This window comes from Delphinapterus leucas, chromosome 16 (assembly GCF_059928025.1).
Source record: "Delphinapterus leucas isolate spDelLeu-1000000601 "Yukka" chromosome 16, BTC_Dleu_Yukka2, whole genome shotgun sequence".
In the NCBI taxonomy this organism is placed as follows: domain Eukaryota; kingdom Metazoa; phylum Chordata; class Mammalia; order Artiodactyla; family Monodontidae; genus Delphinapterus; species Delphinapterus leucas.
The window spans coordinates 71797334-71869422 of NC_143144.1; the positions used below are offsets into that span (position 1 = coordinate 71797334).

Below are 72089 nucleotides of genomic sequence, written 5' to 3' on the forward strand. Positions count from 1 at the left end.
GGCACCATTGGATCTGCTGGGTCATATGGCCAAGTGACAGAGCAGCTCATGCTGCAGCCCAGTCCTGTTCTGGGTCCCACTCAAAACTGGCAGCTTTGGGGGTCACTTCTTATATGGGTCAGAGCAGCATGCAAAAATGAGGTATATATTGCCTCCAAATTCCAAATGAGGCTTACTAGGTATTGTACCTCTCTCTTAGTGGTAGTGGGGGCCAGATGGAGCAAATTATCCTTCACACGGGAGACATATCTTGACATGCCCCAGACCGCTGAACTCCCTAGAAGTGTCACCAAAATGGCAGAAAGCCTCTAAATTTTTGTGGGATTTATTTTGTACCTTCTGGCACATGTGTAGCAGGAAGAGTTATTACTTCCTGCTCAGCAATCAGCATAATGTCATCAATGTATCAGACTAGCATGATGTCATGTGGAATGGAAGGGTGATCAGTCTCTGAACACTGGATTATGGAATAGGGGTGGAGAGTTGATATGTCTCTCAGCTAGGACATTGAAGGTGTATTGTTGGCCCTGCCTGCTGAAAGAAGACTCCATGTGATGATATTTAATGATGCAAAAGGTCAGCAAACCATGGCCTGAAGGCCAATCTGGCCTCCCAGCTGTTTTTGTACATAAAGCTTTACTGGATCACAACCACGCCCGTTAATTTATATATTGTCTACCGATGCTTTTGCACTACAATGTCAGAGTTGAGTAGTTGTGACAGGGACCTACGGCCCATAAATCCTAAAATATTTTCCATCCGGTCACTGACAAAAAAGTTTGCTGATCCCTGGTCTTTACTAACAGGTATAGAGGGGAAAAAAAATCTCAAAATAGCTGCGAGCCAGTTGCAAGAGGATGTGTTGATTTGCTCCAGCAATGAAAGCACATCTGGAACAACAGCTGCAGTAGGAGTCACCACCTGATTAAGTTTACAATAAACCAGTGTGGTTATGCAAGACACATCTGTCTTCTGCAAGGCTACATAGGCAAGTTGAATAGAGATGTGGTAGGAATCACCATCCCTGCATCTTTTCAATCCTTGATGGTGGTACTTATCTCTGCAATCCATCCATAAATATGATATTGTCTTACTATTTTCATAAACAGAGGCAATTCTAGTGGCTCCCACTTAGCCTTTCCTGACATAACAGTACTCACTCCATGAGTCAGGGAATCAATGTGGAGATTCTGCCAGTTGCTGAATATGTCTATTCCACTTATGTATTACAGAACTGGGCAAATAACCACAAGGTAGATTCAGATACCCACTGGGACCACTATATAAGAACCTGTGACAAAACTCCATTGACCACCCGACTTTAATTTCCTAAGGCCCTACCCTCACTGTTGGACTACAGCAACATTTGAGGTCTCTAAAAATTAGTGTCAGAGCTAGTATTTAGTAATTCCTAAAATAATCTGACTCTTTCTCTTTCCTCAATACACAGTCACATTGGTAAATGATTACATGTCCTTGGGAGATGGCTAGAAAGAAGATTAACACTGTAAATATTTGGCAGTATGGCATGGTCCTTTCTCAAGGGGACCTGGCTTTCTCTCCATTCAAGGAACTCCAGGTTTGTGACATGACTCAATCCTGGGAAATGATAGAGTAGCTGAGACTCTCTGTTTTGGTGATACAAGCCAGACTTCTGTTCATTAGAACTAGAGTAAGAGATGAAGTAAGACTTTAATAAGGATGCCCATCTATTTCAATTCTAGGGATACCATGATCAATTAGCCAATGCCAAAGACCTCTGCAGGTTAGGCTATTCTAATTATCGCTTTGACTCTGTTGTCCATTACAGTCATTATGTCCACCTTGACTTTGGTAATTAAGTGCTACCACTTGGCCCCTGCTATCCCACGATCCTATCATCCCCATTTAATTTAGGGGTCCCAGTTCAATGGTAGTAGTTCCCAACTTCAATTACTTACCTAAAGAAGAGCCAGCACAGAACTCTTCAAGGATTCTGGGGATCCCCTCATGAATCTATGTCTCACTACTTTGATGAAAAGCATATCTTGAGAACCCTCTTGGGGGACGTGGTGGGAGGGTGGATGAGCAGGTCTTACATGATAAATCCACTAATATTCCAGTTTCCTTAAACTTTACAATTTCCTAAATACCTTTCTCTACAACATACGAAAGAAGTTCTGGCATTTCTACTTCATTTAATGGAAGCCACTTTTGGGTCCAGAATTTGGGTCAATCAAACAAGAAAACTATCAGATCTATTTCCATGCTCGTTGGCTAACATGCTGAATCTAGACTCTCTGATTAGTGAGCCATCATTGGCCTGATCGAACTTTATATTCCTTCCATCCTTAAGATTTATTCCCACACCTATTCTCTAGGTTTCTATCTATATAAATTGGGAAAATCATGATACATTACCCTCAAAAACATGATAAGACTGATAGATGACTTCTTAAAAAAAGTAATGGAAGCCAGAAAAATGGAATGATACCTTTAGGGTGCTGAAAGAAAAATAAGTTCCAACCAACAGTAAGAATATCCTGGGCTTCCCTGGTGGCGCAGTGGTTAAGAATCCGCCTGCCAATGCAGGGGACACGGGTTCGAGCCCTGGTCCAGGAAGATCCCACGTGCCGCGGAGCACCTAAGCCTGTGCGTCACAACTACTGAGCCTGTGCTCTAGAGCCCACGAGCCACAACTACTGAGCCCATGTGCCACAACTACTGAAGCCCACGTGCCTAGAGCCCGTGCTCCGCAACAACAGAAGCCACCGCAATGAGAAGCCCATGCACCACAACAAAGAGTAGCCCCCGCTTGCTGCAACTAGAGAAAGCCTGTACGCAGCAACGAAGACCCAATGCAGCCAAAAATAAGTAATTAAAAAAAAGAATATCCTTCAACATTGAGAGTGAAATAAGTGAATAAACAGATAAAGATGAAATAAAGATATTCTTAGGCAACGCCCCACTGCAAAACTAAAAGAAAAAAAACAAAAACGAAAACCAATCATGAGACTTCTTCAGGGCAGAAAGAAAGTAACCCTAGAGGGAAACCAGAGGGAATTGAAAGGAGAAATAAAGAGCAGAACAAGAAAATATATAGTAAATACAAGTGGATATATACTGTTCAAATAATAATAGTAATGTTTTATGGAATAAAACAACCCTAAAGGGTAAAAGTTAATAAATAGAAATAAAGTATTTTAAGGTCCCAGCATCATTATGGAAGTTATGAAGGTAATAATTTGTATTAAAATAGAATATGTCAAGGATATATGTTATAATTTCTAATCTATCAATATTAAAAGAAATATAATGTCTAACTAACAAATTTTGTTAAATTGTTATATAAATGTAACAATATTAAAATATTAATATTAATGGAAATAAAAAATCTTGATTAATTCAAGGAAGGTAAGATATGAATGAAAAGGAAACAAAAAACTGGTAAAATAGAAAATAAATAGTGAGATGGTAGACATAAACCCAAATTATCAGCAACTATATTAAACAGAATAAAATTCCAAGTAAAGGACTGTCTCAGTAGATGAAAGAAAAACCTATGTTGTCAACAGACAGATCTTATTTTTTAAGCACACAGACAGTCTGCAAGTAAAAAATGGAACTATATACTCAGTATGCAAACATTAACCAGTTATACTTATAATCAATCATAGTAGACTTTAAGGCAAGAAGCATTATTATCATAAAAGGTACTTACATCAGGACAAAGAGGTCAATCCATCAGGAAGTGACTGAAAGTCAAAATCTGAATATACATATAACACAGCTTCAAAATATATAAAGCAAAATTGGCATAACTAAAAGTAGAAGAAGCCACAATCATAGTGGGAGACTTACATCTCTCAAAAGCTGACAGAACAAAGCAAACAACTAATCACTATGGATATAGAAGATCAGAACCACACTATTAACAAGTTCGGCTTTTACAACACTGCACCCGACAGTGACAGAATACATGTTACATGATTCCACTTTATATACAGTTCAGAATGAGGCAAAACTAGTCCATGGTGTTAGAAGTCATAACAGTGGTGGCTCATGGCAAGGGTTAATGACTGGATGGGCATTCAGAGGCTTCGGAAGTAGTGGTAATGCTCATTTTCTTGATCTGCGTACGGATTGCCCAGGTGGTTCACTATGTGAAAATTCATTAAGGTGTACACATAGGACTTTTCCGTATTTGTAATACTTTCATTAACATTTTTCCGTTAAGAAAAGGGGCCCTTTGAATTTGACAGCACTGAAAATTACTGCTTTCTGTGATCTGATTCCTGGCCACCTCCCTAATTGCATATTCAACTTTTTCTTTTTTTCTCCTCAAACACCTACCTATTCCAGCCACACCGGCCTTCCTCAGAGATGCCAAACTCTTTCTCGTATCATAAGACGTTTGCACACGATGTTTTCTCTGCCAGAACCACTCTTCTATTTGCATAGTTAGTTCCCATGCTTTGTTCATATGACACCTCCACAGAAAAGACTTCCTGGGCCACTTTATTTAAAATAAGACTTCACCAAATCATATTCTCTCCCCTTATTCTAGTTTATTCTCTTCAAAGCTTTTACCACTACTTGAAATTTTATTATATATTTGTTTGTTATTAGTTTTTCCCATTAGGATATAACCTCTGTGTATGTGTGCATGCGTGTGTGTGTGTTGCTCAATAAATATTTGGTTAAAGAATGAATATTGAGTCTTTGGAATTTCCTTATGCTTCTTTTGTGGCTGGGTATGCAATCAAATTTTGTGGATGTTCCAGGTATGCTTGAAAGTATGATTTCTTTCATGGGTATATATTTCTATATAACTTTTAGCTTGAGCTTATTAATCATGTTATTCAAATACCCTATATCTTTGCTTATTTTCAGAGCTTGATCTATCTGCGTATGTGAGAGGTGAATTAAAACCTCTAAGTACAATAGTTTATCTCTTTCTGTAGTGCTGTGAGTTACTGCTTATATATTTTGTGTCTATACCATATTTTTTGTCAATATCAGGTATATTTATATTATTGGTCTATTATTTTACCAATATTGTTATATGTTTTAGCTCTTGTGACAATTTTCAATTCTTTTGTCTGATACAATTGCTACTCTTTTTTTTTCTTTGATTCATATTTCCCTGGTATATCTTTTCTATTCCTTATTTCAGCCTTTCTCTTCCCTTTTGTTTTAAATGTGCCTCTCCTAGAAAGTATGGTACTACAGTTGACCCTTTGACAATGTGGCAGTTTAGGGGCGCTAACCCTCTGCGCAGTGGAACATCTGTGTATGACTTTACAGTCATCCCTCTGTATCTGCGTTTCTGTATCCGTGAAGTCAACCAACTGTGGATCACGTAGTACCGTAGTGCATGTTTATTGAAAAATATCTGCGTATAAGTGGATCCTTGAAGTTCAAACCCATGCTGTTCAAAAGTCAATTATAGATATTTTTAAAAATCCAGTGTATGACTCTCTGGCTTTCAATTGGTGGGTTTAGCCCATTTACATTTATTATAATTAATAGACCTATTTTAAGTTTTCTATTTTTCATGCTTCTTTTTTATGTATTTTTTCTTTCCCACGTTTCATTGGATTGAGCAAACTTTTTGTACTGAATTTGAAAGTTATACCTTTTATTTTTCTGCTGGTTACTCTGAATTAAACACTACATTTCCCAACTTTCTTTCCCCAAAACTAGGTGTGGTTATGTAAGTTCTGGCCAATGAAATGTAAGAAGTGTGGAACTTTCAGAAAGAATTTGTTAAAAGGGAGGAGGTAATCACTTTTCTCCTTGCTTCTTCCTGCTACTGCCCTCAAAAGGGTAACTGGAGCTCCAGTATCACTATGAGACCATGAATTGATCTTGAGTATGGCAGCACTGGATGGAGTGTGGAAAGTTAAGAGTCCTGACAACCTTCCAGGCAAACTTTTACTTGAGAGAACTATTTTTACTTGAGAGAACTGTTTTTAAGGAACTATTATTTGAAAAAAAAATTTTTTTTTTTGGTCATATGCAGCTGGACCTAATAGGCACTGATCACCTCTAGGAATTGCTTCCTTTGTTGTAATTCCCTAGCCTATGGGGTAAAGGTATATTTCCCTTAGTCTGGACCCAATTTGTGGCACTTGGTCTTCCCCTCAGGCTTCTTCCACTCTAACTCCCACACACAGTGGGTTTCCTCAAAAGCAGACCCTGAGACAAAGACTTGACTGTAATTTACTTCAGATCACAGGAAGTGAGGAAGTGGGGAGGATAAGAATGAAGAAGGAAAAGCATAAGAGGGCTACTGAGGTCACCACTCTGGTCAGTGGGTATTTGATCCCACCAGGACATCCTGAGAAGTGCGCAGAATACTTCCTAGAATTGCTTCCCAGAATCAGACAGGACACTGGAGTCTTTATCCACCAGTTTCCATCCCCCATTGGCTAAGAGTTGTCCCCACGGGTTCTAACTCCATCACACGTTTGCAAGGAGCAGCCTCTCCTACACAGAGATTTCAGTGGCAGAAGTTCTGAAGAGGGTTGAATGAGACTGAGGTGAGATGCTGTCACCATGAGGTGAGTCTGAGCTTGCACAGAACTGCAATCAGCTGTAGCTGCAATCAGAAGTGGACCAAAGGAACGTGACACTGGACACTAGAGGTATCTGCTATACTTGCTAAGGAGTTTTCACAGTTTTTTTTATAAGGTTCTGGGATCTATCAGCTTCTCTCTTGTTTCTGTGGCAGCTGTAGGGTTGAGTTCAGGAGATGAAGCCTATGTTACTTTTAACTTGAACCAGCCTCCTAATTTCAAAACTCACTTCTTCCTGAACTTCATAATGTATTTTCCTATCCCTTTAACTGCTTTTTTCAGTGAATTCCTCTTCCATCTCCCAATTGTTAAATTCAGTGACTCCTGAAGTTTACATACATTCTGTCTTTTTTTTGCTCACTATACCATCTCACTGAACTACCTCATTTATTCTAGCATCTCATCTCTAAGAGATGACTCTCAGATCTTTATTTCCAGCCCAGATCTCTCTCTTGACTTTCTAATCCAAATTTATCATCCCGTAATCAACATCCTCACACAGTTGTCATCATACAAGCAATCAAACCTAACATGTTAAAAGAAACCTATCTTTCCACATTGCCGTAGTCCCTATTTCAATTAATGGCATCTTCACCTAACTTCATCCAAGCTAGAAACTCTAGCAATATCTTTGACTACTTTTTCTTCCTCACTTTTTGTATTTAATCACTTGCACAATTTGGTTGATCTTACCTCATCTTTCAAGTCTACCATCTCCTTCCTATTTTCCAGTTATGAACCCTTACAATCTCTTGTCTGCACCAAATATGGTTTCTTGCCTTTAGTTTCTCCCTTTGCCAAACAAACTTTGGTCATATCAGTTATACTAGCATACAGTTTGTCAAGAGGTTTTTACAAGGTTTGTTATGAAATCCCCTGTCCTTCCTCCAAAACTCCCAACTTCCTGCTTCACAGAGGCAACCTCTTTCAATGCTTTGGGTGGGCTCTTTTGTTAAATACTTCCTTTCCTTAAATAATATGCTTATAGTGTTACTTCTTGATATTTTGGCTTTAAACAATACCTAATGTTTCCTGACTACAGATGATAAAGATTTAGCTTTCTTTCACACTCACACACACACACATCCCACCCCCACCCATCACACATCCATCCTTTCATCTTCCCTAAGTACAGCAGCAATACCATAATTTTAAATTAGATCAGTATTTACATTATTATGGTTATGTAAGCACTATTTACAGTTGAGCCATGTGTATACTATGATTACACATTTCTACACAATATTTTTCCTGGTGTTAACAATGATCTAGCTTTTTTTTCTTTCCTTTTCTTAGTTTTCTTTGTATTTATCACTAATTCAATATCACTCTCCTCCTATCTGATAAATCTGCTCAAACACATAGATAGGCCATCTTCTTGAGGAAATCTCTTCTTTTGTTTTTAAATTGAAGTATAGTTGATTTACAATATTTTATTAGTTTTTCATGTACAGCATAGTGATTCAGTATTTTCAGATTATACTCCAATAAAAGTTATTACAAGATAATGGCTGTAATTTCCTATGCCATACAATATACCTTTGTTGCTTATTTATCTTAGACATAGTAGTTTGTACTTCTTAATCCCACACTCCTACTTTGCCCCTTCCCCCTTCCCTCTCCCCTTTGGTAACCACTAAAGGGGTTTTTATATCAGCAAGTCTGTTTCTGTAGGGACTCTCTTCTGACTTGCTCCAATTTGGACTGGTTGTTTGCTATCCCATCTTGATGCATAGCTGTCTTCCTGGGATTCTGCTTTACTATCATCCTAGGAATTTCCTTTACCTCCTTCTTATGGTGGATTCTGTTAGCTGATTCCTTTATCTTTTTTCCTTTGGTTTACTCCCTGAGTTTTGATGGAGCACATCTTCTGACAGCTTCCTGAGAAAGACTGCAAGTTAGGAAAAAGTTTCAGCACCTTGCACATCTGAAATGACTCATTTTATCCTTACACTTGATTGATAGTTTATTAGTATAGAATTCTAGATTCAAATTATTTTTACCTCAGAATTTTGAAGGCATTGCCCCAAAGCCTTCTGACATCCCATTTTGTTGTTGAAAAGTGTGATGCCATTGTAATTTTTGTTTATTTGCATAAACATGTTTTCCTTTTTTCCCTCATTGGAAGTGAGCTCATTTCCCTCATTGTAAGAGCTTTCTTTGAACCCACTGTTCTGAAATTTCACAATAATGTCCTCTAGAGTGAGTCTATTTTCATTCATTGTTCTGGTGTTTAATGAACCCTCTCAATTTGGAAACTCATGTCTTTCAGATCTATAAAATTATATCGAATTATTAATTAATATATTCAATTATTTCCTCCCTCTATTCTCTCCAATTATTCAGATGTCGGATCCATTGGACTGGCCTTCTAATTTAAAAAAAATTTCCCTGCCATTTTCCATTCTTTTTTGCTCTAGTCTAAGCTTGCTAAATTTTTTTCAAGCTTATTTTCCACGCTTCTTATTTTTTCAAAAAATGCCTGTTATCATATTCTTGATTTCTAAGAGTTTCTTTTTTGTTTCCAAAATGCTGCTTTTTAAAAATACCATACCAGGGCTTCCCTGGTGGCGTAGTGGTTGAGAGTCTGCCTGCCGATGCAGGGGACACGGGTTCGTGCCCCGGTCCGGGAAGATCCCACATGCTGCGGAGCGGCTGGGCCCGTGAGCCATGGCCGCTGAGCCTGTGCGTCCGGAGCCTGTGCTCCGCAACGGGAGAGGCCACAACAGTGAAAGGCCCGCGTACCGCAAAAACAATAAAAATACCATACCATTCTTATTTTACAGATGCAACATCTTTTTCTATCTCTCTGAGGATATTAAAATAGTTGTTTTTTTAAGTTTTCTTCCCATCTTTCCCTATCTGTTCAATGTAAGCAACTCTGTTTCTTCCCAGTCTCTTTTTTGTCCTGTTTTTCCTTTGGGTTCTATCTTTAATGTTGTAAGCTTTCCTCAAGTTGTTGATGACCCCGGGGCTGTGTGATCCTATTTAAAAGAGGTGCATGAAGAAACTGAAGCTCTGAGCATGTGGACAGAGCTTGTCAACAGGGGGCTGCACTGAAGACTTGTCTGGGTTCCCTCTGCAGGACCTTTGGGTCCTTTCTCTTGGACTAAACGGATTCTCCAGAGAGGATCCTTCCTGTCTTCTACCTGGAAGGATCAGCCTGATGATTACATTTTGAGCCAAGTGCAGGATGAGAGTTGGGGACATGTGTCTTCAACATTCACAAGGTTTATTTTCACTTTATCCTCTTCTTCTCCTTCTCCTTCTTTTTTTCTTCTCTCAGTATGGAACCTCTCTCTTTCTGGGAAAAAGTCTCTAATGTTATTCCAGGGTGGGAAAGGGGAAGTCAGCCAATCTTGTGGAGTGGGGGGGATGCATCTATCCAGTTCTAAACAAACTTTCAATCCATCCTGCTATTTTCAGTCCCACTTTTACCTCTACTTCCAGAGGTACTTAATGCTACCAATTCCTGAGCCATTGAGAGGTTCTGTGAATGTATTGACGTATCACTTTTGTTCTTGGTTTCCTTAATTGTTACCTTGGGACTCAGCTTTCTTATGTCAGTCATATCAGTTACCTCCTTTACAGTTACTTTCCAATTCTCAAAATTTTATTGCTATCTCTTAATTTATTTGTACTTTTTCGGTGTGTACTTTGAAAAATCTCTTTACTGTAATTTTTAGTGACATTTGGAAAGGGAATGTTGCTGAATTCTATATAGACAGGGAATATATATAGAAAATCTCCAGAAGTCTGCCAAATCTTGAAAGTGGGTATCCTCTAACTCTATTTCTTCTTCAACTCCATCCCAACCGAGTTTCAGCTTTATAGATTTTTCTGTGTCCTTGCTGATTAAACTTTATTCAGAAAAGAACTTAACGAATTCATTCACCCTCAGGTGTAATGAATGATGAGTTTAATGTGTTATCTCTCCCCAAAGTATTTTAATTTAAGCAGGGACTAAATTTCTTATTCGCCTTAAGCCAAAGGAATGAAGAAATAAAGTTCTAATTGAGGAATTTCAGGCACCTGTATCTAAGTGTTTTGGAGACCCAGGAAAGCCTTTGTTATGCTTTCTTAAGTCATAAGCTACTTTGTTGAGGTAGGTTCAACTCTGCCCATGCATAAGGCTGGTGATAATGTTAGTGTCATTCTAGGATGAGAATAAGTAAGAGTATCCGCTCTATTATAATTCTAGTCCAACTAGCATGTCTTGGAACCTATATATCGAATAGATGAATCGTCATCCTAAATATTGATATTAATCTAGAGCAAAACATATATCTTATTGTGCTTATATTAAGTATACAAAAGACGGGCATTGTCAAATACAAACAACTCTAAGTAAGCCTGCTTTAAACAAACCTCCTCATACAATTAGTGGTTGTAAGGTATTATGAAAATACAAAACACCATATAAATGTATGTCAATTAGGTCAGGAAAATAATTAGTTAATAATATGACAAACCATCTTAAACTGCTGAATAATAATAATGATAATAAACAGTATGTACTCTTGGTTGAAGCAGACACAATTACCTACACTTTGATAAGGAGCACATTTCGATCTTTAGCAAATGACAGAATTTGCCTCCAGCATTCTGGGGGCTACTATACAGGGAACTAAGGTCAAATTTACCTGCTATCCACGGACAGAGGTAGCAAAAACAGGAGAGAAAAGAACACAAGACTAGTTAAAGTCTCCTCCTTAAATCTTGATTTCTGGCCCTATTATTTTGTTAAATACTACTATTACTAATAACAACAATAATAATAACAATTGTCCATGCATCGCTTACTATGGACTGGGCATGTTAAAGTATTTTACGTATATTAAGGAATTTACATACAACTTCATGAGGTAGGTGCTACTCCCATTTTACAGATGAGGAAACTAAAAGCACAAAGAGGTTAAACAACTTGCCACAGTGAGTGGCAGAACTGGGATTTAAATCTAGGCTACCCAGCTCCAGAGACTGGCCCTAAATACCACTCTGCACTGGTGCTACTTTTTCTGCCTTTTTCCTCTGTTCAACTAATTCAGTTACAAATACATATTTTCATCACCAGTTATGCAACACTTACTTCACCCTCATCTTATCAAGAATTTAGTGGTTCTTTTGATAAAATGCCAATACAAGCAAAAACAAAGTTCTCCAGGATATGAACATTTTCATAATTTGTATCAACCCAGCCTAAACTTTACCAGCCCGAATCTTGTTTCTTCAAGGCTTGACCAATATACTGTTGCACCGTATTTTAAGAAGCCTCCATCCGAGCGCTTACATTGTAGCTCCACTTATCTGTCCTGTGCATTTCCTAGAAACCCTTCTGATTCTTTTCCCTCACTGATGTTTCCCAGTATCAACTGATAAGCTGAATAGAAAATGCTATACTGAATGCATCTTCTAACTATCAAACATGTTACAAATTAATAACTGAAACATCTTACCATTTGTCCATCTGGGGCTTCCTGTTTTAATGTTGAATAAATAAATAACTAAATAAAATAATAACAATGACAACAACAATAAAAATAATAATAAAGATTTACAGTTAGCAAAGTCATTTCATCTGCATTAGTGGATTTGTTCTAATTCTTAGCATTTAAACCCACGGTTCCTGTTTGCCTTGGGAATACTGTGCTTTTTCTTACCGGTCTTGCAAATCTGCCCTTAAAAGAAGAACCTCTGAATTTTATATACATACATGTCTACGGTTTCATACAAAATCGGCATGTTAACTTCCATCGGTGAAACAAAGTGAATGAGAACGGCTGAATTTTTAAGACGTAAGAATGACCGTATCGCCGTAAGAGGGAGGCGGCTGCGCCCAGGCCCGACTCCCGTCCCAGGCAGGCCGCGGCCTCTCTGTGCCTCTCCCGCCCCCGCGGCGTGTGCCCCCGCGGCGTGTGCCCCCGCGGCGCGTGCCCCCGCGGCGCAGGGCCGGCCTGGCCAGGCTGGGCGCCCCACCCCCGGGCCGCGGCGGCGCCCCCTGCAGGCCGCGGCGGGCAGAGTGGGCGGAAGGAACCCGAGCCGAGCTGCCACCGTGTCCGAGCGGGAGCCGCCGCCGCCGCTGGAGTGTCGCGGGCCCGGAGTCCGCCTGGAACGCCCTTCTCACCGCCCGCCACGTCGCAGCGCCCGTCGGAGCCGCCTCGCCGCCCGCGCACACCCGAAGCGGCCGGGCCGGGCCCGCCTCGGCCCTCTGCTCGTCCTCCCCGCCCCGCACCGGCCTTCACTCTGGAGCGGCCCCGGCAGCCGCAGCAGGGGCGGCGGCGGCGGATCGAGGAGCTCTCCAGGTCGTCCCGGGAGAGGCTGCTGCAGTCCCGGGACAGGATGTTCTCCAAGTTCACCTCCATCCTGCAGCACGCCGTGGAGGCGGTAAGGCCTCGGGCTGCGGGCGCACGACAGGCCGGGGATGGCGGCCGGCCTACGCTCCCCCGCCGGCCCCGGGAGAGCCCGGCGGCCTCGGCCCGGCCCTCGGCGTCCCCGGCCCCGCGGAGGGGCGAGGCCCGGGGCGGGCGCCGCGGGGTCGTGCGGGCGCCGGGGCCTCGGGCCTGGCTCCGAGCGGACCCCCTGCTCTCCTTCCTGCTCCGGGCCGGCGTGGAGCCCTTTCCTTCGCCCAGGAGGGTGGGCGGGGGTCCCCGGCAGGACCGGCCCCCCGGCCAGGGTCGGGGGTCGCCCGATTCCTCCGGTGGGGACAGGGGAGTCGGGGAGAACCTGACAGGGCCACAGGGCTCTTCCCCGGACTCCCTGGCCGTTAACCTCAAGTGGTCAGCGTTGACCAAGACAAAAGAAACGGCCTAACACTGCTTGGGTTTGTTTTGTTTTGGGGGGTGGGGAGGCAGGAAGGGGTGCTCTTGCCGGGGGCGCGGCTCTGGCGAGGAAGCAGCCCACCCGACCCGGTTTCGTAGTCTGGCCAGCTCTTGCTTCACAGGCCTTGCGGCCGAACTCAGCTGGACCTTACTGATTGATGTGAAATAGGCGTTTGGAGGGTCTCATCGAGGGCGCTTTAGACAGCTTCCAAGCCCTCGCACAGCACCGGGACCATCTGTTTCCTTTCTCCTCTTCCTTTCCTGGACGCTCGTCGTTTTTCCTGCAATTGTACCCTCCTTTGAGGATTTTAGACACAAGCATAGGGAGACATTACTCATATATCCTAACACTAATAAAAGAGAAGTAACTAACAGGAAAATGTCTTCCTGCTGTTTCAGTGAAAGGGGTCGAGTTGCTTTACTCTGGTTGTTTTGCTTTACGCTGGCAGAATTGCCCAAATTGAAAAATGCACCCTGTGAAGTTCATAACAAGTGCAGTTTTGCTAGACGTGTTACTTTGCTAGTTTTAAAAATGTCATTCTCTTTCTATGTTCAGTTTGAGTGATACAGCACATTCAAATCTACACAACTTTAAGGAAAAAACAAAACAAAACCCAATTACAATAGCACAGTTTTTATGGCCAGATAAAAATAAAATGGATTTTTAAAACTCAGTAATGGAAACAAAACTTCGGTACAATTTTTAAGTGCTGTGTGGGAAATGTTTAAGAGTCATTTTAGCTCTCCTACAAGTTCTTGAGAAAATGAGTGTATCAAATCAAGCAAGACAGGGTTTTTCATAAATGAAGAGCAGTATTACTCATGAGGGAGATGACCGTTTTAGACTTTAAGGCAACTTTTAATTTTCCTTTCTTGGCTTCTACACAATCAATCTACAGCACCTTATTGTAAGAATTTAACTGAAATTTATAAAAAACAGCGATATTTACATTTTATATTATTCCTTAACTTAAAGTACCAAGAATCATTTAATTTTTAACACTCACTACAGCTAAATACTGAGATAATTGGAAATAAAAGTTTATTACATTATTTATATTCTTTACTAATTCAGGCTGATATTTACAGAAATAAGTAGTTAGAGAAAGAAAGATGGCTTTCATGCTCTCCCAGTAAAGACTCATTTTTGTCCAGAGGCCTGTGTTCTCTGTCTGCGTTATCTTTTTATAAAAGATATGTGTTAGCATCTACCAGATTATCCATGTAAATTGTCTGACTCTGGCTCTGTAATATCCAGGTTCTCTACTTTGCTGAGGTTAGTGAGCAAAAGTTAAGAATGGATTATATTCACCTGGTCTTAGGAGTTAATGCACTGCATTTAGAAAAGTAATGTTTTTATTTGCTTAGCATTAATGTTTTCAGCTGTGATACTTCCCAGTTTACCTTGATAAGAGGTTAAATCTTACGAAAAAATTTTGGCATACTTTTTTTTTTCCCCTTTTAACATTCTCTTGGGAATGAACTCATATGTAATGCTGAATAAGCCACCTTTGTGGTATTTGAAGAATATTTTTTTTTCCTAGCCCAAGATTGGTTTACATTTATTCAGTTCTCTTTCTTTATTTGCTTGACATTTTTTCCTGTGTACTAATCTTACCATTCCTCAGTTTATTTCATTGGCTTTTCTCTGTACTCCTTTTAGTTGGTATGCCCAGTTAGCATTTTCTGATACAGTATTGCAATTATCATAATTATCAGGATTCTGCAGAGATGGGAGATAATCCTATATGCAGATGCTGACGTGACCTTTTTTCAGTTGTGTCATTATGTGAATCTCTAAAATTTTCTCAACCGTCTTCGTATTATTACTTCCTAGGTTTCTTTCTTTCTTTTTTTAAAATTAATTAATTTATTTTCGGTTGCCTCGGGTCTTCGATGCTGCGTGCGGGCTTTCTCTAGTTGCAGCGAGCAGGAGCTACTCTTTGTTGTGGTGCGCGGGCTTCTCATTGCCGTGGCTTCTCTTGTTGTGGAGCACGGGCTCTAGGCACGGGGGCTTCAGTAGTTGTGGCGCGTGGGCTCTAGAGCGCGCAGGCTCAGTAATTGTGGCGCACGGGCTTAGTTGCTCCGCAGCGTGTGGGATCATCCTGGACCAGGGATCAAACCCATGTCCCCTGCATTGGCAGGCGGATTCTTACCCACTGTGTCACCAGGGAAGTCCCTCCCTAGGTTTCTTGATTCAATTGGATCAGCCTTCAAATGGTTTTTTAGCGTCAACCAGGTACATATTCATTTAAATGGGGTTTAAGTGTAGAGTTTTCCTTATTGTTTAATTAATGGTTTCTTCACATTTCCTGTTAACTACTTAACAAGGATGAAATACAACTAAGATGTTTTCAAAGATCAGTATTTGAAGATGTGTTATTAAGCTGATAGACTGCATTTTGAATTTAGGAGAGAAATTCACACCTTGATCAAAAACAAAAACTGTAATGTAACTCTTGCCTCCTGTTTCAGAAATGACAGTTTTCCCTCAGCATACAAATGATTGGCCAGTAAGAGTTATGAAATGAATCTGTTCTTTTAGCCAGTTGCCACATGTCACACATCTGAAATCAGGCCTCCCATGTAGTTCTGAGGTGGATTCTTTTAGTACAGCTTCTCCAAAGGATAAATAAAACACCTTCCGTACAATTCAACATTTATTGAGGGCCTTTGTCCATGTGAGGTTATCTGCCAGGGACTAATATCTTTTAAATTCCAGTCAGTTCCATCCTTGAGGGCAGATTTATTCCAAGAGGATAAAGGGCAGTGTCAGGAAAGAAAGTTTCATCTACCTTAACTAATTAATTCAATGGAAGTCATCTTTCAGAATTTGAATGCAACATTTTCTTTTTAAATTATAGTTTGAGTTAATGATGATTGTTGGGACCAGCAATTCCTTAAAAATCTATTCTGCACTAGGAATTAAAACATCAGATGAGGGCTTCCCTGGTGGCGCAGTGGTTGAGAGTCCGCCTGCCGATGCAGGGGACACGGGTTCATGCCCCGGTCCTGGAAGATCCCACATGCCGCAGAGCGGCTGGGCCCGTGAGCCATGGCCGCTGAGCCTGCGCGTCCGGAGCCTGTGCTCCGCAACGGGAGAGGCCGCAACAGTGAGAGGCCCGCTACCGCAAAAAAACAAAACAAAACAAAAAAAACATCAGATGGAACACATGTAGTGTTTTCTTAAGTGTATTCTTTTCCAACAAGTGACCTTTAACTTTAGTCCTTTAGTCATTCAGTAAATATTTTATGAGCCCACCAAGAAAGCATGGCGCAGTGTGAGTTCACAGTGAGAATACATTGGGAGACAAAACAAAACACTGGTTAAAGTACAAGCAGTGCACAAGAGTGTGGCCTGGCCCCTAGAGCCAGTCAGAGCAGGGCTCCAGGCTTGCCTGTGTCCCTTGCTTTTTCACTAGACAAGTTACTTAGTCTTTGTACATTTCAATTCCTCACTGTAAAATGGAAATAATTGTATCTATCTGATAGAATTGTTGTGAAAATTAGAAAGAGATTGTATATATGAAGTGCTTAATGCAGTGCCTGGCACATAGTAAGTGCTTAATAAGTGTGAATCATTATTATTATTATTATCTGGATGATTGTTCAGCCAGTGAGTTCTATAGGAGGAGGGGAGTAAACACTTAGGGTTGGAGTAGTTGCAAAAGGCTCCCTGGAGGAAGTGAGACTTGAGCTGGTCTTTGGAGAGGCAGAGAAGATAGGATGGGCGTCCGGAAAGTTGCAGCAGAGAAGAAGCATTTTAAAAGATCTGGGCATGGAATGTTCATGATACACGTGAGACTGCAGATGTGGCTTTGAGAACACTCGTTCTCATCTGAGTTATCAATGTAGGTAGGTCCTTCTGTGTGGTAGGCATTTTGGAGAAAGAGAGTCCAGGTTTCTAATTACAAGTAGTGTTTCCTTGGGCAGGTCAGTTAATGACTCAGGGTCTTAGAGTTTATTGTGAGAATTTAAGAGCACATGGTAAGTGTAAACTTTGTAGCACTGTGCCTGGCACATAACTACTCATTAAATGGTAGCAACTGCTGCTAATTCACTCAGTAAACGGTACTGAATGCTTACTATTTGCCGTCATTGACTTGGAAACTGGGGATTCAGTGATGAGCAAGATGATATAATCTTTGTAAACTCACTGAGTTTACAATCTAGTGGAGAAGATGGGTAACTCGACAATTACAAACATGGGATAAGGGCTGGGAGAGAGTGAGCAGTCAGTCAGGGAGCGGGTGCCACAAAGTGTTTGGAAAGGACCGTAACCTCGGCAGGAAGTCTGGCAAGACTTCACAGAGAAAGTAATATCCAAGTTAGATATTCAGGTCAGTTTTTGGTCGAGATAGTGATCGATCGCATGAATTTTCAAAAATTTAATCTCTGTATTGTAAGAAGTTAACTCAAATTAGAATCCCCTCATGCTGATTCACACATCTTTTTTTTTTTTTTAACCCAGAGCATAAATGTTTTTATGTAATGATAAAGCCTATATTTTGCATGTTATAATTTGAAATGAAAGAGGCAAGTTTACTAGGAAGTTTTACTTAAATAAGAAAATTTATTCATGTTTGAACAAGATTGTCACTAAATTATTAGCAACTTAGAACTGTTTCACTGTCTCCGTAAGTAGGTTTCTTATTTAAAGCAAATTTCTGCAAGAGATTCACAAGTAAGCAACAACATCCTGCTTTGAATTTGACTGTAACAGCAAAGGCCCCGACACAAATCATTTAAGACCTCTGATTTAGTAACTTTCCTTGTAAATAGAGTTAAATCCCGTGGGTGAAATAATGTGGAACAAGGATGCTTTAATTCCATATATGCCCTGGAAATTCCCTTGGAAAAATTTAACAAGTCATAATATTTACACATAAGAAAGTAGGTATATTTTTTGAAACACCAAATTTCATTTGGGTTTGTCCCAATTGTTAATACATAATTAACTAATAATAATTGTTAACACTACATAAAGTTGGTGTGTAAAAAACCAGGCCCAAAAAACGAGAAATTTTATGTGTTTTGAGGAAGATTCTAAAAATAAGTAGCTGATTAAAACAGACTTTTTAATCTAAAAATTTCAGGAAGATTATTTTCCCAAGTTAATTCTTTCTTTCCTATTTTTCTTTTTAATTGTTTTCTCAATCTCCTACAAGTTATTTCTTTCCCCATGTTCTTGAAGTATATAATCCCAAAGGTTTTAACTCCTTCGTTAAAGATCTTAAAGTCTTTTAAAATTTTTCATAGCATTCTATTTGGAAATGAGATGAATATTTATATTTTCTTAATTCAGTACTCTTCAGAGTGGTACGAATACGCACATATGAAAAAGCTAGCATTAAGATGTTGATGGTTGCTGAAAATTTTTCAGGTCCATTTTTTTCCTAAGTACAGTTCATCTTCTGGATTGAAACACTTAAGACGTCATGACCAATGTTTATAATTTGCTCAAGAGTTTGGAAATTGTTGTGACAGGGTTTCGAACTTTGAGGTCCCTGCAGGAGACTCCAAGAAATCAAAATGGAACAAGTAGAAGTATAGGAGTGACATGACCTTTTAGGTCATCTGTTTAGATGAATATATGAAAATGGACGATTATGCTGCCATAATTTAGGTTCCCAAAATAGAAACCTATTTGTTCTTTTTTTTTTTAAAATAAATTTACTTATTTTACTTATTTTATTTTTGGCTGTGTTGGGTCTTCTTTGCTGCACGTGGGCTTTCTCTAATTGTGGCAAGCAGGGGCTAATCTTCGTTGCATTGCGCAGGCTTCTCCTTGTGGTGGCTTCTCTTGTTGCGGAGCATAGGCTCTAGACGCATGGGCTTCAGTAGTTGTGGCTCTCAGGCTCTAGAGTGCAGGCTGAGTAGTTGTGGCACACGGGCTTAATTGCTCTGCGGCATGTGGGATCTTCCCGGACCAGGGCTCGAACCCGTGTCCCCTGCATTGGCAGGCAGATTCTTAACCACTGTGCCACCAGGGAAACCCGAAACCTATTTGTTCTTAAGAAAACTGGGTCAACTCTGTACTTTCTGACCAGAATTTATTGATGATACTAGGACTGAGAGAGAGTTCTCTCTCTCTTTCTCTCACTCTTTTTAAGGACAAGAAAATGTTTTAGAAGGTACATCAAATCTTTTTCTATCCATTTAACACCCATTTGAAATACTTGTAAATTTGCTATGAGATGGCTGAAGGGATATAATTTTGGTCTTAAAACTTCTGAAATAAATTTCAAAATTAAAATGTAAAACATTTTTGACTTTGTGGGATTTAAATTGGTAGTGTCTTGTTCATGTAGTTATTTTGCTAAAAATATGCACTGCCTAATCTAGGCTTAAAAAGAAAAGATTCACTTCTGTATGTCATTGAAAATCCAGAACAGTTTTAATCTGATTACAGGGTTGACTTTGGTGACTAATTACATAGCAACCTTTTTACTGTCTTGCATTTCAAAGTCCTAGGTACAAAGATCCCTGGTTATCGATAATTCCATTTTACTGATACTTTAGTAATAGAATATTGTGTTGTCATGTAACGCTGTTACTTTTGAAGCCATATGTATAGTAACTAGTGTCAGGGGAGGGGAAAAAATACCCAATACTATAATATAATAATAATGCTGATAAATGTGTTTGTCCTCTTTCTTAATTAATCATTTTTACTTTCTTGGATTTGACTCATTTTGTTTCTCTTTGATATTGACATAAAGAATCAAATTAAAGCTCACCCCTTATTCTTATGCTGCTTTTGCATCATTAGTAGACAAATACAGAGTTATACTTAATGGGAAACTTTTAATGCCATTTTCTTAATTGCTGTGGTCTTTTTGTTTGTGTTTGTGTAGCTTGCACCTTCTCTTCCTTTACAAGAAGATTTTGTTTATCACTGGAAGGCAATTACCCATTACTACATAGAGACTTCGGGTAAGAAACAATGCTAATATTAATTAAAAAGAAAATTTGTGAAATGCTAAAATACATTTCAAACTAGTTTTCAAAATTATTTTATATTAAACTTACAAACAGTTTATTTTACTGTTAATTACTCTCATAGATTCATTCAAAAGTATATCTGTTGAACACCTACTACGTGTAAGCATTGTTCTAGGCACTGGGAAATATAACAATCAAACAGACAAAAATCTGTCCTAGCAGAGCTTATGTATTGATTGGGAGGAAGCGAACAATAAATAGACAAGTATACATAGTGTGCCAGATGATAAGTGCTAAGGAGAAGATGAAGCAGGCTAAAAGGGATAGAGGTGTGTGTTGGAGAGTGGGGGTCAGGGGCAGATGGCTCTTTAAGATTAGAGAAAGCCTTGTTGCCCCAGGTGACTGCTGAGCTGAAGTCTGAAGGAGGAGGAAGCAAGCATGGGGACACCTGGGGGAGAAGTTCCAGGAGAGCGCCCAGCGCACAAACCCTGAAGCTGGAGTGTGCAGCTCTTGGCTTGTACTAGGAACCACAAGGAAGTGTGGCCAGAGCGAGTGGACAAGGAGGGAAATGGGAGGAGGTGACAAAAGACAGGTGAGGGTGCAGATTCACACAAGGCCTTGTAAGCCATTGTAAGGGCTTTGGCTTTTACTCTAAGACGGGAAGCCGTCAGAGGGTTTTGAGCGGAGGTGTAACATAATCTGTTTTAAAGGAATCACTTTGGCTTCTGTGAGAAAATTAGATGGGAAGTATGCAGAGGTGAAGCTGGCAGAACAGTTAGGGGACTATTGCAACGGTCTGAGAGATGGCGGTGGCTCAGACTAGGGTGGAAGCGACTGTCCTCTGGGTATACTTTGAAGAAAGCTTTGTTGGTGCATTGAATATTGGGTATGAGAGTAAGAGTCATGGATAACTCCGAATGTTGGGGCTTAGGCAGTTGGAAAACTAGGAGGGCCACTCACTGAGAATGGGGAGACTGCTGGAGGAGCAGGTTTGTGAGGCACTGTGGACGTGTTTAGTCTGAGACGCCCATTATATATGCGATTGGATATGTCAAGTAGACAGTCGGAAATAGGAATCTGGAATTTAGGGTAGAGGCCTAACCTAGACGTAGGGAATTGAGACTCATCAGCATGTAGTAGGACTTAAAGCCTTGAGACTGGGTGAGGTTACCCAGGGTTAGCCGAGGATAGACGGAAGAGGGAAAGTGTTCAGGAACGAAGGCCCTGCAACTCAACGTTTAGAGATTGGGAAAATGAGAATGATAGCAAAGGAGATTTTGCTTTTGCCAGTTCGGTAGCAGACAGCCAAGAGAGAATGGTGTCCTAGAAGCTGGAGGAGGAGAGAAGGATCCAAGTGTCAAATGATGTCACGCTGATGAAGGCTGGGAACCGGTCATTGGATTCAGCCATGAGGAGCTCATTAGTGGTCTTGATAAGAGCTCTTTTAATAGCAAGGAAGAGAGAGGAGACCTGATTGGAGGAAGTTTCAGAGAAAATGGACAGAGAGCATATAGAGACAGTGTGTGAAGACTGCTGTCTTGAGGAGTGTTAGTGGAAAGGGGGGCCGAGAAATGGAGCAGCAGCCACGGGGGAGATGTGGCATTGAGGGGGTTTTAAAGTTTTTGTAAAGATGGAACATACTAGAACGATGTAGTAGAGAAGGACAGGTGGGTACGAGAGTCATATGAGATCATCTCTGAGCCATATCCTTAAGTTGGCAAGTGGGGTATGGGATCCTAGTGCATTAGTGGAGGCTTAGCCTTCATAGACTTGTGGACAGTTCATCCATAAAATTAAGGCAGAAAGAAGAACATATGGGTGTAAATTCAGGAAAGGGGTAGACATGGTATAGGGAGTCTTTGGAAGTTATTTTCTGGTTGCCTCAATTTTTCTTAGTGACTAGACTGAAGAGTGAATATGGGGAAATGTGAATAAATTAGGTCAAAGGTTGGCAAAATTTTTCTGTGAAGTGTCAGATAGTAAATATTTTAGGCTTTGTAGTCCATGCAGTCTCTGTCGCAACTATTCAATTCTGCTGTTATCGTGCAAAAGCAGCCATCAACAATAAATAAAAGAATGGCATTCTTTTGTTCCAGTACAACTTTATTAAAACAGATGGCAAGCCTGGGTTTGTCCCATGAGCTGAAGTTTGGCAACCTCTGAAGTAAGGAAATAGAGTAGCCTTGCTACATAGCACTGTGGGCTCCTTTGAGGAATGTATAGGTAAATGCTAGTGGATGTGCAGATTGGACACATGTTTTTTAACTGAAAGGAAACATGAAAAAAAAAATAGTTGATCTGATAAACTGATGGGGTCATAGATAATTCTTCTTTAAAAGAAAGGACTTCTTCATATTTGTATAGTAAGTGAAAATCAGACTATCTATATCTATATATACACCTTTAAGTGTAAAATATAATTTCTACCTTAATTTGGATGTTTAGACAGCAGATCTACAGAAAAGCTTTTTGAGAGGAGCTGCCTCTTCAAATGACTATTCTTAGCCCTTGTGAAGTTTTCACCCCTCCATGGTCTTAAGGAAATGCTTTACAGGAAAGCCTGTGAGTTCTTGCTTTAAATGATTGTTTTGCAGTCTCGTAGCGAAAACAAGTGTGTACATTACAATAAAGTATGGGACAAAAAGGTGCATCAGGCACAGAGAGAGAAGGAAGAAGGGAGAAATAGGAGGCAGTGTCTGACCTGGGCTTTAAAGGATGAGCAGTAGGTTTTGAGGTAGATAAGGAGGGCAAAGGCATTTCAGGTAGAAGGAATAGCTTATGCAAAGGCACAGGGATCTAAACATGGTTTGGGATGAGAGTGGACAGCAGAAACTATATCTTCTTGAGAGCTAGGATTTTAATCCTGTCAAGTCGAATTTACAGTTTATTTATTTCTCAAAAAAACAGTCTTTTTGATTATTTTTCTCCATAAATAAGTGTAATCAGACCATGCTTAAATATTCATTCTTTCCTGGAATGTTTATATAAAGTCTGCAGTAGAACAGGTGAAAAAACATTTTTAAAAAGCAGATTTCAAATAAAATTCCACACTATTTTTTATTAGCCCTAGGCTACTCATTTTAGAAGAATATGAAGTAAGACATCATAAGTTAACATTTCTTGAATTCTTACTATGTTCTAAGGCACTGCGCTTGACACAGAGTATTTCGTTGAAATCATACGACAGCACTTGCTGGTGTTGATTAACTCCATTTTATAGATGTTGGTGCTGAGGCTTAAACAGTTTGCCCAGGTCATCCAGCTAAAAGTGACAGAGCCAAGATTTGAATTCAAGTTGTCCAACTCCAGGTCTCATGCTCTTAACAACCGTCCCGTACTATATCAAATTTGGTACATATATGTCCTCCTGGGGAACAAGAGTGACTCTTCTCTTTCCATTGTTTTCTCCATAAGGCTTTAGTATTATCGTTTAGTCTGTGTGTGTGTATATATAATACATACATGTGCATATGCACAGACAAAGCTTTAAATCATCAGATACATAGTATACCAGGATTGTGTAGTATAAACTGTAGCAGTACTAAGTAAAGGAGAATAGAGACGTAAATAGAGACGTAAAAAAGAACGTGTCATTCCCTAATATCTTTTGTATTTAGACATTCTATAAAACTTCACATTTTATTGAGAGTAATTTAACCCTTATGTAATAAAGATAAGTTAATAAAACCATGTGTTTTTGATATATAAAAAGTATCCGTGAATTTTTATTTTGAAAAATCAATATTTTATAAGAATTCTCCTGAGAAGCAGCTTTTACTTTGGGAGTAGGTATCTGCTAATGAGAGGAGATGTCAGAAATTTTTAATAGAGGGATTTTCTTTGGGGTCCTCATGTTTTCAAATCTGGAGATGAATTGGGGACAGTAAGTGCATTGTTACAAAGCAGTGTAGCGGTGATCAAAAACAGAACCTGTCCTCTCCTCATATCCTACGTTATTCAGCTTAACATTCACGGCCAACCTGTTTCTATATAAAGAGACCTAAAGTTTAGATCTTCTGAACTGGCTAATTGAAAAAAATTTTTTTTAATTATAAGTGGGTACAAAATTCTGATGTTACTTATATTTTTTCTGATCGTGTTCCCATTCCCCATATAAATGGCTCCTTTTCTGAATTACTTTGCGTGAATATTAGCTTATAGACTATCTTTCAGAATATAGATTGTTTTTGAATAAGATATAAGCCTCACTTAAGTGTGTGTAGTTCAGATTTTTCTGTTTGAATAGGAACAGGGAAATATAAAGAGTATTTTAGGTGCAAATGTGCAGATAAAAATGTTTGAAAATTTGATGAATGTTTTTATTGTTTAGATGATAAAGCCCCAGTGACAGATACAAATATTCCATCTCATCTGGAACAGATGTTGGTTATCTTGATACAAGAAGAAAGTGAACGGGAATTTGGAGAGACGGGGCCATGTATGGAATATTTACTTCATCACAAGATCTTGGAAACATTATATACCTTAGGGAAAGCTGATGTAAGTTCCTAATCCACGTGACGTTCTTGGGCATGTAATATATGTGTTCATGTCTTAGAGATAAAGAAGCTGCCAAGCACTAAATTTAATTGTAGGGTTGTGTATTAAGTATGGCAGGATTCAAGTGAGTATGTGGAAAAAAAAGAAAATTGTATGGCCTCTGTGAACATGACTTTGCATAGATATAGCGAAGCTCCCAAATGCTCTAGACAACAACTGGTACTTAGGCTGCTTAGAATTACAGTGTAAACGTTTGTGAAAATAAACTCAAGTGCAGACGCTCAGAATCAAAGGAAATGAGTAGGAACCCAGTGCAAATTGGGTTACAAAAATAGGAAGTATTTTTCATAATCCTGAAAGAAAATGTCACTGATTATTCTGACATTAACTCTACTGATGAGTGGAGCCAGTTTCAAGTAAGTCTCTTTGGTGAATCTTCCTCCTCTTTAAAAACTAGGAGGTGATCATCAAGGGGCCTCCCCCAGCTCTAAAAATCTGTGGTTCTGTTCTGTGAATTTCTGTAATACATGATGTGAAAATCAAACTAGAAAAACCCCAAACTAATAGACATGTTTAAACACCAGATAGAATTATGAAGTAGTATTGAAGACAGTTTCCTTTTAACTAAATCTGTAATACTCCATTTCATTTCTAGGTTAAATTCATTCTATTTATATTTTCTAGGCAACATGTTTGCTCCCTAACATCCTCCGATTCATTCCCCTCCTGCCTTCTTTTTCCTGTTCTGTGGAGAGAGGGGTTATGCAACATTATACTGAACAAATATTAATTGACTTTTGAGCAAATATTAGTAATTATGCTACTAGGAAATTTAGTTTGATATTGGTGATTATAAGTATTGTGTTTCACCTGAATAATTGAAGGTCTTTGCTATCTTAAGATATTATTGTGCTTAAGATTATAGCTTATGCTATTTCCAGATAACGTGTCTATGATGATGTTTTGGAAATACTTCTTTTGTGACTATATTTTAAATCTGAGGCAGAATAAGCAGGTTAACTATAGAACGTATAACCTTGTTAACTCATACTCTCTTAATCTACAACATGAGTAATCGTCAGGTTTACCTACTTTTCAGCAAATATTTAAAACAATTGGCATGTTATCAAAACTTATTTATTAAATATTCATTGCCTATAATAATCATAATGTAAATAATTTTGCAACTAATTTAGAAAAGCGTTGTTAGAATAAATCACAGCAGTTTATACATAGGATTCCTTTATTTACATCGTATGTGTTAGAAGGCTTTATTACTCCTACACGTGTACGATGGAAGGTTATTGATTACCTGTCATTAGTGTAAGCGGTAAGATCCTGCCTTTGCTTTGGCTGGGGAGTTTCCTGTTAACCTAGCATTTAGACTATAAACAGGTTGGCATTGCCTGAACCAAACTCCAGTCTCCATGGCACATTATCACCAGGCTATTTGTAATTACATCGGCCTGTGGTCTCATATGCTATATTATAGTCCCAGATGTGATTTTATTTATACAATATCAGTCAGTAATAATATGATGGAGAATTTTATTCTGATAAAGTCATTAACTGGCTAATTGCATTGATTTTTGAAGGTGGACTATATTCACGTACATTGCCTCTCCTATTTTTTAAGCTTTTGAGTAAGTATGTTTGCGTTGTCTGTTTATTTCTTGTTTGCTTTTCTTTTCTCCTACCCCTAGTGTCCTCCGGGGATGAAACAGCAGGTTTTGGTGTTCTATACCAAACTTCTGGGGAAAATCCGGCAGCCACTACTTCCACATATTAACGTGCATAGGCCAGTGCAGGTATTTTGCTCCCTTTACACAAAACTTTTTAGTTTGCGTCTTTTCGTATAGAAATAATTTTATACGGTTTTTCTAAAATAACATGCAAATTAGCAAATACTTGAGCTTTCTTTATGCATGACGATGTATTAAATGCGCTTCATGTCTTTATATTTCTCTTTTAAAATTTTATACATTAATTTTACCATTTACTTATTTCCATGACATCTCAAGGAGAGTTTATTATATAACTCCTTAAGTTTTTAGAGTAGCATATTTGAAAGACCTACTACTAGCAAATGTATTTTGATAGAGGTGATTGTAAATAGTGTTCTTTCTGAAAACTGCAAGGTATTTGCATTATTTGAAAATTTTAAATATCCTGAAGGTAAATGAATGGCTGTTTACATGTTTATAAAAAGTAACCTAAGTTTAAACATTTGTTTTAAATTTTTTGACAGAAATTAATAAGACTGTGTGGTGAAGTCCTTGCAACGCCAACAGAAAATGAAGAAATTCAGTTTCTCTGCATTGTGTGTGCAAAGCTGAAACAAGATCCCTACCTGGTTAATTTTTTTCTGGAGGTATGGTATCCTTCTTGTCAACCTTCAAAGTATGTGTGTATTAAAATTATTATGAGAATTGAATTCTGTGAATAATATTAGGAGGAATTACTTCTTTGGGAATCAGATAGCTTGTTTTACTTCCCAGAATTTTCATTTAAGAGCACTGTCTTATTTTAACCTGAAATCTCCTGAGAAAAACGATTCTCAAAGAATGTGATTGAGCCAGATGTATGGGGCGGTATAGGGGCTGGACAAATACAAAGCCAAGGCTTAGTACAGCTTGAAGGGCAAATCAGGGAGAGAGAAGTCACGGGAATTTCTAAGCTATCATATTTTCAGCCAGGCTTGCTCAAGTGCAGAGTGTGGGTAACTTGACCTGGGGTAAGGATGGTGTGTGCAGATTTGGACATGATGCGAAGCGTCATGAGTTACCTCCCCACCCTCGTGTAGCAGTTGGAATTGCTCTACTATCTTGTACTATCTTTTCATAGCTGTAGTCACCGAATCATAGTTTATGTAAATCAATTGACATTTAGATTTTATTTCCAGTTTTAAATTAGAAAATAACTTTTATGTATTTCCTGCTTTCATTTAATTTTTTTCAGCAGTGAAGTCATTTAGGAATATATTAGAAAAAATGTGTTTTTTTAGTTAAAAAAAGTTTTTTCTTCTTTTTTTTGTTTTTTCAGATTGAGGTATAAGTTAGGGTACAATTCAGTCTTTCTGATCCACCATTCTATGGGTTTGACAAACACAGTCGTGTAACCACCAACACAATCAAGATATGCAGTAGCTCCATCATCTTACCATATGTCCTTTCCTGGTCATCCTGTTTCCACCTCTGCCCCAAGCAGTCATTGATCTGTTTTCTGTCCCAAGTTTTCTCTATTCCAGAAAGTCACAAAAATACAATCAGCCTTTTGAGTCTGGCTGTTTTTACTTCATATAACGCATTTGAGCGTCATCCATGAGTTTGGTCCTTTACATTGCTGAGTAGTATTCCACTGTATGGATGTACCACAGTTGTTTATCCATTCACCAGTTGAAGGACTTATGGGTTGTTTCCAGTTTGGGGCAATTATGGATGAGGCCACTGTAAACATTCACAGATTTTTGTATGGATTTAGATTTTCATTTCACTTGAGTAAATACCTCAGAGTAGGATTTCCGTATCATGTAGTAAGTGTATATTTGCAAAACTCGTCCCAAGTGGGTTTTTCATTTTGCATCCCATGGACACTGTATGAGAGTTCTGTTGTTCCGTGTTCTTGTCAGAGTGGGTGTTGTCAAGTTTTTTTGTTTTGTTTTTAAAACTTTTAGCCGTTTAATAGATGGGCTCATTTTTAGTTCACTTTATTTAATAAGTAATTCAGGATCTTATTCTGCACTCTTATTGGAGGTAGGTAAGCAATGAAGCTGCAAAATTGCATAAATTTAAATTTCTAGGTTAGTGTTAAGGACTATGAATGCCTGATTTTCATGGTATGCATCATATTTTGAAAGTTTGCTTCAACATGGCTGGAATAGCCTTATGATATAAATGTATCAAATATCTTGATTTGGCTAAGTGTGAGATTTTTCTTCTCAAAGTTTTTTACTAAAGTTTTCTTAGATACCTAAGTTACTTTGTTTTTTTTAAAAATTTTCATTTATTATATTTTGGCTGCATTGGGTCCTCATCACTGCGTGCGGTCTTTCTCTAGTTGTGGCAAGCGGGGGCTACTCTTCGTTGTGGTACGCGGGCTTCTCATCGCAGTGGCTTCTCTTGTTGCGGAGCACAGGCTCTAGGCATGTGGGTGTCGGTAGTTATGGCACACGGGCTCTAGAGTGCAGCCTTAACGGTTGCGGTGCACAGGCTTAGTTGCTTCTGCGGCATGTAGGATCCTCCCGGACCAGGGCTCCAACCCGTGTCCCGCGCATTGGCAGGCGGATTCTTAACCACTGAGCCACCAAGGAAGTCCTGATACCTAAGTTACTTTAGGTGCAGTAGATTTTTTTCCAAGCTTAAGCTTTAAGGAGTTTTTCTCAGAATCTCCGAAACTTGTTTCAGAAGTACACAGCCATAGATCAGAAGCAGAGAAAATTTGCAAGCATATGTATGCCTGCCTGTTTTCAGAGGAACATTTACATTTAGACCTCAATACCAAGAACACCTTTTTGATAGTGTCATGACTGCTGTAATGCAGCATGTTTATAGCACATACTTCTCCAAAGCATGAGGTGGTAGGTATCTCCATTTTCTGAACTGATCGGACTACTTATACGCTTTTAATGTCAGTTATTACAGTCTCCCTAGCATTAGAGTTATTTATATGCATTTTATTTTTTCTTCCTGGTCAGTAAGCTCCTTGAGGACAGGGACTCTATCTCATTAATCTTTAGGTCCCCACAGCTTCTCTGGTGTCTAGCACAATGCATAGTAACTTTAATTAACTCTTATCGAATGAATGAATCTTTAGAGAAATGCAGCTTTATTACTGGTAAGTAACAGTAATAGAAGTACTTTGCAGTTCTTGAGCATGTATCCCCTGAAATCTAATCTCTCTGTTCATTTATATCAGCTAATAGATACATTTGCTGTGAATTAAGTGCAGATAGCAGATAAGTTAGAAACATTTTTGCCCTAAAGGAGTTTGTAGTCTGGTGATGAGGGTAAGACTAATGTTCAGATACTGTAATCTAAGGTAGAGTAAGGTGAGTATCATAAGAAAGATACCCCCTAATGCCCCCTAAATGTTCATAGGATGAAGAGATTACATCGGCCCTGGTCATTAGGAAAGGCGGCATGGAAGAGGTTGTCTTTGAAATGAGCCTTGACAGTTGTTTAGATAGGAAGGGGTGAGCATAAGTAAAGGAGTGAAGATATGAAAGTTTGTGGTGTGTTCACATAGTTTAATTAGGCCATGTGGTAAGAAAAGGGCCTAGACAGATAGGTTGGAATTGTCAGAGGCTTTGAATGGCAGGATGAAGAGTTTGTACTTGCTTGCAGAGCTTTTTCAAAATGCAGATTCCTTGGAGGTTCCACCTCCAGATATTCTCATTCTGCAGGTCTAGGTGAGACCCAAGAATCTGCATTTTTATCAAGCCCCACAGAAGACCACAAGGCTGACAGTCCTGAGTCACACTTTGAGAAACACTAGGGAGTGAGTGCTGTTCTAGGGTTATTCTTCCTCTTGCCATTCTTATCCCAGATGCCACTCCCAACAATAGTATTAACATTTTAGGCGGAATAAAATATTTTACATTCATAAAGACTATGATATGCAATTGACTTTATAGGAAATACGGAAGTTGTTTGGGATATTCATGGAGTTCCTCAGCATTGTTTTCTTTTAATATATGTGCTCTGAGCTCAATTTCTCAAGAAGATTGATCTAAACTCTACTTTTAATAGTAATAAAAGTGATTTATAATAACTGTCATATAATTTTGGAAGTAGAACTTTGAGTTCATTCAGCATTTAATGCACTTCTGTGATGGGTGCAACACTCTGATAGGCCCTGCAGAGAAGCGGGTTTATGATGAATTCTAACTTGTGTGAGTGATTTGACTTTTGCTCTTATGTTTAAATGCAAAGCAAGATACTTTTACCTGGAAACTAAAGATTTGCTTCAGTTTAGATTCTTTTTGTGTTTGGGTGTATGTGGTGGGGGGAAGGGTCACAATATTTCAAGCAAATCTTAGTTTTATCCTCAAAAACACGAGTAAGAATGCCCTCAGAGTGCTGATTTATATTTACAGAGCAGAAGTATAAGGAAAAAACAGAAAAATCATCTTAGAAAACTGGTTTAAGAAGAGTCAACATTGGGGCAATGTATTTTTAGTAGCCCAGTGATTAGAAAACAGTTAACTGCAATTGAAACTTCTTGAATCTTTTTTTTCCTCACTAACATCAGTTGTTTTCAGTAGTAGTCAAATAGTTATCACTAATGTTGTTCATTGTTTATAGTTGGTGTAAAACAGTTGTTTATCGTCGGTGTAAAACAGTTTGTAGATCGTGTTCTGAAGAGTATCAGAAATGCCTATGTAATTTTTTTTTAACATCTTTATTGGGGTATAATTGCTTTACAATGGTGTGTTAGTTTCTGCTGTACAACAAAGTGAATCAGCTATACATATACATATATCCCCGTAGCCCCTCCCTCTTGCGTCTCCCTCCCTCCCACCCTCCCTATCCCACCCCTCTAGGTGGTCACAAAGCACCGAGCTGATCTCCCTGTGCTATGAGGCTGCTTCCCACTAGCTATCTATTTTACGTTTGGTAATGTGTATATGTCCATGCCACTCTCTCACTTCGTCCCGGCCTCCCCTTCCCCCTCCCCACGTCCTCAAGTCCATTCTCTATGTCTGAAACACCTGTGTAATTTTAAAATATCTAAAACACAGTTTGTTTAAGTCTGGGTATTTTCATTTGTCACAACACGTATCCATTGCTACAGTGGCTAGATATTGAATGTTAATTATAGAAAAACTCATTAAAATATGATTTCTGTTACATGAGGCTTTTGACGTGAATCTTACAAAACATGTATTCCTTTTCAGAACAAGTTTAAATCACTGGCTTCTAAAGGAGCACCAAATGCAACTTCAGAAGATGTATTAAAAGGTCAAGATTCCTTGTCAACAGATACAGGACAGTCCTGTCGGCCAGAGGAACCGTCTGGTGCTTCTGGAATGGAGCACACAGAGTTAGAAGACGAGCCTCATGCTCAGATGGATGATCTGTCCACAGGCTTGGACAACCTCAGCATCGCTGCACTGCCAGAGGCCACAGTTGTTCGTCCAAACCAGGATTACAACTTAGTGAATTCTTTGTTAAATCTTACTAGAAGTCCTGTGAGTCATCTGCTTTACCTTTTTTCCCTCTAACATAATCTCAGTTATTTGCATAGAGAAAAAAATCTATTTTCATTTTGGTGTAAAACTTTAAATCCGTTTAAGTTGAATTTTTCCAAACAAACTGATGTATGTCTAACTCAAGCATTGAAGAGGTATGTGTCTTTCCCCTCAGGATGGCCGAATAGCTGTGAAAGCCTGCGAGGGCTTGATGCTGTTAGTGAGTTTGCCAGAGCCAGCGGCCGTCAAGTGCCTCACGCAGAGCACCTGCTTGTGCGAACTGCTCACAGACAGGCTGGCCTCCCTGTACAAGGCCCTACCTCAGTCAGTGGACCCCTTAGATATTGAAACAGTGGAAGCAATTAACTGGGGGTAAGAGCTGCTATTTCTGTTTTCCCATAAAAGTGACTTCTTAAACCTACGCTTTTAAATCCATTTCCATTTTGCAATGATAGAAATCTTTAGTTTTGAAAAATACAGCATTGCTAGTGAACATTAAACAAGATTGTGTTTTGAGGCTTGTTTTAAAATTTGTTATCAGGAATGAATTGGCGTGGGAACAGTCCATCTGTTACATAGTTAAGCTATTTTCCCTCTGTCTGTTAATAGTGATCAATTATGACCTTAACTGTGTTAAGATCAATAACTTTATCTCACTATATATTTTTTTTTTTTTTTTTTGCGGTACGCGGGCCTCTCACTGCTGTGGCCTTTCCCGTTGCGGAGCACAGGCTCCGGACGCGCAGGCTCAGCAGCCATGGCTCACGGGCCCAGCCACTCCGCGGCATGTGGGATCCTCCCGGACCGGGGCACGAACCCGTGTCCCCTGCATTGGCAGGCGGACTCTCAACCACTGCGCCACCAGGGAAGCCCATCTGACTATTTTTTAAAAAACAAAAAACCCTGAGAGAAGGGATCTTCTCTTTTATAAATCAGCTCCACTGCCCCTGGGGCAGTCTCATAGTTCATGGCCTGCCTGTGTGGAACCTTGCCTCCTACCTTTTTGTTTCACCCCTTCCCACAGCTTTTAGGGCTCCCCCCTTGATTCTCATATGAAAATATGATTACTGAGGAACATTTATAAGTTATTAAAAACTGTAAAGCAGCATAAATAAAATTACCCATAATCCCACCACCTGTAAGCAGTCTAACATTTTGACATAACCTGTTATTGTTTCTCTGTGCATTTTTAACCCTGCTTTGGTTCTTACTTGTTTTTTTCCACCCTGTATTCTGTTAACATCTGCCAGACTCACTTGTTAACTTTACTACTGGGTGGTACTTTAAGGCAGGAAGAGAAGCAAACCATTTATTTCTTCTTGCAGTCCCTTCTTTATGTTTCTTTCCTTCCATCCTAGTGGCTGAGAACCTCCGACTTTTCATTTCTGTTACTTGGTCAAATTTATGGTGGAAATATGAGGACCTATCTCAATAGTTTTTCTGCTGCAGCTCCATTCTGCTTCAGTCTCTCTCCACTTAATGAGTGAAAATTATTCACAACTTTCATTTAAAAGGTTTTCCCTTATCTGTGGCTTTTATTTATAAAACCCTCTTCTGATTGACATCCAGCGTCGCCTGTGTAAATGTATCATATACTGTGTGTTCATTCACATGCCTTCATCTCCCCTTTTGTACTGAACTGGATTAGTGCTTTCGGATAACTTTGGACTTCAAATTTCTTCTGTGTCCTATAGCTTGGACTCATATAGTCATAAAGAAGATGCTTCCGCATTTCCAGGAAAACGAGCCTTAATTTCATTTCTCTCCTGGTTTGATTATTGTGATCAACTCATAAAGGAAGCACAAAAGGTTTGAATATTTGTTGTTTTTTACTGATAACTTAAAACTGTAAATATCAACTAAGTAAAATTTGAATCCTCAATTTATATTTTTGAATACGTCTTAATTAGGATAGCACAGTTAGTAGTTTATATCCCTAAGTATTATCTTAATTGTCTTAGGATAGCACAGTTAAATAAATAAAATGAAATAAACCCCAAAAAAGTGTATATATACGTCTGTGTGTGCGTGTGTGTGTGTGTGTGTGTGTGTGTGTGTATATTACAGCTCTGGAATAAATCGAAGTTCAAGTTCTGCCCATATGTTTCTTTAAGTATTATAGCATAACCCTTCACAAGGTAACATTGGCCTCCCTCCATTTCTCCTCTTTGGGGAGATGTTAATACAATAAGTGACTGGGATAATATTTTTATCCTGTTTGTCTTTGTTCTTGGAAATTTAGATAACATGTAAAGGACCGAATAGCTAATGTCTAATCTAGGTTTATATGCCATCAACAAGATGGTCAGTAGGCAAGTTTTTTTTTCACATTAATTCAGATGGAGAGTGCAAACTGGCTTAACTGATGTTATAAATTAATCTCTTTCCCATTTTAAAAAAAGATAATGATACTTATACTATGTTCTAGACTGCTGCTGTCGCTCTTGCCAAAGCTGTTCATGAAAGATTTTTTATTGGTGTTTTGGAACCTCAATTAATGCAAACGTGAGTGGCCTCTTTACTTAAAAAAAAAAAAAAATCACTGTGTTCATGTTATTTTTGCCCACTAATTACGTGTTTGTTTTGCCAGTTCTGAGATGGGTATTCTGACATCAACTGCTCTGCTTCATCGCATTGTTCGGCAAGTAACCTCTGACATTTTGCTTCAAGAAATGGTGTTTTTCATCCTTGGAGAACAGAGGGAACCAGAAACTCTGGCAGAAATCAGCAGACATCCTTTAAGACATAGGTTAATTGAACATTGTGATCACATATCTGATGAGGTAAGCTATGTAAGGGTTTAGAATTGGACTTAGATTCTTTGACATACTGACTTTGATGTACTTGTGATGTTTTGAATATAGCCTCTTTTTTTATGTGGCTTTTTATTTTGAAAATTGCAAGCGTGAAGAAGAATAGTTTGTTTAAACTATTTTTCAGTTACTCTTTATCATTTTGGGTTTCAGATAAGCATAATGACATTAAGAATGTTTGAACATCTTTTGCAAAAACCCAATGAGCACATTCTTTACAACTTGGTCCTAAGAAATCTTGAAGAAAGAAACTATACAGAATATAAACCTGTGTGCCCAGAAGATAAAGATGTAGTGGAGAATGGGTTAATAGCAGGAGCAGTGTAAGTTTCTATCCAACTCTGTGAGTTCAGCATTTCATATAGAATCATAATTTTCTCCCCTCTTATTTCCCTTCCTTATTCTTAAAAAAAATACCTCTAACAGTTTAAAAGTTTTTTAAAGATAAAATTTACATATCCTGATTTTATTGTCCCTTTAAATTACAAGTGGCAGTATATAGTCATTAAACCTAACAAAATCATTATAGCCTTGAGTTTGATGTTAGTATAAAATGTTAATTTCTCTAAGAAATATAAATACATTCATTCCTTAATTCTTGTATTAGCAAAATCATGTAATGTTTTCTAAGAACATAGCAGAGAATCTTTTGGTTTAGAAACTATAATAAATTTTTTTTTTATACATTGTTAAATTAAACTTAGAGATCTGGAAGAAGATCCTTTGTTTACTGACATTTCACCAGATAACACTTTGTCAAACCAAGAATGGCTTAGTTCTTCACCTCCTGCTTCTCCAGACCACCCCAAAAATGATGGGAAAACTGAAGTCCATAAAATTGTAAATAGGTGAGTTGCTATATTAATTTGACTTACATCTCTTGTACTTATTTTTATAACAATGTGATACCTCTGCTCCTTGATCATTATAGAGATATGTTATGAATTCAGTCTTCCCTTCTTTAAAATCTTTAATGTCATCTTTTTAAAATGCTTATGTAGCTAGTGACGGCCTAGGGGCAACGATCCATACAAAAGAGAAAAGCTCCAGCGTAGTCATGGTTAAATAAACCTTCAAGGTCCTCTACTTATTTTTAATGTAAAATATTTTAAGTAATTCCCAGTTGGAACAGCACTGAGAATTTCCAGTTTGGCAAATTGAACTTATTAGCCGTGTACTCACATGTGTTAAGCCGAGGGCTATTCCTTTTTTTTTTTTTTTCTTTTTTAGCGTTTTTATGTTGTTGTTTCTTTTTAAGTGCCCTTTCCCGGCAATTTTCTTCTTTTCCTTCCTTTGCAACCCTGTAGCTGATTATGCCTGGTGCTGGGAGGTGACTTTAGAGAAGACCGCATGCGGTGTAAGATGCACGGTTTAGGGTGCATGAAAACCGAAGGTTCAGTTACTTAAAAGCCAGGTTCCTGAGACTAACAGATTTCACGGCAATCGATCATTGTCCTGTAATGTAAAAAGAGTCGAATCTTCTTGTGCTTGATTTTACTTTTAGTGGAATGAGTAATTTTTAAATAAAACCTTTAAAATAATGACAGAGTAGTTAATCAGTGAATTGTAGTGCTGATTCAAGATTAAGTGTTTACGATTACTTACGTAATTTACTTACGTACTTACGATTTAAGTATTTACTTTTCAAGTTTCCATTTGCATTAATACTTGGCTAAACTGAAGATATTGCTAGGTATTTTAACACATATAGAGATGTTGAATTGGGAGAGTATTCGTATTATTGATTATGGCATTTTTTCATTTAAGTTTTCTCTGTCTGGTACCGGATGAAGCAAAATCATCCTACCATGTTGAGGGCACTGGATATGACACCTACCTCCGAGATGCTCATAGGCAGGTAAGAGAAGTAACTAGTTTTTGACATGCAGTCTAATAAGAATGCACACACATTGTCACATTGCCCACAGTCATTTCTCCAAAGGTTTCCCTTTCTCTGCAAGACCTGAACTCCACTCTCACCACTTGAACTTTTTGCCGGTGACCTGACTTTGCATTTCACTCACTGTGTGTCTCTATCTCAAGATTTCTTTATGGTCCCTTCCCCACCACCCCACTCCTTTTCTTCCCTTTCTTCCTGCCCTTGAAATTATATGTCCCCCAAATCCTTTCCCCTGCTAATCTAAAACATGATTTTTAAATAATTCTACCCACCGCCCACCATGGCCCCCAGCCCACAGGCTATATACCCTTTCCTCTTCACTGTGCATACTCATCAGTAATTCACAAGTGCTGGCTCTTCATCCCCTGCATCCCAGCTTTCCACCTCACTGAAAGTACTTTCTCAAAGGCCTCCTCTTAGTTATTAAATTAAATGGCCTTCTCTCAGTCATCTTTCCCCTCTGTAACATTTTACATTTTTACCAAATTCCAAATTTTGAAATGTCTCAAGTCAGAAAAATATACATTTAATTTTCATTTAAATCCTTTGGGTTGAAGTGTGCTCTTATTGATAATTAACTTGCATGCGCTTATCGTTAATTCATGATGCTTTAAGCCTGAATTCAAGTCCACATTACTATGTGAATAACTAGAGTAATGCAAGTACATTCATGTAACAATAAGATAGAGGCAATAAAAGTAGTACCAACCTCAGTAGTACTGATTGGATTTTTAAACTGCTTTGATTCTTTCTGTAATGTTTCATTTCCATATTCTGATTACAGTTATGATTGTTTCAGAAATATTTGACAAGACACAAAAAGCATAGAAAAAATTTACACTATTACTTTCTAGCTCAGAATTTCGGAAGTGTTAATATAAAAATGCTTTATTAAATATTGGGGTGTGGTTTTATAAAGAAAATTTTCTATTGAAAGACAAATAGTTTAAAACTCAAAATATTGAAGAAGCTTGTCTTTTAATCATTTTTAATATGTTTTTCTTTTAAAAGTTGAAGTTAGTGCTTTGTGTAAGGATATGTTTTAATCTCAGTTAGTTTGTAAACTAGAGATGATAAGGTAATTTTGCTTTATTGAATAAGGAAAATCTGAAAAGGGAGAAAATATGGAAGAAAACTATGCTCTAAATTTCTTTTGTTTAAATTCAAGTAAATTACATGTCAGGGAAGCCTTTCAAATTTTCTTTTTATTATAAGACATATTCTTGTGCTTATAAAAATCCATATTGTGTATCCTGCTGATAAACTGTGTAGTGAGGACCAGTTTCCACTTATTTCCAGTCTGTCACTGACCAATGCTTTTGTAAAATATAAAAAAATGAAAAGAAAAAACACAAAATACAAGCCCTGATTATTTTATAGATTGAACAGATGTAAAATTTACTCAGTGAAATTGCAAGAGAAGTTTCTAAACTTGCTCTTAGTTTTTGTACTCGTCTCAAGAGCAGTGGTAGGGAACAGTTTTCGGACGACACTTAGAGCAGCCCTGTTTCCTCCTGGCAGTCATGGCAACGTGCCTGGGTTAAACACGTCGTAGCAAAGTCAGGTTTGCCTTCTCAGGTGCTGTGTATCTGTTCCCCTATTTTATATATGATATATATTTTAGAATAGATTTGAAAATGTGGCTAAGACTTGCTTTGCTTTTTAAATACTCGCTAAATCTGTGACAAGAATAAGTAAAAGTTTGAACTCCTCTAAAGGAAAGAGCATAAGCTCAGCAGTGAAGGGGGTACTTTGGTAAAGTTAAAATCTGCCTGCTTTCGCATCAAGGTGCTGGGACTGGTGGTTGTGACCTGACCGTGTGCCTCTCTCCAGTCAGTGTGTTATCCGGGTCATCCTTTTCCCCTCTTCCATGGCACCTCACACTAGCAGACACTTAGCATCCAAGCGGATTTCTATGCCTAATTGGGAAAATTATTTCTATTTAATATCCATTTGTTTTTGTTCAGTTCTTCTTTAATGATCCAAATATTTCTCCCTAGTTCCGGGACTACTGTGCTGTCTGCTTAAGATGGGAGTGGCCTGGGTCTCCAAAAGCATTGGAAAAGTGCAATTTAGAAGCAGCTTTCTTTGAAGGTCATTTTTTGAAAGTTTTATTTGACAGAATGGGAAGAATTCTTGATCAGGTAATACGTTTTTTTTGTTTTGTTTTAAAATTTATTTATTTATTTTTGGCTGTGTTGGGTCTTCGTTTCTGTGCGAGGGCTTTCTCTAGTTGCGGCAAGCAGGGGCCACTCTTCATCGCGGTGCGCGGGCCTCTCACTGTCGTGGCCTCTCTTGTTGCGGAGCACAGGCTCCAGACGCGCAGGCTCAGTAGTTGTGGCTCACGGGCCTAGTTGCTCCGCGGCATGTGGGATCTTCCCAGACCAGGGCTCGAACCCGTGTCCCCTGCATTGGCAGGCAGATTCTCAACCACTGCGCCACTAGGGAAGCCTAGCAATAAGTTTTAAAATATTAATTTCCATATTATTTTGTTACCATTCACCATGAGTTCTACTCACATCTTAGTTTACATCTTCAGTCAAGCAGTTTTATTGTTTTCTTTTTCCACTAGATGACTTTTTCATAAAGCTAGATTGCCAACAGCTGGTGGGTTTCTGATGCATTCATTAGTTAAAACTTTTATTTGGCCTGACAGCTGTTAACAGAGTTGTGTGTTTACTTCTCATTGTAGGTCATTGTCTTAATAACCCTAACGCCTTTCGGCAGTGCCGGGAGCTTTCTTAGAAAGCCTTGTAGTCAGCACAGTTAGTACAGATACAGGTAGAGTGAAACTTGTTAGGTTTAATTCAGAAGACCTTAAATGTCATTTCAAATCGAATCTTGAGAGCTCTGGTCTCACTAAAATTATGGAACAGTATCAGATGAACCTGCTTCTTCAGACAAAGAACTTGTGAATATACTCATTTTCAAATGGGGCGATGCAATTTTAAAAAGGTTAATTTACTTATTCAAGGTAAATAAAAATCACCATTGGCCGGTAGGTTGCTCTGTCTCTCCCATTGATTGTCAGGAGAACTGAATTTGGGATTATATCAATAGAATCCCTCTCTCCGTCTCTCCTTGACATACAAAGTGACGATAGAGTTTTGAAATGTTTTATGCACTGGGATGGACACTTGAAGTAAAACAATCTGGCATTAAACTTGCCTCAACATGGAAACTGGGTTAGCCAATTTAGAATTAATTTAAAACTGTATATTAAAGTACTTGTTCATTTTAGCATTTTAGTTAAATGTTTATGTGACTGTAGGGAGTTATAAAAGAAATTTACTCCACAAGCAGGCTGTCTTCAATAACCAGAAAGCCAAATAAAGAAATGATAAGAAGTGTTTCACTGGGTTGGACTTCAGTCAGCACTGTTTCTGATAGTAATCAATAAAGACACAGAGTAAAGTCCTTTTTTTCTTTTAACCTCCTAACAACATGTGCTGAATTTCTAGTGTTTCGTTGTTTGCTGATTTGTTGGTTGGTTTTTAATACTTAACAACCAAAGTATTTAAATCCAGCTACTGAAGGTATTATGCTGTAATGCATCACGGCTGTGTAAACCTCCCCGGTAATGGGGCTCATCAGTATGTTGTGTTTTTGTGCTGGTTCTCTTGGCATAGTTTGGATCTGATTAAACTAACACAGAAGAGACATTAACAATCAGTATTAAGTCAGTAATCTTTAGAAATTTTGACCGAAAACACTAACAAGGAATCTAAATTTTAAAAAGTAGTTTCTTTTTTTTTCTTGCGGTACGCGGGCCTGTCACTGCTGCAGCCTCTCCCGCCGCGGAGCACAGGCTCCGGACGTGCAGGCCCAGTGGCCACGGCCCACGGGCCCAGCCGCTCCGCGGCATGCGGGATCCTCCCGGACCGGGGCACGAACCTGTGTCCCCTGCATTGGCAGGCGGACTCTCAACCACTGCGCCACCAGGGAAGTCCTAAAAAGTAGTTTCTGAACTGAGTGGAAAGATCCTCTCTGAATCCTCATCACACTTGAGCATTTTTTGCTGACACAAAAGGATTCTGTCGGAGACAGAATATCCCGAAATGCTTACAGTTCTTTTTCGTTCACCAGATAGCTCTTCACAGGGCAGAATCGATTCATACACAGTGTCTCACTTATTCTTCCTAGAATCCTGAATGATAGGCAAGACAGTTCCTTGTATTATTGTATAAATGAGGAATCCTTAGTTTTAGTTCACGTGACTTAGCTGTGGAACCTAGCCTCAAACCTTCTGTCTTTTTAACCCTTGATTTTCTAAGCCTTTTTGGATAAGGACATTATAATCGGATCTCAAAGATAATCATGAGTCCTGGTGTGCCTAGCGTGCTTGGTTTAATTTCATTTTCTTTCTTTTCTAAATGTTTTTGCTGAAGGTGATGTTTGCTTGTATTTTCTTAGTACATATATACCCCTAATAGGATCAGGGTAACCAGGCTGGGATTAAACATTACTATGGATAATTAATAAAGTAGCTAATTTCTGCATGTATAATTGAGAAGTTATGACATCAGGTATTCATGACACTATTGTGTTGTCACAATGTTAATTTTTGAAAAATATAGTGTGTTTAGTATTGTTTTTAACCTTAGTGATTTTAAAAAGATAGTAAAAACGGAAGTCCATAGCAGAATGTAAAGAATACCAGGGAGAATATAGGGAAGCCCAAGTTCTTGTCCCTGTTCTGACGGTGAAAAATCTAATCTAAACTTAGCTGTTTGTCACATTTTCTTATTGTTAAAGTGAAGTTGATATTACTTGATTTGCTTGTAAGAATTATCTGAAAAAAAGCAATTTAAAATACTTTAAAAAATATAAAATCTTGTTAAATGCAGGTGTTATAAGAAATTTCCGAGACTATCAAGTTGTTGAGATTTTTAAAAATTTGACTTATTTCTTATTATTTTGACCATCTACGTACTTGGCCTTTAATAAAAGGGTTGCGACTGAGTTTGCAGGTGACATCCGTATGCTTTTTTTTTTTTTGCTGCATTGGGTCTTCATTGCTGCGCGTAGGCTTTCTCTAGTTGTGGCGAGCGGGGGCTCCTCTTGTTGCGGAGCATGGGCTCTAGGCACACAGGCTCAGTAGTTGTGGCGCACGGGCTCTAGAGCACAGCCTCAGTAGTTGTGGTGCACGGGCTTAGTTGCTCCGCGGCATGTGGGATCTTCCTGGACCAGGGCTCGAACCCGTGTCCCCTGCGTTGGCAGGCGGATTCTTAACGACTGCGCCACCAGGGAAGTCTGACATCAGTATGCTTTTTTTTTTTTTTTTTAATTTTATTTATTTTTGGCTGCGTTGGGTCTTCGTTGCTGCACGTGGACTTTTCTCTAATTGCTGTTGTCTTCGTTGTGGTGCTCGGGCTTCTCATTGCGGTGGCTTCTCTTGTAGTGGAGCACGGGCTCTAGACACGTGGGCTTCAGTAGTTGTGGCACACGGGCCTAGTTGCTCCACGGCATGTGGGATCTTCCCGGACCAGGGCTTGCACCCATGTCGCCTGCATTGGCAGGCGGATTCTTAACCACTGGACCACCAGGAAAACCCTCAGTATGCTTTTAAGTCAAAGTTTATTGTTCCAAAATTCTGATCTTGTATTTAGGGTGAGCTCAATCAAAAATGGGCCAAGTGCACTTTAACGTGTCAGAAAAATCTGGTTAACTTTTATTTCAGGTGAATACTGTATAAAGTACAAATGGGAGGGATTCAAAATAATAGATACAAACAGTTGCTGTTTGCAACCCTCTAAAAGGCCAGCTTGTTTTAAAGTTACTACTTTAAAGTAGGAGAAAGAGACTAGTGAAGTAAAGACCAGTTCAGAGTACGGTAGAACAGTTTCTATCTAGCTGAAATTTATCTTCATTTTCACAACATTAAAATATAATCTGGGACTTCCCTGGTGGTCCAGTGGTTAAGACTTTGCCTTCCAGCGCAGGTGGTGCTGGTTTGATCCCTGGTTGGGGAGCTAAGATCCCACATGCCTCCGGGCCAAAAAAACAAAACATAAAACAGAAGCAATATTGTAACAAATTCAATAAAGACTCTAAAACAAATTTTTAAAACTATAATCTGAATCAGCCTTAAGTTTCTTAAACAACCAAAGATATAGATTCTTGTTCAAAAAAAGCTTAAAACCAAACTAACAAACACCATATAGAGAAAACACAGAGTTTAAGTGGCAATATATAGTTGTTTGAAGCCAAATTTTCTCAATTTATTTAAGTACCTGTAAATGGCAGAATTTAGTGACCTAAAACTCTGAACCATCTGAAATGAAGTCACATACAATACTGTACTTACGTTGTATTTTAAATGATTTTGTCCGCATTTTACCAAATGCGTTCTTCTTAAAGATTTTTTAAAATGTTTTCCTTTGTGCCTAAAATACAATTTAATGTGAATTCATTGTTTGTTTTGAACTGAGTCTTGGAGAAGGCTATTCTATTGCAAATATTATCAAGTAGGAAAAGATGCCCTTCAGACTACGTTTAATGTGAATCGTATCTCCTTTCATTTATCTTGCTTAAGGCTAGATTGTGAGTAAGAGTGACTTAGGGGTAGTTTTTCTTCTTTCAGAAAATCTGTGTTCATGTATCTAGTAGTAAGCAAAAAAGACTAAAATTGGACCTTAGCACAGGACTTAAGTTTTTGTTCAAATAACAGTATCTTTGATATCTTCTGGCACGTGCTCAAGCATTTGCTGTCCTTTAAATGTCAAATATTCACTTCTGGATTGGTATTCATTACGATCAAGGGCTTAAAAGCTGCTCAGTGAATGAGGGTAAAACATTCAGATTCTGTTGTCAATATCAACTTGGTCCTGAATCACTTTTCCCTTGCTCCTGCTGCAGCATCTGTTTCTCACTCATCCAGTCACCTAGGTTCTTTCCAACCTTCTCACTGAAGTCGGTTTTGTTTCAGCCACTCAGTTGCCTTTGGCTGCTTAGAAGAAGAAAACTGGAAGGGATGAGAGATTTCTGTTGAAAGTTCTAGGCACAATAATAGCAACTCTTTTTGTACATTATGCATTTTGCTTGGATTTTGACACATACTCTGTAAAGCACCTCCAAGCTGCTTCCTACGAAGAATAAACAGATTAAATATTAAAAAACAGAATTCAAGTAAAATTGTGATACATACAAAAAAGTATACACAGATGTACACAGACATTGTTTTGGAAGAGTTAATGCTCTTGCACAGTAAAGGAGGTGATCCCTGTCTGTAATCATGATTTTTGAATCTTCTCGTTCACTTTTGAGGCATATGGTAGTTATTTCCACCCCCAAGTACTTTCATTCTGTTGACAGGGTTCTGTGATGTATGACTTTGTTGTATACATGCTTTTGGTAATTGGCAGTAGTTGAATAATTTAAGAGACGAGGATTATCATTTCTAAAACTAGACTACTATAAAAGATTTTAATACCTTCCCTTCTATCTTTGGTCTTACATGTAATGTCTTCTGTTGTTTGTAATTAATATTACATATGACTCTTTGGTGAGTTTTGATGACCTCTTGAACTATTTTACTACATAAAACCACCTGCATAAAACAGACATTCTGACTTTGTTATATATTTATTTTATTCTGTATGTTTATGTGCATACCTTTTATTTTAAGTTTTAGGACTGTGATATATGCACTTTGACTAAGGTGGTGCGAGCTAGAGCTAATTTAGTTATAGATATTTTCATTGTAGAAGAGCATGTAGCAGGAGGAATGAGATGGTAGATTTTCCTTTTTCTTAAGAAGACAAATGGAAATGGTAAATTAAGTGCTCAGGTATATACATTATACATAATGTCAAATATCTTTTTGGTTTTTCCCTCTCCGTAGCCATATGATGTCAATTTACAAGTAACATCAGTGTTATCTAGACTTTCTCTCTTCCCTCATCCACACATACACGAGTACCTTTTGGACCCTTATGTGAACCTCGCTTCTGGCTGTAGATCTCTCTTCTCTGTAATCGTCAGGGTGAGTTATCAGTTTTGTTATGTTCTCTAGGATTGATAAATCCTACCAATTAACATCGTAATATCATTGTGTGTAATTAGTGTCACATAATAAAAAATGTTACATATTTACTGTTTAGAAATAATTATTTTACTACAGAGTGTGGAGAATAAAGATTCATTCTTTTAAGTGGTATATATAACTTCTGTATTTTAAGGTATAGCTATGAGTCCTTTGTCAAAGATTGTTATGTGAATAGTGAAAAGTGACAGTCTTCATTTAGTAATAGGAAATGGAGTATTTTTTTATCCTGAAAATCCCCACGGAGGTGTTTAGGGACTGAGCTCCTTTTGTCCCTGTGACACAGGTTGTTGGAGACCTCATGGTTCGAATCCAGCGTATTCAAGATTTTACTCCCAAGCTTCTATTAGTCAGAAAGCGATTACTTGGTCTGGAACCTGAAGGCCCTATGTAAGTCAGCGTTTTACATGTTGTTTATCTAAAACTTTTGCCAAAACTTGGTGATCTGCTAATACCCTGCATCGATTGATTGATTGCCTGCTTTCCCTTCCCAGTATCGAGCACATCACGTTGCTGGAGGGTGTGATTGTGCTGGAAGAGTTCTGTAAGGAGCTGGCGGCCATCGCCTTTGTGAAATACCATGCTGCCTCCACACCATAAACGGCATCTTGCAAGTAACCAAGGGAACAGAACTGTTGTATGCATTTCATCAAAAAAGCCTCAGTTCCACCCAGCCACAAGAGGATAAAAAGCCTTTTTAAATGAAGCATTGCTGTAAACTGGACAGAACCATTCAGAACCCACTGAGTGGACGCTCAGTGCAATGTTGTGTGATGTTGACTTTATCGTAATGGTTCTAGATATAAAGTTGCACATCCTTGAGTCCAGGATACAATCAAAGGAACTTCAGGAAATAAGCATTTCTAATGCCTGTGTGAAAAGCTGCAAAATTTCTGATGTCATGACTTTGATGATATTTCTGTTAATTTAACATCCTTTTAGGTAGCAAGGCATTTTGACATTCTCTGGGACTCAAATGCTTATATTCTTTTGGATTAATAAGTAGCAGAAAAAAAAAAACACCTAATTTTATAACTTTTTAAGGTCAGAATTCTTATCAAACAAAATACTGAAAAAAACTGTGAGGAAAAAAATACAATTTAGGAACCATCAAATGAATTAATAATAGAAGATAAACATGTGTAGAGCACCATTAACTTTCTTCAGCTTTTCTAAGAATAACAATTTAATATGATAATGAAATTCTTGATTAATATAATATATATATTTTTTAAAGAAACCTTCTTTTACTCTCTTGTGCACATAGCCTCATTAGTGATTGATTTTCATGTATGGGTCCCAGTTTATTTAAACTTTGTCATTTTTGCAACAATGTTGAATATGTGCCCACTGTTGGTAGTGTTTACTAAAATAGTATTTTTTAAGCTAATTAACATGTATTGGGTTGAGACCCTTTTTTTCTCTCTCTCCCTCCCTCTCTGAAAATTGCTTTATAATTTGATTTTCTTATTGAAATGCATGGTAGCGTGTAGGTGGCAGCAATCAAAATGCCAATGGCCTCCTGAATGTTTACATTTTTTTTTTCCATTTTGTTCAGTCTTTTGTTTTAAATCATTCTGAAGAGATTTTAAAACAAACCAGCAAGTCTGACCTGTTTACATACGAAAGAACTTGGGTAAATTGGTATATGTGTGAATGGGTACGTGTGTAGGAACGTGTGATGTGGGTAGTTGGCAGAGCTGCGCTGTGCACAGCTTGCTGGTACTTGATTTACAAAATGGCGTTTGCTAATCCACTTTCTCTTCTTCCTTTAAGTGATACTTATCACTCAAATATTGCTTTTAAGCTTCCTTGGGTTTTTGTTTTATTTTTTCAGTTGAAATGTTAAGCAGCAGCACTTTCCTCTTTACCTTTTCATTTACTGATATTCGGGGGAGCAGACTAGGCAAACCTTCCAGCCTGAAAGGAGCTGTAGCTGCCCATTCTAAGAAGTTGTTTTGTGTAGCATATTTGTATCTATACATCGTGTAGCGTGTGTATAGAAGCATATTTTACACCTACTGCTAATTTTGTTGTATTCGTTTTCTGATTTATTTTATAGTTAGTTTTTGCTATTTATGAACAACAAAATGTTGAAAATTATGAATATTCTTGGCTCTAGAATGCTTACCACTGTTAAAACAACAACAAAAAAACTAAATTTCTAATTTAATGCAAATCTCTGTTAGCTCACTCTAGGAAATTTATTGAGTGAAACAATGAAAAAACAGGTGGGAGATAGTTACTTTGTGCATGATTTTCTTTAAATGATTTCTAACGATAGGAAAGCATTATTCTGTTTGCTGTATTTATTGATGAAGGAATGCTGCAACATCTTCATTTTTAGATGTAGTTGTAGTCTACTTTGATGTAGGTGTACTTAAAATAGACCATTAAGAGATATTCGATATTTCTTAATGTTTTTGCAGCATTCGATAGGTGTAATGGCAATGATGTTACCTCTCAAACCAAATACGATTTTACCCTTGATTTCACCGTAGGACCTTTTGGCTAGTCCATGAAACCAAGCTCAGAGAAGCTTTAATTCATATTTGTGTGTGTGTATGCTGCTGCTTAAAAGATAATTATTTTCCTAAGTTATTGTAATGACTTTGATTTGTAATCAGCTAAAGCTTAAGATATAATTTGTTTCTCTTCTAAGTTTGCTACTGTCTTTCCTTCCTTTCTTCTTCGTGTTTAGTTCAGACCTAGAGCCAGCACAAGTTCTCACAGTGAGTTGGATTTGTTGGTGAAACATTGTCCTCCATGACTAGCCATTTGTGTACTGTCTTTCAAAAGCTATTTCTGTTCCTCAGTATTTGCAAAACAGTGACTGATGTGCACTGTGTTGAGTGGGCAGTACCACCCTAGCAATCGATTGCCATGACAAATTCCAAACTGAATTTTAGCCTTGCTTCACATTGGTGTAAATGGGCATGCACATTCTTTTTTTTAACTTTCTAACAGTATAGTCTTTGGGTTTATTTTTTTTAGTAATGAGCCACATTCTTTACGTGATAGAACTCAAAATGTGTCCTTAGCCAGCCAATTATCATTGTAGTACTCACATCGACTATGTAAGGTTCTCATGATGTATCTGTCTGTGCAATATATAAGCTATGAGTGGATTCATAGCTTTTTGGTTTAATTGTACATTATTGTGTGTGTACATGTGTGTATATATATGTGTATATATCTGTAAGGACCAAAATCCTTAGCTTGCTTACACTGTTGCTAGTGTAAAGATTATTACACTTAATTTTACGGGGCACAAATTATGGAATTACTTCATAATTCATGGTAACATATTTCCATAAATTATTGCATTAATATACAATTACCATTTAATTATGAAGTTTATAGGTATTGACAGAAGTTACAGTGAAGTGCTAAAATCACAATTTATATGGTAATTATATTTTGGGTTGTACAATTAATGAAAATATGCATGTCATTGTGACACTTGTTGTGTTGAAACATAGATAATCATATTTCTGGGCCCTGTAAAATAGTGTTACTATAATACTCTGTTTTGCCTCCTGCCTTGTTTACATTAAACAAAGGATATTTGGTAAATTTTTCTATTGTACATTGTATAGGTTACTGACAGTGTTACCAAGGCCTGGAAATCTTGGGCCATCTGTGAAGAAACTCTTCAGATGGTGATTATGTACCTAATATATCTTCAAAGGAGGTTGTGATCAAGTTCAACTTTTTGTGCTAACAATGCATGCAGGACTAAGAGGGATGATCTAAAAATAAATAACGTAATTTAAACAAAATGTTGTCTTACGTTTTTGTAGAATTCTAATTGGAAACACTTCATTCCCTGATAAATCTAAAATAAGAATTCATAACATACAAAAGGATATGACACACAGCAGTCAGTGGTTCATTATAGCATTGATTCCAGAGAGAGAACAAAAAGGAATATATCAGAATATTTGTGGAGGGGGAATGTATAGCTTGAAAAATCCCTCTGGGTGAGCCTTATATGTATTGATATTTTCCACCCTACCATAATAACCATTTCCCTAAAGGAAGGAATGGTTATATAAGTCTTAGAAATATAATTCACTGTAAGCATTATTTCTTTTTTTTTATATAAGTTTGTGTATTTTATTTATTTATTTTTGGCTGCATTTGGGTCTTTGCTGCTGTGTGCGGGCTTTCTCTAGTTGTGGCGAGCGGGGGCTACTCTTCGTTGTGGTGCGTAGGCTTCTCACTGCGGTGGCTTCTCTTGTTGCGGAGCACGGGCTCTAGGCACGCGGGCTTCAGGAGTTGTGGTTCACGGGCTCTAGAGCGCAGGCTCAGTAGTTGTGGTGCGCGGGCTTTGTTGCTCCGCGGCATGTGGGATCTTCCCGGACCAGGGCTCGAACCCATGTCCTCTGTATCGGCAGGCGTATTCCCAACCACTGCACAACCAGGGAAGCCCTAAGCATTATTTCTTAATAGATTTATAACACATAAAAACTTCTCTCTTTAACTGACATTTAAAACAATTTGACTCTAGGCTTATTCCATTCACTTGAGTATTTGCCAAAGTCCCTTAGTTGGAAACTGAAAGAAACATGTACTGCATGGCACAACGAGAAAGAGAAAAATCTAGTTACTAATCCCTCCTACCCATGATTCTTTTCAACCAGTGTTCCTCAAAATAGTTTTAGAAGGAAATAAAGAAGGTAACAGGTTTAAGGATGCAAGGGAGGTAAGGTTTAGGCATTGAAGAGTTAAAATTACCTCCTTATCTTGAGCTCCTTCGAAAGAAAACTGCATTTTAGGAATGCATAATCAGATCCCCAGTCCAAAAACCTGGTTCAGAATTTTGCACTGTTCCATCTAGAAAACTAGTTATCTCAAGGGAATTTAAAGAATAAAGTTGTTAAGGTTGAAATTTTGTTAAAGTCTTTCAAGTAAAAGCTGTACCTCTTTATCAAAAAAAAGGCAAAAACACTGTGTGAAAGTTTGATGCTGAAGTTTCCATGGAAGAAATAGGTTTTAGTTGGTCTAAAGCCAGTTAGGAAAGTTATTACCTATGGGCCTCACCTCATAGGAGACTGGTTTTTAAATTTACTTGATCTACACCCTACTACCCACGTTAGAAAGATTTCATCTAAGCCTGTTTGACATAGTCTTATGGTTTGACTGTTGTGCACATTCGGGGTTTTATTTGTGTTATAATAGCATTTCTAAAAATGTGTCAGAAATAGGATACTAACATGTCATCTAAAACCAAACCAAAACAATAATTTGGTTTACTCAACAAATATTGGGGACTTCTTATGAACCAAGTTTTAAGATGCTAGGAAAACAAATAAGAAGAAGCTTTTCTGCCCTCACCAAGTCACAGTCTCGGTTCAGTGTGCTGACAAAAATAAGGAACGCTGCACACCGGAATACTGTTAGAGAGACAGCGCCGAAGCATTGTGAGAGCACAGGGAGAGGAAGTCATGTTGCAGGTCATCAAAAGAGAAAATCTAAAACTCAAGTCTTGACTGAATTATATCCTTACTTGTTGAGTGCAGATAGGCCAGATACTCTGAGAAGTCGTAATGATAAAGTCAACTCAGCAATAAATAGACAACTGTTCTGTATCCTGTTATATTTACCATGATTAACCGTTGCCTTTCACCTTCTTCATTCTGAGATTGGTATAAAGCACCAGCCTAAATAATTGTGCCTTTGGGCCCACGTTTTCTCAATTGCTGAGAAGTAATTAGCTGTTCTGATTTAAATGATCTCTTTCTACAACTTTTATATAGAGAGAAGGCAAAAAGTCAATTGAAATATTAAAACCAAAAGATTTAAGAAGGCTTAAAAAAATGATCAGAACGTTAGGGTAAGATTTGGTTTAGTAAATCTGTAGAACCAAACCTTTCTCCCGGCTTGAACTCAATGCTCCTTTGACCACATTCTTTATTCTCTGCCGGATTGGGGCACAGGACGCTGCGTATCCAATTAAGAGAGAACGAAGTGGGCTGATGGAGACAGAAAAGGTGAATTTGGAAGCCACATGCTGGATGTGTGTGAAGATGGAATGTGTAAACTTCCACTGTTTCTCATAACTCCATCCGTTCCTGAAATTGAAGGCAGGGGTCAGGCTAGAAGGCAGGTGGATAGGCTGGGGGTCACACCTGCCAGGACAAGATGAGGAAACCTGACTTCTGTTTCCCTTCCTAACCTCAGCCTTCTTGAGGTAACCTCAAGGAATTACCTGATCTCCCAGGAGTGAGTCTGAGGAATTAAAGGCAATGCAGCGTGCCTTATAATTTTATATGACCTTACTCTTCCCTCTAGTTAAGACTAATCAGTATATGAAGGAATTAACAGAGATCCTCTTAGAAAGGGCGTTAAGGTATTGATTCTCTTGACCAAGTAGCCAAATCCTGACACGAATGTAGGACCCAGTAGGAGCATCAGGAATTCAAATACTACCATGGGTTACTTTGCTCTCATTGCAAAGGTGAGGAGAAAAGACATCCTTTGAGTTTTGTAGCTTAGTTTCATAATGGTACCCATGTTATATACATTCATTTGCATGGTGATCATTCTATTAATTCTTAACAAAATATTTAATACCAATGATGTGCTAAAGTTTTCAGGGGAAATATCCAGGTTGGAAGATCTAAATAAGGCAAGAACACATTCTGGGTCTAACAAATCAGTCTTTTTCAAAACACATTTTTCGGTTGAGAACTATATCCAGAATTGCAAGCTTGAGGAGCTATCTGTGGCTCAGAAAAAAAAAAAAAGAAGAAAAAAAGAGCAAGTGACATGCGCAGCCTCTGAGACTCGAGGAGACAAAGCAAAAGCATCTCCAAGTCTGTTACTGCCTCAGTCCTGTAATTTATGAGTAAGGAATCATAAAATCAATTTCACTGTTATGCAGAAAGATGAGATGGCACCCAAATTCGCTATAGTCTGGGTAAAGTTATATTGCAAAGCCCTGAAGATGAGATTCATTTATGTAATAACACGAGAAATGTATTCCTCATTCCACTCATAAATAGAATAGCACGTAGGGTTTTAATTGATCAGACTTCCCAAGAGAACCATGTACAAGATTTCTAGAGGGAAACAAATTGGCCATTCCTTAAACATTATTCTTCCATGTTTAAAATATGCTTTCCTTCTTAAATCTCTTTATCCTGTTGCTATTATCAACAGTGTAGCAAGTCACAGAGCATTTTATGGTTCTGTAATCTTTGTTGGCTGCTTCAATTATTTGGGTGTCCTGCGATCATTATTTCAGTTCCGTTTTAGAAATGATTAGGAATAGAACATCTTTTTCTTAAGTCGAATTGCTTTTGGGCTCCAACAGAAATGGAAGTCGGGAAGGTAACGTCTACTTTTAGGATATAAATATTATCCCAATAGTCTGTATACCTTGGACTCCTTGACAATAGGTTCTATTTTACGAAGACGTGCATTTTCCTTAAAATGAGTCAGTGTGATGCAGCTTCAGGAAAGCCTTTCCCTGAAAGTACTGTCGGCAAGAGCACATGACTCATTGGAGTCTGGGTTCAAAACCACATCCTAAAAAGAAAAGCTGTAAGTGCAAATGTGCATAGCAATTTCTGGGTGTTTTTCTTTGGAATTTGACATTGAAATAAAATTTGCAGGTTTTTTTTCTTTTTTTTTACATCTTTATTGGAGTATAATTGCTTTACAATGGTGTGTTAAGTTTCTGCTTTATAACAAAGTGAATCAGTTATACATATACATATGTTCCCATATCTCTTCCCTCTTGCGTCTCCCTCCCTCCCATCCTCCCTATCCCACCCCTCTAGGTGGTCACAAACAACCGAGCTGATCTCCCTGTGCTATGCGGCTGCTTCCCACTAGCTAGCTATTTTACGTTTGGTAGTGTATATATATATGTCCATGCCACTCTCTCACTTTGTCACAGCTTACCCTTCCCGCTCCCCGTGTCCTCAACTCCATTCTCTAGTAGGTGTGCATCTTTATTCCCATCTTACCCTAGGTTCTTCATGACATTTTTTTTTCTTAGATTCCATATATATGTGTTAGCATACGGTATTTGTCTTTCTCTTTGTGACTTACTTCACTCTGTATGACAGACTCTAGGTCCATCCACCTCACTACAAATAACTCAATTTCGTGTCTTTTTATGGCTGAGTAATATTCCATTGTATATATGTACCACATCTTCTTTATCCATTCATCCGATGATGGACACTTAGGTTGCTTCCACCTCCTGGCTATTGTAAATAGAGCTGCAATGAACATTCTGGTACATGACTCTTTTTGAATAATGGTTTTCTCAGGCTATATACCCAGTAGTGGGATTGCTGGGTCATATGGTAGTTCTATTTGTAGTTTTTTAAGGAACCTCCATACTGTTCTCCATAATGTCTGTACCAATTCACATTCCCACCAGCAGTGCAAGAGTGTTCCCTTTTCTCCACACCCTCTCCAGCATTTATTGTTTCTAGATTTTTTTTTTTTTTCTTTTTGCGGTACGCAGGCCTTTCACTGTTGTGGCCTCTCCCATTGCGGAGCACAGGATCCGGACGCGCAGGCCCAGCGGCCATGGCTTACGGGCCCAGCTGCTCCGCAGCATGTGGGATCTTTCCAGACCGGGGCACGAACCCGTGTCCCCTGCATCGGCAGGTGGACTCTCAACCACTGCGCCACCAGGGAAGCCCATTTCTAGATTTTTTGATGATGGCCATTCTGACCAGTGTGAGATGATATCTCCTTGTAGTTTTGATTTGCATTTCTCTAACGATTAATGATGTTGAGCATTCTTTCATGTGTTTGTTGGCAATCTGTATATCTTCTTTGGGGAAATGTCTGTTTAGGTCTTCTGCCCATTTTTGGATTGGGTTGTTTGTTTTTTTGTTATTGAGCTGCGTGAACTGCTCGTAAATTGTGGACATTAATCCTTTGTCAGTTGCTTCATTTGCAAATATTTTCTCCCATTCTGAGGGTTGCCTTTTCGTCTTGTTTATGGTTTCCTTTGCTGTGCAAAAGCTTTTAAGTTTCATTAGGTCCCATTTGTTTATTTTTGTTTTTATTTCCATTTCTTTAGGAAGTGGGTCAAAAAAGGATCTTGCTGTGATGTATGTCATAGAGTGTTCTGCCTATGTTTTCCTCTAAGAGTTTGATAGTTTCTGGCCTTACACTTAGGTCTTTAATCCATTTTGAGCTTATTTCTGTGTATGGTGTTAGGGAGTGTTCTAATCTCATACTTTTACATGTACCTGTCCAGTTTTCCCAGCACCACTTATTGAAGAGGCTGTCCTTTCTCCACTGTACATTCCTGCCTCCTTTTTTAAAGATAAGATGACCATATGTGCGTGGGTTTATCTCTGGGCTTTCTATCCTGTTCCATTGATCTATCTTTCTGTTTTTGTGCCAGTACCATACTGTCTTGATTACTGTAGCTTTGTAGTATACTCTGAAGTCAGAGAGCCTGATTCCTCCAGCTCCGTTTTTCTTTCTCAAGGTTGCTTTGGCTATTCGGGGTCTTTTGTGTTTCCATACAAATTGTGAAATTTTTTGTTCTAGTTCTGTGAAAAATGCCAGTGGTAGTTTGATAGGGATTGCATTGAATCTGTAGATTGCTTTGGGTAGTAGAGTCATTTTCACAATGTTGATTCTTCCAATCCAAGAACATGGTATATCTCTCCATCTATTTGTATCATTAATTTCTTTCATCAGTGTCTTATAATTTTCTGCATACAGGTCTTTTGTCTCCTTAGGTAAGGTTATTCCTAGATATTTTATTCTTTTTGTTGCAGTGGTAAATGGGAGTGTTTTCTTAATTTCACTTTCAGATTTTTCATCATTAGTGTATAGGAATGCAATAGATTTCTGTGCATTAATTTTGTATCCTGCTACTTTACCAAATTCATTGATTAGCTCTAGTAGTTTTCTGGTAGCATCTTTAGGATTCTCTATGTATAGTATCATGTCATCTGCAAACAGTGACAGCTTTACTTCTTCTTTTCCAATTTGGATTCCTTTTATTTCCTTTTCTCCTCTGATTGTTGTGGCTAAAACTTCCAAAACTATGTTGAATAAGAGTGGTGAGAGTGGGCAACCTTGTCTTGTTCCTGATCTTAGTGTAAATGGTTTCAGTTTTTCACCATTGAGGACGATGTTGGCTGTGGGTTTGTTATATATGGCCTTTATTATGGTGAGGTAAGTTCCCTCTATGCCTACTTTCTGTCAAGTTTTTAGCATAAATGGGTGTTGAATTTTGTCGAAAGCTTTCTCTGCATCTATTGAGATGTTCATATGGTTTTTCTCCTTCAGTTTGTTAATATGGTGTATCACATTGATTGATTTGCGTATATTGAAGAATCCTTGCGTTCCTGGGATAAACCCCACTTGATCATGGTGTATGATCCTTTTAATGTGCTGTTGGATTCTGTTTGCTAGTATTTTGTTGAGGATTTTTGCATCTATGTTCATCAGTGATACTGGTCTGTAGTTTTCTTTCTTTGTGACATCCTTATCTGGTTTTATCAGGGTGATGGTGGCCTCATAGAATGAGTTTGGGAGCGTTCCTCCCTCTGCTATGTTTTGGAAGAGTTTGAGAAGGATAGATGTTAGCTCTTCTCTAAATGTTTGATAGAATTCGCCTGTGAAGCCATCTGGTCCTGGGCTTTTGTTTGTTGGAAGATTTTTAATCACAGTTTCAATTTCAGTGCTTGTGATTGGTCTGTTCATATTTTCTATTTCTTCCTGATTCAGTCTTGGCAGGTTGTGCATTTCTAAGAATGTGTCCATTTCTTCCAGGTTGTCCATTTTATTGGCATAGAGTTGCTTGTAGTAATCTCTCATGATCTTTTGTATTTCTGCAGTGTCAGTTGTTACTTCTCCTTTTTCATTTCTAATTCTATTGATTTGAGTCTTCTCCCTTTTTTTCTTGATGAGTCTGGCTAATGGTTTATCAATTTTGTTTATCTTCTCAAAGAACCAGCCTTTAGTTTTATTGATCTTTGCTATCATTTCCTTCATTTCTTTTTCATTTATTTCTGATCTGATCTTTATGATTTCTTTCCTTCTGCTAACATTGGGGGTTTTTTTGTTCTTCTTTCTCTAATTGCTTTAGGTGCAAGGTTAGGTTGTTTGTTCAAGATGTTTCCTGTTTCTTAAGGTAGGATTGTATTGCTATAAACTTCCCTCTTAGAACTGCTCTTGCTGCATCCCATAGGTTTTGTGTCATCGTATTTTCATTGTCATTTGTTTCTAGGTATTTTTGATTTTCTCTTTGATTTCTCCAGTGACTTCTTGGTTATTTAGTAGCATACAGTTTACCCTCCATTTGTTTGTGTTTTTTAGTTTGTTTCCTGTAATTGATATCTAGTCTCATAGCGTTGTGGTCGGAAAAGATACTTGATACGATTTCAATTTTCTTAAATATACCAAGGCTTGATTTGTGGCCCAAGATGTGATCTATCCTGGAGAATGTTCCATGAGCACTTGAGAAAAATGTGTATTCTGTTGTTTTTGGATGGAATGTCCTATAAATATCAATTAAGTCCATCTTGTTTAATGTATCATTTAAAGCTTGTGTTTCCTTATTTATTTTCATTTTGGACGATCTGTCCATTGGTGGAAGTGGGGTGTTAAAGTCCCCTACTATGAATGCGTTACCGTCGATTTCCCCTTTTATGGCTGTTAGTATTTGCCTTATGTATTGAGATGCTGCTACGTTGGGTGCATAAATATTTACAATTGTTATATCTTCTTCTTGGATCGATCCCTTGATCATTATGTAGTGTTATTCTTTGTCTCTTGTAATAGTATTTATTTTAAAATCTATTTTGTCTGATATGAGAATTGCTGCTCCAGCTTTCTTTTGGTTTCCATTTGCATGGAATATCTTTTTCCATCCCCTCACTTTCAGTCTGTTTGTGTCCCTAGGTCGGAAGTGGGTCTCTTGGAGACAGCATATATATGGGTCGTGTTTTTGTATCCATTCAGCCAGTCTGTGTCTTTTGGTGGGAGCATTTAATCCATTTACATTTAGGTAATTATTGATATGTATGTTCCTATTCCCATTTTCTTAATTGTTTTGGGTTTGTTATTGTAGGTCTTTTCCTTCTCTTGTGTTTCTTGCCTAGAGAAGTTCCTTTAGCATTTGTTGCAAAGCTGGTTTGGTGGTTCTGAACTCTCTCAGCTTTTTCTTATCTGTAAAGATTTTAATTTCTCTGTCAAATCTGAATGAGATCCTTGCCGGGTAGAATAATCTTGGTTGTAGGTTTTTCTCCTTCATCGCTTTAAATATGTCCACCGGTCCCTTCTGGCTTGCAGAATTTCTGCTGAAAGATCAGCTGTTAACCTTATGGGGATTCCCTTGTGTGTTATTTGTTGTTTTTCCCTTGCTGCTTTTAATATGTTTTCTTTGTATTTAATTTTTGACAGTTTGATTAATATGTGTCTTGGCGTGTTTTTCCTTGGATTTATCCTGTATGGGACTCTCTGTGCTTGCTGGACTTGATTGACTATTTCCTTTCCCATATTAGGGAAGTTTTCAACTATAATCTCTTCAAATATTTTCTCAGTCCCTTTCTGTTTCTCTTCTTCTTCTGGGACCCCTATAATTCGAATGTTGGTGAGTTTAATGTTGTCCCAGAGGTCTCTGAGACTGTCCTCAGTTCTTTTCATTCTTTTTTCTTTATTGTGCTCTGCAGTAGTTATTTCCACTATTTTATCTTCCAGGTCACTTATCCATTCTTCTGCCCCAGTTATTCTGCTATTGATCCCATCTAGAGTATTTTTAATTTCATTTATTGTGTTGTTCATCGTTGCTTGTTTCCTCTTTAGTTCTTCTAGGTCCTTGTTAAATGTTTCTTGAATTTTCTCTATTCTATTTCAAGATTTTGGATCATCTTTACTATCATTATTCTGAATTCTTTTTCAGGTAGACTGCCTATTTCCTCTTCATTTGTTAGGTCTGGTGGGTTTTTATCTTACTCCTTCATCTGCTGTGTGTTTTTCTGTCTTCTCATTTTGCTTATCTTACTGTGTTTGGGGTCTCCTTTTTGCAGGCTGCAGGTTCGTAGTTCCCATTGTTTTTGGTGTCTGTCCCCAGTGGCTAAGGTTGGTTCAGTGGGTTGTGTAGGCTTCCTGATGGAGGGGACTAGTGCCTGTGTTCTGGTGGATGAGGCTGGATCTTGTCTTTCTGGTGGGAAGGTCCACGTCTGGTGGTGTGTTTTGGGGTGTCTGTGGCCTTGTTCTGATTTTAGGCAGCCTGTCTGCTAATGGGTGGGGTTGTGTTCCTGTCTTGCTAGTTGTTTGGCGTAGGATGTCCAGCACTGTAGCTTGCTGGTTGTCGAGTGAAGCTGGGTGTTGGTGTTGAGATGGAGATCTCCGGGAGATTTTCGCCGTTTGATATTACATGGAGCTGGGAAGTCTCTGGTGGACCAGTGTCCTGAAGTTGGCTCTCCCACCTCAGAGGCATAGCACTGACTCCTGGCTGTAGCACCAAGAGCCTTTCATCCACATGACCAGGTACGTGGGGAGTTTCTTGCCTTTTGGCAGGTCTGGGGTCTTCTGCCAGCGTTCAGTGGGTGTTCTGTAGGAGTTGTTCCCCATGTAGATGTATTTCTGATGTATCTGTGGGGAGGAAAGTGATCTCCACATCTTACTCTTCCGCCATCTTCTGCACAGTTCTTAATGGTTGGAATCTTTATATGCATAGCTTATAATATAATTGATATTCACTGAGTTCTGAGTCTTTCAAAGAAAAAGCTCATATATATCTTGCCAAGTAGTGTTTTGCTCATTTATTATCATTTTTATTTCAATAGAAAGAAAAAGACTAGGGAAGTGTAATTAATTTGACATAGATAATTCTGGGCTGAGCATTTCAATATCAACACCATTTTAAGGCCATTATGAAAAGTCCTTTGTCCTCATGATGCAGCTTGCCATTGCTATACTTTCTGATACAGGACTATTGTATTTTGGCCCTTCCTCCGTTGAGCTGTGTGATCAGTCACTCAGCTGATGCCATGATGCCTTATTTTCTGCTGGTTCTAGGATTATATGGAGAAAGACCTTACAAGTTTCTCAGACCCTGCATTACATTTTTCTTAATCTGCAAACTCTTCAGAAATCCCCACATCACCATGGAAGCTGAGCTGATCCCTGTCTCTTACAATGATTAAAAAAAAAAAAAAAAAGAAGAAGAAGAAAAAGGTATTTTACAGGAGTAGTTAAACTGCCTTCAGCATCTGTGTGCATAAAGACCACTGACATCAAGAGGCTGTGCCACTCACCAAAAAGGCAGGGCTCTGCTCTCCTGATGTGACTTTCCAAAATGATCCTGAATAGAGTGGAAAAAACCTTTCTAGCTAAATACAGAAAACACTATAGTTGAGTGCTGTGTTCATAAATATTGAGATCTGAGATCCTAAATGGATTGTGCTGTGGTGCAGGATTATAGTAATATCATCCGTGATGCTCAACCAATATTTACTAAAACCCTGTCTGGCTATGGCAAGGGGAGGGGAGTCCAAGAAAGTGTGTGTCTTTGAGAGGTTTGCTTTTTAAAGTAGAGGGGATGAGGGGAGTTTCTTGCAGGTTATGAAGTTCTTGTCCTTCTGTTCCAAATCCACTCTTCTCTATTCTTTATGATGTAGGGCTGGGATTCCACACATTAGATTTCTTCTTTACTAGCTAGCTTTCTAGCTTTTGTCAATAAGGGGCTCCAGAGGAGAAGGGGAAACCAGAGGAGAAAAGGAACTTCTCTGAGTTTACTTGCTGTTCCTGACATACCAGCTCAGCAATGGGTTCTCAGCAGTTGGTTTTGGCCTCTATATTACTTAAGCTCTCCCAGAAACAGCATCAGTCCTTCCAGAGGCAGCAACAGCAGCATGCAGCACCCCCTGTCAGAGGCCTGAGCCCCAGCTTCCCAGGGCCCATCCTGGGTTATTACTTCCGGATGACCACAGAGAATGATCCTCTTCCTCACTCAGCCCTCCAACTAATTCCCATATTAAATTCCCTCTGCTGAAATCTCTACGATATGGTTTCTATTGTCCTGACAGGACCTATCTCAATGGCAGCATCTTCCGCCATGAACCTCAGCCTAGGGAGCATAGCCCCACAGAACTTTCCGAGGATACTGATATATTTCTTCATACCTTGGTGAGGACATTGCCAAATGGATTCCACCCGGAGATACGGTTGGGTATCCATGGCCTACGTAAATCTACGTTCCATCCCTAAGTCTTTGGATGAGTTTTCTGCATCACACTAGGAAGTTCTAGCATCTCACCTCATCGGATGTAGGCACCAATGAGTACATACATCATTAAATCAACCACGAAAACTGCTAGAGCCACGTCCAGCTGGGTGAGCTGACACATTAAATCTAGACTCAGATAAACGCACCCAAGTCCATACATTTGGCCTGGTTTAATATTATATTTTATCTTCCCTTGACTGCATTCCCACAATGAAGTTACTCCCCACCTCCTTCCACACTGCCCTCTTTGGAACCAAGTTGCAATGCGTAGCCCACACTTAAGAACTAGGAGTTACATGCTATCTTGTTGAAGGTGGAGTGTCTACATAAATTATTTCCAGTCTCCAAGGAAAATGTATGTCCCCCTCGCCCTTTATTTATTCAATCATTTGTATCAATATAGACTCATGGATATCTATTTTCTATTTTGGGTTATAAGCCGATACTGCTTCCTTGATTTTACTGCTCAAATTGCTCCAGCTTTGGCCATTGGGAGCTCTTTCAGTTGGTTCCTATGTCCTGTTGACAGTCCAATCAATGTAGGGGTTTCTTTTGGTTGGTTTTTGATCATTTCCTTACTTTCTGGCACTGCAAGATGCTCCAGGCTCATCTCCTGTATTTCCTACCCTAATCCTAGAATCAGCAGTTTCATCAAGGAGCACCAGGGCCATTAAAAAAAAAAAAAAAAAAAAAAAGAGCTCTGCAGCAATGCATTGAGTTGGCGTGCTGCTTTGGATTCAAATAGGCTAAGAAAGGCTGTTGGACTAAATATATGGTATTTATAAAGCCCTTCCAATTTGAGCATTCTTAAGACAGGCTAGGGGACGCTAATATATTAACAGAACGATTCCGAATGGGTGACACAGTAGGAAGAGCGGTCGGACTTACTCAAAGACAAGAGTGTCCGTGTTAACAGAAGGGAAACCTCCACGGCCACCAATGTCGTTAGCTTGAACATGGCCACGCAAAAGTTTTCCATTTTAGACTTTTTATGTTATTTCCAAAGGAATGATACACTGACAGGATTGAAAGAAGTTTTTCAACATACAGCTTTACCCCATGTCCTGTTACCTAAGGTGCACTATGAATTATTACTTTCTACAAATCCAGTAATTAGCTTGTAACTAGAACAATTACATTGCATTATATCTTTTGCGTTAAAAATATTAACTTGCTAATGAAGCATTTACAATCCACTGCAATTTTTAAAACCCAATTTGGGCATTTCTTCATTTTAAAAGTACTTGGGAGACTCAAAACGTGGAGGGGACCTAGACCTCTCTGGCCCACAGAGGCCCTTGGGCATATTGATTTTCCTTTTTTCTGACAGAACTGGTTTGCTTAAATCTGTACGGATGAGAACACAATTATTCTGAACTAGGAAAACCCACGCTGGTTGTGTATACTTCTGTTTGCTCTGTAAAGGGCAGCATTTAGGTATCTCAAGCTCTATCTTGAAAGCCTTCCTGTCTCAGAAGCTCACTTGCATTAAACATGAGATGCTGCTAAGTGCTGTTGCCACAGGGAACTGCAGGCAGCTCTTCTCAGCCCTGGATGATCTCAGCTCTGTGGGAAGGCGCCACCGAGGAGGGCTTTGGGCCAGCTGAGGATGTACGCGCTGTGGGAAGAAGACGGGTGGGGATTTTGACTGCAAAGGGATCAGATTTTGATGTTTTCCTTTACTTAAGCAATTGATTGTTCTCTTTGACATCCTGTGAGGAGTATGTGACATGCTGGGAGGACACGCCTTGGATCTCTGAGGGAAGCTAAAAACCTTCCTCTAACGGGGAAGATAAGAAACAGGAAGAAAGGAGAAGTAAGAAAGGAACATGAAAAGATCCAGAGGAAGAAAGAAGCTCAAGGAGAAAGGACTGCAGGAGGGCAGGGGTGCAGAGGAGTCCCCAGCCCCCTCCTCCAGCGGACCAGTGCTTGGCCTCCATCACACCACCTCCCCCTGTGCTTTCTGCAGCCTCTGGTCTGACTGGTTTCTGGGCCGGGCCTCCTCTTCCTCTCTCTACCTTTTGGTCCTCCCTCCTTACATCCCTACCTCACCCCAAGATTTCCTTCACTACCGAGCATAGGTTTGGCACCATCCCAGCTCTGGGACCACACCTGTGGTCTGTCATATCTCTGGTCCTGCTCTGACATTTGGCACCAGGCCTAGTAATGAAGGATTTGACTTGTTCTCGTGTCTTGTTCCTGTGAGCAGCTCCCTGCCACCAACTCCCCGCTACCTGCCATTGCCATCCAGGCCCCATCACTGCCCAGCTGTGAGGCTTCAGGCACCTATTGCCACCTCCCTGAGCCTCAGTTTCCTCATCTGTAAAATGGGAAGAGATCTACCTTAGAGAGATGTTGTAAGGACTCGATAAGGGAATAATGCGGTAATGATGTGCCTGGGACCAAGTAGGCACCAGACAAATGGTGGGTCCCTGCACTGCTTCTCAATCCCCTCAGATTCCTAGACCGATTGAATCAAACTGGTGGAAAAGGCCTTCACAGAAACTTGCTGAACAAGCTTCCCAGGTGGTTTGGGTGTGCGATAAAGTTTTCTTCACTGAGATTAATCTTTCCCCCCAGGCCTGCTCCAGGACCTAGGTGGGCACTATGGCCCGTTGTCCCTGTTCACCCTGGTGACACTTCCTCTCCTCAACTGTCCCCCCAACCCGCTAGTGTACCCCACTACCTTGGACTTCTGCTCCCCACACAAGGGACAGTGTTAAACTGAACCTTCTAAAGAGTTTGTTTTGCTAAATATTTACACTCTCCCTCTTTCCCAGACCGTATGACTGTTGATATTTTTTTTCCCCCCAGTAAACTGACAGGAACAATTCTGGCTCAGTTTAGCATTCCCAGTGTCAATAAGCAACTCTGCAGCTCTTATCACCAACTGTTACTCCTGACAATTAAGAACCAGTCTGGAAACTTTGTCCCAGGTTTATGGCTCCAAGTCTGCTGCTGACATGTCCGGAAAGGGAAAACATATTACTAATTCAAGGGAACTTTCAAAGGGCAGGCCCATGCCCAGCCGGTCAGTGGCTGAAATGGAGGCAGACTCCATGGGAGGCTCTGTCAGGCAAGGTTCAGAGCCCGATTTGGGACCGTTTCTAGAAAAACAAGGGAAAGAGTGAACCCAGGCCTGGCTAAACAGTTACCAAGTGTCGCCACAGGAGGGCGATGTCTCCAAACAGTCTCTCTGGCCACCTGGCATGGCAGTGCCGGGGGGTGAGTTCCAGCCTGAATTTCCAATTCCCTAAATCAGTAGGGCGTCTGGAAATTGTGAAGCTCTTTCTGAAATCCTAACAAATATGTATATATATAGCTTCAGACAACGAAATAAATGAATGTAGAATTTTTCATTCAACCAGATAGACTAGGTCAGTGGTTCTCAATTCTGCCTGAAGATTAGAATCACTTAAAGAGATTTAAAAACTATCGCTGTCTGGACCCCAGAAAAGACCAATTAAGTCAAAGTTTCTGGAAGATGGAGCAGTGGTATTTGCATATTTTTAAAGTTCCCCAGTGATTCTAATGTTCACTTTGTAAGGTTCTAGTTGGAACATCAGTGGCAGGCATCAAAGGAAAATTTACGGGAGAGAATTTTAATTTTGGAAAATTCTATCATGTTTTCTCCTACAAACTAGGAAATCACTATTGATATTTGCTTTTAGAGGTAGAACTGCTTACCTCTCACAGAAGGGATCCTCTGGAAGGGATCAGTAGTTGAGAACTTCTGCATCCTGCCTATGGAAGTCCATTTTCAATAACACCTTTCCAGAGCTAACACCCAGGTGCAAATGACTTCCTCTGAGGTCAAAATATCTAGGATTCTGACAAAACTGAGGCCAGAGGAGTTTAATTTTTTAAAGAGAAGGGGGAAGAAAACTTACACTGGCTTTTCTTACCCCTGCATATAGGCTTTTCTTGAAAAGTCAGAAAGTATTACAAAATAAAATCATCTACAACCTCTCTATTGCTATTGATATTTTTATATATTTCCAGTGTTTTGTGAATATATGTATATTTTTTAATCTGTGAGGTCTACATAATTTTGTTTCATCCTTTTTACCTTACCTTACCTTTATAATATGTACATTTCCCGTGCTTTAAAACATTCTTTAGAAGCCTTATGAATAGCTGCCTAGAATAAACCTTATGAATATACGTCAAATCACGCAGTGACGGTGGAACGTGAGAGCATCTGTTTCATGCCCACACCCCACTGTAGGCCTTGGAATTACGCTCCTGGTAGAAAATGGCTGGTGCATATTGTAGGTTTACATAGTCCGCTTCAAAGAGGCCTGGAGATACCTGCTGGAATCTCTTGGACCCAATTACAAATTCCCAGGAAAGAGACTCATTGGCCAAGCTTGGGTTGGGAGTCCTTACCTAATCCAATCAGTTGTGGCATAGGAGGAGTGGGGGTGAGTTCACACTGTTACAGAAGCTGCTGGGAGCTCACGGCTATAACCTTGTGGGTGGCGGGGTCAGGATAACCCTAGGAGAGCGGAGCCTGGGCTGGTAGCCCATGGGTGTTTTCCACAACCTGTCCTTCCTTAACCCTCTCTTGGCTCTTGCATATGAGATGCTACGATAGGAGTTGTGTGGGAATCAAAGGACTGTCCTCAAAGAAGCTTAGAATCCAAATGAGGAAACATAGGAAGCATGAAATGAGAAGTAACATAACAGTAATATTTGTTACTTTTTACTGAGCAGATATTTTGTACCATCTTGTATATGTTTATTATGTCATTTACTCTTCAGAATCATTCTGTGAGCAAGGTACCAATTGTCCAAATCTACAGGCTGAAAGGGATAAAGTAACAGTTATTAAAGGTAGAGCAGGGCAGCCAAAGCCCTATTTCCACAATGCCAGGCAATCTCGAGTAGCCCATAATTATGTAGTGATGTGATCTTAATGTAGGATCAGACTACTGAAGGACTCTTATAAAGTTGGATATTGTTTTAAAATGTCTCAAAAAACCCTCCAGCAAGCCCTTTAATCCACATTTTACCTCCTTCCCTTGGGACTTGGCTTAGGCAAGCCCCAAAATTGGATTAGAGAAAGGAACTGATCTCATATATAAAATGCAGAGTTATACCAGAGCCAGACTAAAGCACATGTGAATAAATCCATATGGAATGTTAACACACACACACACACACACACACACTCACACACACTGGGGCACTTTTTTTCAAGAAGGGCAGTGATACAGGAAAAATTGTCTCTGCAGTAGAGCCTTTTATAGCAGTTCCCAAATACCTGTGTGTATTCTCACTGTATCAGAATCACCAGAGGCACTCGTTTAAAATACAGGTATTTGAGCCCCACATATGATTTACTGAATCTTTGGGAAGGGGCCTTTCCTCTCCCCCAAATATCAACAGATGGTTACTCAACTACCTGATAAGGAGAAGTGGGCATGGTTCACTGCAGGGTTTTGGTTTTTCCTAGTAAACTTTTGTTTGTTTTTAAACAGTTTTCTTAAGATGTAATTCACATACCATACAATTTACTCATTTAAAGCGTACAGTTCAGCAGTTTTCAGTATGTTCACAGAGCTGTGCTTCCACCTCCCCAGTCAATTTTAGAACATTTTTGCTGATCCCCCAAAGAAACCCTCCTTGCCTTAGCCATCACCCCAACTCCCCCAGACCAACTCCCAGCCCTAGACAGCCACTCTGCTTCCTGGCTCGATGGATTTGTCTATTCTGGACGTTTCGTATAAGTGGAATCATACGGCATGTGGTTACCGAGCAAAGTTGGCAAGTTTGGGGCAAGAGCAGATTCGCTGCAGACAGCAGAGAATTCTTCCCCACTTAACACCAGGTGTCTCTTCTCTAAATAGGTGTCGAGTACACATTTAAAGAACATTGGCGGACTCCCCTGGTGGTGCAGTGGTTAAGAATCCACCTGCCAATGCAGGGGACACGGGTTCGAGTCCTGGTCCGGGAAGATCCCACATGCCGCGGAGCAACTAAGCCTGTGCGCCACAACTACTGAGTCTGTGCTCTAGAGCCCACGTGCCACAACTACTGAAGCCTGCGCGCCTAGAGCCCGTGCTCTGCAACAAGTGAAGCCACCGCAATGAGAAGCCCAGGCACTGCAACAAAGAGCAGCCCCTGCTCACCACAACTAGAGAAAGCCTGTGCACAGCAACAAAGACCAAAAGAAAAAAAAAAAAACGCAGCCAAAAATAAATAAATAAATAAATTTATTAAGAAAGAAAGAACAAACATTGGCTTGAAGGAGGTCAAAGAGTCAGTCTTCTCGGGACCCCTGCAGGGTCAGCCCTCGATCACAGCAAGCAGTCACCAGGGCCGTCCGTGCACTGAACAGGGGGGAAAGCTTCTGCCCACTGTTTCTCGGGCCCAGCTGGGCAACTGAATCACCTAAAGGGCTTGTTTAAAACACAGAATCCAGGACCCCTTCTCTGGGATTAATGTGTTTTGGGTGAGGCCCAGGTATCTGTATTTTAAGGAAGTGCTCTGGTGATTCTATATGGAGGGCATCAGACAGGCATTCAGGAATCCCTCTAAAAGGCCCTGCTTCCTCTGCAGACAAAAGCTTCCTCTGCTCATACACCTTTTTATCCATCTTCCTTTCTTTGCAGTAGCTGCGACAGGGACTTTGCTTCTGCACAAGGCCAGTTCAGTTATTATATGGAAATTCCATTCTTCCAGAGACCAGGGGAAATATTCAAGTATAAAACTTTCAAGTATAAAAATAACTTCCAAGTATAACTGTTAGCCTGGAAACAATTGCAAACTGCTGACCCGCTGGACATTGCTGACCTGGAGGAGGATGGCTCCGGGACTTCAGACAATCACTGTGCCTGAACCAGCGTGGGTGTTAGTGAGGTAAACACGCCTGAAATCTCTCCTCAGCCTCCCAGTTCCCCTTCCTGGGCCTGAAACTCATTTTCTCAGTGAGAGGAAGTACTTCCTTATCTGAGTCCCTCTTTGTAACTTTGATTTACAGAAGCTTCCCAGCAAATAAATACGAGTTGATTCCTAGGTCACAACCTCTGGAGAGCTTCCCAAAAGCCTTCCAAGGTAAGGCAGAGAAACTGGAACAATATTTGGAGAAGAATCCCTGTGGCTTGTTTATCATTTTACTAGGGGCTGAGACCCTGCTTATGTCATGCCTCCTCACGGTAACCCTGTGGGGTAGACAGGGATTTTGAAGCTTAACTTTTTGCAGGTAAAGAGAGCAGATTCAGAGAAGTTAAGAGGTTTGCCCAACATTATCCAGCTGGTTCTGGGCCCTCGTGGTAGATTTCCAGGCCTCGGGGCTTTATCATGTTGCCTCCCTGCCATAAATATTTTAGAGAAGACTAAAGGATGTAAGAGACTTCAGAGAATTTTGTCCCAGCTGTTTAGCCACAGAGACTGGGTTTACAGAGCCACTAATTCAGCCTGACAGTTCCTTGTCTGCAAAGCCTCAGAAGAATGAGGAAGATCTGCACATTTCAAGGATGTCTAGCCCAGTATCCATTCTAGGGTATCACACACACACACACACACACACCCCACACCACACACACACACACACACACACACACACACACACACACGCCCACAGTGTCTCTTTCTCTCCCTCCCTCCTGGAAAAACCAAACCTGACCTGGTTTATTTGTAGCTTTACTTAGCCCAGGTGGCCAATCTATCTCAAAGACAGTCGAGACCTAGTCATTAAATCATATTTTTGAGCACAGGCATGTGCGTGTGTGTGTGTCTGCACATGTAATTTGCTTATTTGTCATGTCTTTCCTTTAATGAGGCCGCGTGCGGTTCTTCCTGTTTGGCCTGACATGAGCAGTGGGCGCGGGCTTGCTGACCCGAATGAGCACTGTGTGCGGCCACGTGTACATGTCTGATCACCAGGGAACAGAACAGATGCTCATGGGCTTTTTCTGAGTAGCCTCAGCCAGGCGGCAACTGCTTATCACCTTCCAGGAGCCTGCAAACCTCCAGCAGGAACCTCAGGCAGGCACCTCTAAGTGAAGGATGAAGCAGAACCTGGCCCCTGGCATTTTGGTTTCTTTCACACGACAGGAGGAGCTCTAGTGGTTGAAGAACCTAGTCTGTGCCATGGGCTTTGCTGGCATTAGCTCCACCCTCCTAAGGACTCCACGTGGTGCATACCCCATCATGCAAATGAGGACACAGGCTCAGAGAGAGCAGACGGACATTAAATAAACTCCTACGAATACAGTAAGGACTACAAAGGACCTCCCAGGAGGAGCTGTGGTAGCGTCAGGGTGTAGAAGGAAGATTTGGTCTGCGGGTCAGGAGACAGCTCCGAAGTTGTACGTAAGCCGGGTCCTGAAGGATAAAGGGGTAGTGAAGGTGTGAGGTGGGGATAAGATGAAAGAGCAGTCCAGGAGGACGAGGTAGTGTGAAAGGCTTGTGACAGAGTGGAGCGTGGGAGGCACTTAAAGAAGGCCAGTGTCACACAGTTAGTGGACAAAGTAAGGAGGAGCGTTGAGAGACTGGGAAGGAGAGCAGGAGCCAGACTGGGAAAGGCCTTGGAGGCTAAGGATTTGGGGTCATTTTGTGATAGTACAGGGTTAAATAGTTTTTATAGATGAGCCCTGGAATTGCAGGACCTTATATCACATTCTTCCTATGGGGAAATATTCCAGGTTTCACAAGTCAGTTTTCTAAGGGACTTTAGGAACACATCCAACTAACTGATAAGATATGGTGGGGCTCTACTGATTGTTTTAATTCTCATTTTTTTCATATCTGTGTATCTTCTGATCTACATCGTAAATTCCTTGAATTCAAAGATATCATGCTTTTTAGAACACCCTCACCCCAACACATACCCCTACACCCCTAATTATTTGCTGTTAGAAGAAACAACTTTTGATTCTGCCTTTATTTGAGAGTAAAAACAATTAAGAATCCAATTGGTTTGTACTGGAAGAACATAAATGCAATATTCCACCCCAGCTTAACATAGTACACAATAGATTTTCTTTTTTTATGTTTATTTTTTATTTTGGGTAAACTTTATTTTTTTTATTTTTTCACACACACACACACACACACACACACACACACACACACACTGTATTTTATTTTTACAAGAGATAAATAAACTGACACCAAGCATGGTAAATGGATGACCACAACGAAAGCAACAATGATTGCAATTACCGAACACGAAACACACTCGTACTGCGTCATGTTATTGACGTTCAGTCCAGGAATCCTCCACTGCAGCAGCTCCTTTACGTTGCAGAGCACAATAGATTTTCTTATACTACAGACCAAATCATGCTTCCCTCAGGAAAGGTGTGACTAGATAGTAAAGAGTCTGGTTGCCATCCTTCACATGCAAAGATCCATTTGATTTCAGTTACAACATGTACAGAGTAATACATCCATCTCACTATGTAATCTACCAAAAATGAATTAACGCCCTGCCACGTCATTAAAATTGCAGTGGGGATTGAATTGGATACACTGGGTTGCAAGTGTCAGGCACTCAACTTGAATTAGCTTACAAAAAAAGCTGATTTATGGGAAGGATCATGATACAATGGGGAGAGCCAAATCAGTAGGATCTGAATAAAGATGGTACCTCCCATGCAAGTAGAATGATCCCTTCCCAGGAGAAAGGAGACGTTTCCTGGACAAAAAGTTAATGTTAACAAAAGACATCTACTGTTTGAACTTTGAAACTTGTTCTATAATGTTATAAGAATACGGTTATTGTGGTAAAAAAAAAAAAGAGCATGACATTTTGGGGTCAGGAAAAACTGAATTGAACCACTAACCTGCAACTTATCAGTGCTGAGACGTTAGCAGATAACATAAACTCTCTGAACTTGTTTTTCTTCAGCTGAAAAAAAATGACCATTTAAGGATTTAATGAGAATGTGTATAAAAGAACATAGCACGGTGCCAGACGCTTAACGAAGCACTTAACAGATGGTAGACCTATCCTCTCTCCATTCATTAGGGAATGAGGATTAACCACCTGCATTAAATGACCCAGTATGTGTAAAGTACTAGGACAGCACCTGATGCATAGCAAGAGCTCAGTAAGTATAGCTGCAATTATCATCATTTTGATTATTGTTTCCATTTCCCTATAAGAATATCCCTAAATGAGTCCAGTGGCTTCCCAGTACTGTTTACCTTCCTGGGGGAAATAAACGTGAAAAGATAGTTACTTTTTTTCTCTATGCTCTTTTTATCTTAATGCTAGCCATTGTTCTTGCTCTGCAGTACCCAACAGACTTTGGACACTTAGTCAATATTAATTCATAATGTTGGTGTTTGGTGTGCCAGCTCGTTGACACTAAAAATTTTTGTGCCAACCAAGCTAAGGTAGAATTAAGCAGCTGTACTGCAAGCTTGTCTCAGATGTAATCACCATTTGCTTTGTTCATATTTCCCATGCTGTTTATGCCACTTAATTAGTCGAGTTTTGTTGGCTTTACTGATTGTATTGACGTAGCTTCAGAAGCCCCTTCAGGAATAATCCTCCCTCATTTTTCTCTCCTGTAGCTGCGGGTACTATAAGACCAGTCTCTCTCTCAGCTGGGGCCAGAATATAACCTGTGGCAAAGAGGGTATAGAGGAAGCACCAGGTTTTGCTATCATGCTGCATTAGGCATCTCAGAGTTTCGTCTATCCTCACAGTTTACCTGTCATTATTTGTTGTTGAAGGAAGCCTTCCTAGCAACATAAAAGGACGGCATGGACATGGTTCCATGAAAGAGGCTTCTCGGGTTGAAGACCACAGTCTTCTTGACGGCAGTGGCATTGTGTACAGCTTCTTAGTATCTCTTCTAATGATCAAATAATAACAACAACGATAACGGAAGGAATAGCCAACACTTATTAAGTGCTTATGGATGAGAGGCATTATTCTGAGCACTTCACACATTACCAGTTATTTAATTTTCAAAACGACTCAGAGGGATGGTTATTATTCTTCTTCTCACTTTACAGATGAGGAGACCGAAACACAAAGAGGTTAAGTAACTCACTGATGGTAACCCAGCTATTACGGGGTGGTCCTGGTTCTTGAACATCAGCAGAACACTTTAGAGTTTGTGATAGTAAATGCTCAGTAAACACTTACTGACTAATTACTTTTATTTTTTATTTTGTTTTTATCAGTAAAGTGTCCTTTAAAGTTTTCTCAGAAAGAAAAGAAACATTTATTGAATGTCTACAGTGTGCCAAATACAGCATTAGGTGCTATCACATGTATTATCTCACTCAATTTTTGAATAACCCTGCAAAGTAGATGCTATTTTCTCTGTTTTTACACGTGAGGACTCCAAGGATGAGAAAAGTAAAGAATTGTCTTAAGAGTATACAGTTAGTAAGTGGGGAAGATGGGACTTAAGTCCTCATAAATCTGTCTGACCCAAAGGCCATAATTCCATGCATTTCCTATAGCTGCCAGCTTTGCACCACAGATGGAAGCCACGGAGGCATTTTCTGTACATTTTCCCACCGCACTGTCCTTTTGACGTATATTTAACAGATTAAGTAGAAACTTTTATGTATGCGAACATTTGCCACGAATACTCTATTGTATGAATATTGTCCAAAAGACCCAGAGGTACCACAATACTAGAAAAGCAGCTCCTTTGCAAGATGGACCACAACTGTAGCCATAAATAACAAGACCAATAATTGCAATATTTTACATTTTACATTAAAATTTCATTAATAATAAGCACCTTACAATTTTATGATGCTTACTATGCATCTGATATTATTCTAAGCATTTCACATGTATAAAATTGTTTAATCCTCACCAAAACCCTATGAAGTAGGTCTGCTATTATTTCTGTTTTATAATGGGAAACTGAGGCACAGAAAGTCAAACCACTTGCCGAAAGTCACCCAGTTAGGAAGTGATGGAACCAGACCTAGACCTCGGTAGTGGGGCTTCGAAGCCTGGGCCCTGCCTCTCATTAATTAATTATTTCAGAAATGGTAGTTCCATTCCTCTCTTCATACTTTAAGCAATGGGGTTAATAGGAGAATTAATCATGTGTATTGCATGACCTAATATGTGTGCTGAATTTGCTAAATATTTATTTAT

The 72089-nt window shown here is 39.3% G+C and overlaps 2 protein-coding genes across 2 annotated transcripts; one reads left to right on the forward strand and one right to left on the reverse strand.

Annotated features, from left to right (window-relative positions):
• Positions 1-7674: 7674 nt before the first annotated feature.
• LOC149747323 (uncharacterized) lies at positions 7675-12922 on the reverse strand. The gene is given in 8 exon segments (XM_089898207.1): positions 7675-8389; positions 8392-8437; positions 10929-10931; positions 12182-12304; positions 12307-12370; positions 12372-12410; positions 12412-12658; positions 12661-12922. Coding segments are annotated over 8 exon segments (960 nt in total). The 3' UTR covers positions 7675-8213.
• On the forward strand, positions 12551-46577 carry FHIP2A (FHF complex subunit HOOK interacting protein 2A). The gene is made up of 17 exons (XM_022568678.2): positions 12551-12944; positions 20236-20314; positions 24654-24823; positions 26527-26631; positions 27072-27194; positions 31719-32012; positions 32188-32384; positions 33707-33821; positions 34441-34517; positions 34603-34795; positions 34979-35148; positions 35530-35673; positions 36593-36683; positions 38726-38869; positions 44569-44709; positions 45056-45159; positions 45264-46577. Exons 1-17 carry the CDS (start codon positions 12900-12902, stop codon positions 45367-45369), a joined length of 2298 nt encoding a protein of 765 aa, XP_022424386.1. The 5' UTR covers positions 12551-12899; the 3' UTR covers positions 45370-46577.
• The last annotated feature ends 25512 nt before the right edge of the window (positions 46578-72089 follow it).

Bases quoted from the DNA above. Each gene is read 5' to 3' on its own strand.
- FHIP2A (XM_022568678.2), top strand. From the start codon at position 12,900: ATGTTCTCCAAGTTCACCTCCATCCTGCAGCACGCCGTGGAGGCG. The intron at 26,632-27,071 runs GTATTTTGCTCC...ATTTTTTGACAG, and splicing joins ACGTGCATAGGCCAGTGCAG to AAATTAATAAGACTGTGTGG. The intron at 36,684-38,725 runs GTAAGAGAAGTA...ATTTCTCCCTAG, and splicing joins TCCGAGATGCTCATAGGCAG to TTCCGGGACTACTGTGCTGT.